The sequence below is a fragment of the Hyla sarda genome, chromosome 7 (genome assembly GCF_029499605.1).
Source record: "Hyla sarda isolate aHylSar1 chromosome 7, aHylSar1.hap1, whole genome shotgun sequence".
NCBI lineage: Eukaryota > Metazoa > Chordata > Amphibia > Anura > Hylidae > Hyla > Hyla sarda.
In genome coordinates this window covers 213,204,451-213,276,539 of record NC_079195.1, presented here as the reverse complement: position 1 = coordinate 213,276,539, position 72,089 = coordinate 213,204,451, and positions in this window count along the sequence as shown.

The following is a 72,089-nucleotide window of genomic DNA, read 5'->3' as shown; positions in this document are numbered from 1 at the left end:
GCGGCGGGCTCTGGTGAATACCAGTAGCCTCTTAGAACCGGTCCACTAGCACGGTCCACGCCAATCCCTCGCTGACACAGCGGATCCACAACCTGTAAGCCGAATCGTGACACTTGCATTGAGGGGGCATGGTGTGATGTGGCGAGGGGCGCTGCCGAAATGTCACAACCCCTGCCGCCAGCATATGTACGTCGGGTAGCAGGGAGAATGTGGGGGTCCCAACAGCAGGAACCTGGCGATCAGACATCTTAGCTCCTACAATCCCTGACAAACCCTATGGATATGTGTGGCATTGTTTTTTGAAGACAGTTGTTGTTTTTTTGTTGTTGTTCTTTTTTTTTTTTCTCTACCCAACCCTACAATTTAATGGAACAGAATTATCTCATGAAGACAACCCCTTTAGGACATACAGATGTCAAAGTGGGAAGTCTCATTAACCACATAAAAAAAATTGATGTGGAGAGGCACTCACCAAGACTCACAAAGGTGCAACCAGTCATTGTGTTATTCTGCAATTTAAATGAACAGTATATCATTCTTCCAGCCATGATTTTCCCTGGTGATGAACCAAGATCACTGAGGGTTTCTGAAGACAGATAAGAGGAATTTACTCAAGTAATTCCTCTTGAATTTTCCGTTCCAAATTAATGCATATCTCCTCTGCCCATTGACTTTAATGTTTTTTCCGCTGTCCTAATCAGACAGCGGAAATTCTGCTAGTGGAATTCCGGTGTTGAATTCCTTTCCGCTTGAAAAACATGTTCATTCTTCAAGCGTAATCTGCTGGAAGTCAATGGTAAAAAAAAATTCTGCCCAACATAATTTTCAAGCGGAATTTGAGCGGAATTCAAGCGGAATTAAAAAAAAGTAGAATTAAATAGCCTCCTCCTTCATTCCTCTTCATTTCAGCATGGAAATTCAGCTTGAATGGATAAAATGACAGAAGGCAACAATTTCCTGACCGAAATTATTCGTTGTGAATTCCTCTTGAATTCCTCAGTGTGAACCCACCCTAAAGCCTTGCTTGTCTTGACTCAGTTGCTGGTTCTGATTCTGTACTATGCTCCCTATTAGGTTTAGGCCCTCTGATATGTCCTTGTTTTACCCTTTTGTCTGCCAATGTTGTATATTTGTCCATGTGTTGCTGACCTGGCCTGTGTGACTTCCCTGATTTCCCATGTACTTAGCAAGTATAGGGATCACTGCCCCGTTGAGTCCCACCAATGAGGTCTGCACTGATCCCTAACCCTAGACTTGACAACAAACTTGTTCCAATCAGCTGATCATTGGGCCAGCTTCTGTAAAAGCAGGATATCTACATCAAGCGCCACTCCTGCACTACATGACGTACATTTACATCATGGGTTGTCTAGGGAAACATTGGCCTAGAGAAAAGTCCTTATCCACAGGATCATCAGGAATTATGCAGGAATTATGAATGGAATGACTTCTGGTAACATGATATTGAAAAATAGTTTAAAAAAAAGAATTAAACAAAGAATAACATTGATTTGCTGAAACCGTAAAAACACCTTTTTCTTTTTGCACTATTATACAGAATATTGTACTATTATCTATTGCACTTATGTTGCATTGTTATATTATAATTACACTTTCATGTTTTTCGCAAGGTGATTTTTGTTCATACTGCTCAATAAAGGGCAACAGAGAAAAATATATATCATTCAAATGACAGGTATCTCTTAGTCTAAAAAGTCAAAGAGATATATTATAGGTAAAACAATAGAGTGCACTGAGAGCAATACAAAATTAGACTATATTTAATAGAAATCATTTACAAATCTATTTAACTTTCTGGCACCAGTTGATTTAAAAAAAAAAAAAAAAAAAAAAAACATTTGTTTTCCACCTGATTATCCCCTTAAATCATACTTGTCCCATACCCCCAAATAAGAAAAGTTATGGTACCTAATCCTGATCGTGGATATATAATTGTTATGTGTTTAACATCTATATTTCTTTTACAGACACCTACTTTCTGTTGCTCACTTGCTCACAAGTAGACACCTACTTTCTGTTGTCATACTGTGCTCTGAAGGGGCACATCCTCACTCGCATTGACTCATCTTCCTCCATGAGAGTGGGGTCTCTTCATCCAATCACTGCAGGCTGTTCTGTAACCCTCTCCTCTCTTTTTTCATGCTGCAGTCTGATAAGACAGGAGTGAGCACAAAGGAGTGAAGTCCCACCCTCACTTACTAGACTTTCTCCTTGCCTGTGAACAAAGATGATGCTGCAAACAGACAGGATTGTGTTCTGGATACTATGGGGTGTTTATATTTATAAGCCATGATTTATATAAAAAGGAATTACAATTTTCTTATGAAGTATATTAGAAAGGTTAATGTTTTGCCAAGATGTACAACATATAAAACGTTTTTGTATCTGACACAGCCCATTTAAAAGCATGTTGGTGGGCCTTGAGGAATGGGTATGGACCACTGAAGTAGAGGATAACAATAGGGAATCACCTTGAAATTTGCTAAAAGTCTAAAAATAAAAATAGTTCTGCAGGGAAAATGGAAGAATGCTTCCAGACCTTAACCCCTTAACGACGCAGGACGTATATTTACGTCCTGCGCCGGCTCCCGCGATATGAATCCTTCATCATATCGCGTCGGTCCCGGCACTCATCAACGGCCGGGACCCACGGCTAATTCCACAGATCGCCGATCGCGGCGATGTGCGGTATTAACCCTTTAGAAGCGGCGGTCAAAGCTGACCGCCGCTTCTAAAGTGAAACTGAAAGTGACCCGGCTGCTCAGTCGGGCTGTTCGGGACCGCCGCGGTGAAATTGCGGCGTCCCGAACAGCTGATCAGACACCAGGATGGCCCTTACCTGCCTCCTCAGTGTCCGATCGACGAATGACTGCTCCGTGCCTGAGATCCAGGCAGGAGCAGTCAAGCACCGATAATGCTGATAACAGGCGTGTTAATACACGCCAGTGATCAGCATAGGAGATCAGTGTGTGCAGTGTTATAGGTCCCTATGGGACCTATAACACTGCAAAAAAAATGTAAAAAAAAAAGTGTTAATAAAGGTCATTGAACCCCTCCCCTAATAAAAGTTTGAATCAACCCCCTTTTCCCATAAAAAAAATAAAACAGTGTAAAAAAATAAAAAATAAACATATGTTGTATCGCCGCGTGCGTAAATGTCCGAACTATAAAAATATAACATTAATTAAACCGCACGGTCAATGGCGTGCGCGCAAAAAAAATCCAAAGTCCAAAAAAGCTTATTTTGGTCACTTTTTATACCATTAAAAAAATGAATAAAAAGTGATCAAAAAGTCCGATCAAAACAAAAATCATACCGATAAAAACTTCAGATCACGGCGCAAAAAAATGAGTCCTCATACCGCCCCGTACATTGAAAAATAAAAAAGTTATAGGGGTCAGAAGATTACATTTTTAAACGTATAAATTTTTCTGCATGTAGTTATGATTTTTTTCCAGAAGTGCGACAAAATCAAACCTATATAAGTAGGGTATCATTTTAACCGGAAGTGACCTACAGAATAATGATAAGGTGTAATTTTTACCGAAATATGCACTGCGTAGAAACGGAAGCCCCCAAAAGTTGCAAAATGTTATTTTTTTTCCGATTTTGTCGCACAATGATTTTTTTTTCCGTTTCGCCGTGCATTTTTTTGGTAAAATGACTAATGTCACTGCAAAGTAGAATTGGCGACGCAAAAAATAACCCATAATATGGAGTTTTAGGTGGAAAATTGAAAGGGTTATGATTTTTAAAAGGTAAGGAGGAAAAAACGAAAGTGCAAAAACGGAAAAACCCTGAGTCCTTAAGGGGTTAATAAGCTGTGGGTCTGGCCCCAGTCAGAGAGCTTTCAGCTGTATCTATGTAAATGATTGTAAAACTCTTTGAAGATTGCAATCCAACACAGAGTATAGCAGAAGATGTTGGTTGTTCCCAGTCATCCGTGTGTAAAATACTCAAATATAAAGAATATAAAAGGGAAACATACAGGTATACTATGAAAGACATCCAGATGTCAGGATAGAACATATGGCTGATTTATAGACAAAGAGCAGCACAAAAGTATAAAACAACAAATGAGAAACAAATGGGCGGAATTAAGAGCCAATGTTGGTAGCAGAAATCAGATGAATGAACTGAGATTTACTTGTGAAAAACAGCACTTCCACCTCAACTGATTTAGGTGGGTCTAAAAAGAAATGTTGGACACTTTTTTTTATATATATATATATAAGATCTGTCCTGTGAAGCTGATCTACAGCAAAAAAACATGAAACAGCAGGCTCCCATGCAGTCATAGAGGGTTTGCAGAGTTAACGCCCGTCTGTGGTCGTGTAGCTCTGTGTGTTCGCTCATATCGATGGACTTCTACAGAGAAAAATACGCCACTACAAGCAGACACACAGAGTTACCTGGCCACAGCCGGGAGCTCGCTCTGCAAACCCTCTATGACTGCCGTCAGTCCAATACACTGTGGACCATGTGACCCTACCCTAAAGCAGCATGATATAGAATACTCTTTATTAGTAGTAAAGTAATCATAGGAAAAGCAATACAGTACAAATGAGGATTTTTTTGGGTGATTCCATAATTTTTCCTCTACTTAATCTGGATAAAATATATTCATATAATTAAATAAGTATTTCAGAGATGACTCCATATCTTTTTTTATCCAATATCTTTTTATTGAAACATAGCATTTTGTTTTTGGATTTATACAATTGCACAACAACAGAAAAAACGAAACTAGTGCAATGCGAAGGTCAAAGTACAAAGCAGCATATGGAAGGAAGCAGTCAAACGAGGTGCTGTATGCTCTACCTGTAAGGCCTCTTTCACATTACCATTGAAACACGGTAGTGTGACGGCCGGCAGTGCTGGCTGGGAAAATAGCGAAAGAAAAAAATACAGCTTACATCGTTTTTTTCTCCCGCTACTCCCCTGAAAAACAGCGGCGCCCAACGGACCCCATTGACTATAATGTGGTCCATCAGGACCTGCTGTTGCCCATTGCGCCACGTCAAAATGTCGGCCGCCAAACTCGGAAAATAAAAAAAGAGAGTTTGATGGCTGTTCTTGACAGGGCACAACAACAGTGTGAAAGAAGCCTAAAGAAGCCTGGCATGCTCTGTCTGAGTGTTGCTTTGGAAGAGAGGCAGCTGAAAGAGAGTTGCAAAACAGGAGTTTGAAAGAAGGAGCATGAGATCGCTTTGAGTGTTACTTTCCTTACACTGTGGGAACTTGGGGACTTTAAAATCACAAAGTCTACTGAGAATTTAATTGTAATATTTACTGTCTGTTTTTGGCTGTAAATCTGTGAAATCCCCTTAACTAGATGGCCTCCATGTTAAGGCAGTCCGGTGTACATCTTGCGCGATGTATGCAATCATTGAAAAGCAGTTTGAGGGTGCATATTGTTGTGTGAGATGTGTACAAGTTATTCATTTGGAAGCCCAGATCCTGGATCTAGAGGAGCAACTGGCAACACTGAGATGCATTGACAACTCTGAGAGGAGTCTCCTGCTCACTGAACAAGTACTCTCTGGGGTAGAGATGGGATGGGGGAGGATAGTGGGACAGAGGTGCAGGATAGTCAGGCAGTTTGCTGGGTTACAGTTAGAAAACAGGGTAGAGGGAAAAGTGTCAGGGAGGCTAATCCTGATCTGGCACACCCCAACAAGTTTACCCGGTTGGCAGATTAGGGGGATGCCATTTCAGAGCTAGCAGTACTGCAGCAAGATACTGCCTCTTACCGCCAGGGGGGTGTCTGATCCAGTAAGGAGGGAGGGAGGAGTGCAGGGCAAGCCAGACAGGTTATGATAGTGGGGACTCTATTATTAGGGTGACAGACAGGGTGATCTGTCACAAAGACTTTGCTGTCGGATACCGTCTCTACTGTAGGAACGGGCTGCACCTCAATGGAGAGGGTGCAGCTGTGCTCGGGGAGAAGATGGCTAGAAGGGTGGAGGAGTGTTTAAACTAGGGACTGGGGGAAGGGAATAAAAGGGTCAGAAATAAAAGAAAACCAATATGGATGAATGAAAATGTTAAAGGGACAATAAATGACAAAAAGAAAGCATTTAAACTACTAAAACAGGACGACAGTGAAGAAGCATTAAAAAAAGCTATAGAGAAAAATGTAAAATATGTAAAAGAATAGATAAAAGCCACAAAAGTAGAGACAGAAAGATTCATTGCTAAAGAGAGTAACACTAACCCCAAAATGTTTTTTAACTATGTAAATAGCAAAAATTCAAAAAATGAAAGTGTAGGCCATTTGAAAAATGATGAGGAAGAAATTATAGATGGGGATCAGGTCTGTAGATTATAGACTGTATTCACTGAGGAAAATGAAATGCAGGGTGAAATACAGCGAGATAAGGTAAACGAGATCCTTCCTAAGCAGATCCTTCCTAAGCGCAGATCCTTCCTAAGCATGTCCATTACTGTCTGCCAGGTACGTACTAAAATCACCTTATGGTGGATAACCCCTTTAAGTAATGTAATAGACAGACCCCTGTTTTTAATATTCAGGGACTCTCTATTAACAGGGACTGTTCCACAGGACTGTTGCATAGCAAATGTGGTGCCAATATTTAAAAAGGGGTCAAAAGGTGACCCCGGGAATTATAGGCCTGTTAGTTTAACCTCCATTGTATGTACATTTTTTGAGGATTTTGTAAGAGATGCTGTTTTAGAATATCTTGATAAAAATAAATGTATCACTCCATATCAGCATGGATTTATGAGGGATCGGTCCTGTCAAACTAACCTGATTCACTTTTATGAGGAGGTGAGCTCCAGACTGGACTAGGGGGAATCACTGGATGTCGTATATCTGGATATTTCCAAAGCATTTGATACGGTGCCACACAAAAGGTTTGTGCATAAAATGAGAAGGATTGGGCAGGGGGAAAAGGTGCAAGTGGGTAAGTAACTGGCTCAATGATAGGAAACAGAGGGTGGTTATTAATGGTTCTTATTCTGATTGGGTGATTGTTACTAGTGGGGTACCACAGGGATCAGTCTTGAGTCCTATTCTATTTAATATATTAATTAATGACCTTGTAGAGGGGTTGAATAGTAAAGTAGCAATCTTTGCAAATGATACTAAACTCTGTAAAGCGGAAAACACTATAGAGGACAGTGCACTGTTAAAAATGGATCTGGATAGGTTGGAGGTTTGGGCTGAGAAGTGGCAGATGAGGTTCAACACTGATGAATGTAAGGTAATGCACATGGGGAGGAAAAATCCGGGCTGTGATTATGTATTAAATGGGAGAACACTTGGGACGACTGACATGGGAAGGGACTTAGGGGTCTTAGTTAATAGTAAATTTAGCTGTAGTGACCAGTGTCGGGCAGCTGCTGCCAAGGCTAATAAAATCATGGGGTGCATCAATAGGGGCATAGATGCCCTCGACTAGGAAATAATTCTACCGCTGTACAAATCACTAGTCAGACCACACATAGAATACTGTGTACAGTACTGGGCACCAGTGTACAAGAAAGATATAGTTGAGCTGGAGAGGGTTCAAAGACGGGCAACCAGGGTAATACGGAGAATGGGAGGACTACAGTACCCAGAAAGATTAGCAGAATTCGGGTTAGTTTAGAAAAAAGAAGGCTTAGGGGAGACCTAATAACTATGTATAAATATATCAGAGGACTGTACAGAGATCTCTCCCATGATCTATTTATACCCAGAACTGTGTATAATAAATGAAGAAAAGGACAACGTGAATGTTCACAATATATGATTGGTGCCGCTAAATTTGTCAGCACTATAGCTGCACTCTAAATCTTACTTATCATGTACTCCAAAGCGATCCATGAAGATGAATAAATAGGAATAAATAGACTTGACACGTTGGGTTATTGCACCACTGTATTTCATGATTCTTGTTCTAGTTGCGCCGAGCTGATACAGTTAACTGCCATGTATAAAAAGCATATCAGGTGCCTCCTATATATAAGGCCACAGGAGCCCTATAAAATAAACATTACTTGAGCAGTACCACAATTAATTAATCATTAACACAGCAGCTTGATATTGAACACTGTGTACACATAAAACAGCCCTTTAGGGATATACCTGATAAGCAGATCACACAGGCGCTGGGGCTCAGTTAAAGGAGCCACGCATCAATGGTAAGCTAGTATCAAAGTGAATGGGGAATATTCTAATTGTCCTTAAAGAGAGTTTTTTTGTAATTTTTTTTGGGAAAAAAACTGCCTGTTTTCAGTTATGATCTAATTAAAATTATTTGTGTGATATCGTGTGCGATGGCTTAAGTAATGACATTGGGATTTAGAGATACAAACAGATGTGCCATTTCGAGAAAAGAACAAAAAGACCCGAGACCTCATTAAACCATTAAACCTCTAAAATAGAATTTCGATGTACCTGCACGTCCAGCGATTGTAGACCGACATCAAAAGCGCTCCATGCTTTTATATTATTAAATCACATTGATCTGTCTCACTAACCTGTTATTAGCATTAAGCTGAGGACCTTAGAAGAATAATGGACTAAGGGAAGGTTCTGACTGGCGGTTGAGTTCCTACCGGAGACAGATCTCCTCAGAAGTACTAAGTTCCCCCTCTCAAATACAAATTCACATATTTCCCAACTAATTAGATTGGGATGAAATTCTCTTCTTCTTGATCTTTTATATTTTGGTGACTTTGAGACTCTACTCCGGCGCCTAGTCTTTTCAATGTTGACATCTGAAGATACAGCCCATTACCAGGGAAAATCTTTTATACATTTTTGCAATGCGCTGTCAGGATCAAGCGGTTTAAAGAGGTACTCCGCCCCTAGACATCTTATCCCTTATTGTTTAGAGCATCAGGTGCAGTGCTGGAGGCTCGCAATGTCACTGTCACGCCCCACTTGTGACGTCACAGCTGCTTCCCCTCAATGCAAGTCTATAGACTTGCATTGAGGGACATGGCTGTGATGTCACAAGCGGGGCGTGACAGTGACGTCACAAGCCTCCTTCCTGCATCACCAGTGTTCCGGCACGAATGTCTGGGGTGCCACACTCGAGTTTGATAGGGTCCCCTATTTTTATTCTTTTTTCTTTTTTTTTCTTCAGAAGGCCATATGCTCAGGACATTATATAGATGCTTTCCACCTTTTTAAATAAAAAGTGAAGGAAAAAAAATTGAGTCCGACTTTGAGTTCTGTAGTGAAACATAACTTATCCCCAATCTGAAGGATAGGGGATAAGTTATAGATCACGGGGGATTCGGCCACCGCCAACCCCAACCCCCCCCCCCCCCCCGCGCAATCTCCTGAAGGAGGCCCGAGGAGGAAAGGCGACCCCCGCACGGAGCGGTGGCTAATATGGAGGGGGGTTTGTTGGCTGCTGCTTCCTGCGGACGTCAGAACGGCAGCTTCCGGCAGACTGCAGGGGCCCCAGGAGTCAGACCCCCACAATCTATAACTTATCCACTATCCTTTGGATAGGGGATAAGTTAGGTTTCACTGCACTACTCCTTTAAGTAAAAACTTTTATAATCTCATATGAATGGAAGCGATAGAGCCAGAAAAGCGATAGCAGAAAGGAAGGCGGATGAGGCGCCACTGACTCCAACCTATGACTTATTTATCTGATAAAGAAATATTATTGATTATCTCCTAACACTTTCTTATTTTAAGCAATATGTGTTCCATATGCTTTCAGACGCCGAGTCTTCGCTCCGAGGATCAATAAGTGACAGAGTTGCATTTTCCCAGTGTATCAAAGCTTTTCTCTCCCTCTGACATAAAGAAGACTTTACACAAAAGAGACAAATCATAGATTGACAAAATCTAATTTATTGTTAGCACATAATGCACTGTGTTTTCAGGCCGGGACGCTTTGCAAATGTTCTAGTAAAGGGAATAAAAACGCAGGCAAATAGCTCGCAGCAATTATTTGGAACTTTATAAAATACCAGCAAGATGTGCACAAGCGCTTTCAAGTTTCATTAGCCGAAAAATGTGGTTTTATTGGAAAATATTATTTTCCTTTTTCCCAAAGTCCAAATGTTATTTTTACTGTCTTGTTAAAACCCGAGGAGTGTGAAGGTAGAAATTTTCCCTTTAATAACCAGCACTTATTTTTTACATTTGCATTGGGTTAAATACGTCTTGTGAAGGGATTTGTGTTCTTTCTTTCTTTTGTATAAAACTGGTTTGATCAACCTGGACCGCCTCTCGTAATAATTCAGTAACACAATGGCCTTCAGGGTGACTTCCTACTAGCAATTGCATTTCATAAAACCAGAAGCCAAATTTTACAAAAGTCCAGGTCTTGTTTGGACTAGAATTTCTTTTGTCTTTTTTTTTTTTGTTTTGTTTTGTTTTTTTAAACCATGTCCTACTAAAGGGGTAATGTTTCTCCTTGAGGAGAAACATTGAGTGAAACACTGACTTTAAAGGGATACTCCGCCCCTAGAAATCTTATCCAAAGGATAAGATATCTAATAATGTTTAGAAAGCTGGCTTCGGGCGGCCGTGGTCATGACATCAGACCACACCCCCTTCATTCATGTCTATGGGCTTTGGGTGGCCATAGTCATGACGTCACGCCAAACCCCTCCATTCATGTCTATGGGAAGGAGCATGACGGCCGTCACACCCCCTCCCATAGACATGAATGGAGGGGGCGTGGCCTGATGTCACGACCATAGCCACCCGAAGAACAATGTTCAGAATGCTGGGGTGCCGGCCCAGAGATCGTGCTGGGGGGGTTCCCAGCAGCTGGAATCCCCACCCCCCCCCAATCAGACATGTCTAGGGGCAGAGTACCTCTTTAAGGGAAAGCCAGTTGGAAAAAGTGTTGGAAGAGCTGCTTTGCATATCTTTTCTTTCCAGAATTACGAGAGGAGTGTAAATAGCCTATAAGTCTCCACACGTCTTCATCACACTTCTCCTTAAGGATAAACATTACCCCTTTTTGACCCATAATGATAGGACTCTCACTAACCAACCAGCACCCTGTTCTGTATTGTTGAGGGGCAAAACCCCAAAATAGCTGCCTACCAATGAGTATCCTTCTTGAGTGATCTCTGGCTTGGTATAGATTCCCAGCCAGATCCTAAGGCTCCTAGCTGTAGTAAAACATTGATCTTATGGGAAAGACCCTTGTAAAAAGTGCTGTAAAAAGTGCTGTGAGAGCGGCTTTTCCTTCAAAGTGAAGCCTAAATGGTCAATACGTCATCACATGTCTAGGACACTCTCTTTAAGGAGAAACATTATCCCTTTAGCCCCACAACAATATCCCTCTCATTAACCAACCAGCAGACTGCTCTGTACTTACAATGGTCAAAAACAGCTGTCTGTGGATGGGTATTCTTTCCTTCTGGAAGAGAGATATATTGCTTGGTATATATTCCCAGTCAGTTTCCAAGATGCTTAGTTGGAGTGAAACACTAACTTTAAGGGACAGCCGCTTGGAAAAAGTCAGAGCTACTTTGCATACTTTTTCTTTCCAAAATGTCCTACTGAATCTTGGGTTGACCTATATAGCTGTATAATATATACAGTAAAGAGAGTGATACTTACCATCCCGCTGCTGGTCCGGCCCTCTTCTTATATAAACCCGCCTCTAGCAATGACATCATGAGGGGTGAAGCTATTCAAGAAGAGGCCCAGACCAGAGATGAGATGGTGAGTATCATTCTCTTCACTGTATACATTAGACAGCCATATAGATGGCTGTATTATGTATATACCCCCTCCCTATGGAGTTACCTAATGCAGCTCAGCACCGCTAATTAACTCCTTCCTTGCTGGGCTGTACTCATGGCTGTCAGTTGCGAGCACAGCTCAGCCACGACACTGCTAGGTTTGCGCAAGCTGACCCTGGCAATGTTATAAAATTTATACATCTTGTGTTACACTGTCAGTTCTACAAAATTATTTTCACAATGACAAAAATGTATTAAAGGGGGGGGGGGGGGAGACATCACAAGGGGGCGTGACCAACCCCCTGAGCGTGCACACAGCGTTCGGAACTAAATGTTCCGAATTCTGGCCAGTGGAGTACCCCTTTAAAAAGAGTTATTTTTCCTGGACAAGTAGAAGATTTCATGCATAACCCCTTCCCGCAGAATGACTTATATAAACGTCAGGTTATGCAGGTAGTTCTGACGTTTATAAAAGTCATTCAGTCAACCCAGCGATGTACTGCATCGCACGGGTTAACAGGCAGAAGTCCCACTGTTATGGGGGGTGAACACTTCTGCTAGACCCCCCAGGATCATCTGTGAATGGTCCTGGTCAGCGATCACTGTGATTGGTCCCTGTGGTCCAATCAAAGTGTCTCAGCTGACTTGGGGGGGGGATGAAGGTTCAGATCCCCCGCTATGCCCACCCCTAGAAGTCAGGGAGAAGATGACCCCAAGAGCTGCGGGGACCAATGTGGTAGGGAGGACTGACGTCACTTTCCTGAGGACTGGCAGCAGGCAAGTGGAGGTGGCAGCGTCGGCGTCGGCATCAGAGGCAACAGTGAAGATCGCTGTAAAGTGATCTTCACTGCTGCTTCTAGGAGTTTCAAAACTACAACTCCAAGCATGTCCAGACAGCCTTTGGCTGTCCGGGCATGCTGGGAGTTGTTGTTTTGCAACATCTGGAGTGCCACAGTGCTCTTCCAGATGTTGCAAAACTACAACTCTCAGCATACCCAGACAGTTCAGGCATGCCCAGACAGTTTGTAATTCTGTAACATCTGGCTCCTCCAGCATGCCCTTTGGCTGTCTGGACATGCTGGGTGTTGTTGTTTTGCAACAACTAGAGGCACACTGGTTGGGAAGCATTGTCTTTTTCCTGACTCAGTGTTTCCCAACAACGTCCAGCCGTTAAAAAATATAACTCCCAGCATGCACTGACAGACCATGCATGCTGGGAGTTGTAGTTTTGCAATAGCTGGAGGCACAGGGGTTGGGAAACACTGAGTTAAGTAACAAACTCTCAGTGTTATGCAACCAGTGTGCCTCCAGCTGTTGCATAACTACAACCCCCAGCATGCACGGACAGCCAAAAGGCATGCTGGAAGTTGTAGTAGTATGCTACCAGCTGTTGCATAACTACAAGTCCCAGCATGCCCTTCTGCTGTCACTGCATGCTGGGAGTTGTAGTTTGCAACAGCTGGAGGTTTGCCCCCCCCCCCCCATGTGAATGTACAGGGTACATTCACACGGGCGGGGGTTTACAGACAGTTTATTTTTTTTATTTTTTTTAAATGAACAATTTTTATTATTTTCCAAGAAATATAAACAAGGAAATATACAGCCAAAGGTAAAATACAGAGTCGCACACTCCTTGTCCCGCCTTACAGTACATTAGGTCTATGACCCCTTTGAAACCAAAAAGTCGGGTAACGTCATCCATTTCGGGCAAATCTGTTAATATACTCGTGCGATCCATTCCTGTTTATATACAGACAGTTTCTCATTGCAAGTTTGAGATGCAGCAACTTTTCCGCTGCAGCTCAAACGTGCTTGAGGGGTGTAGTTTCCAAAATAGTATGCTGTGTTTTTTTTTTTTTTTTTTTTTTTTTGCTGTTATGGAATCACAGGTACTTCCTAAATGCGACATGACCCCCAAAAACCATTTCAGCAAAATTTACTCTCCAAAATCCCATTGTCGCTCCTTCGCTTCTGAGCCCTATAGTGCACCCACTGAACACTTTACGTTCACATATTAGGTATTTCCTTACTCGACAGAAACTGGGTTACACATTTTGGGGGGCATTTTCTCCTTTTACTCCATATAAAAATTTCAAAAACTGGGTCTACAAGAACATGTTAGTGTAAAAAATTGAGATTTTGAGTTTTCTCCTTCACTTTGCTGCTATTCCTCTGAAACACCTAAAGGGTTAACAATCATTCTGACAATCATTTTGTATACTTTGAAGGGTTTAGTATTTATAATGGGGTCATTTATGGAGTATTTCTAATATGAAGACCCCTCAAATTCACTTCAAAACTGAATTTTGTGAAAAATTTGAAAATTGCTGCAGAACTTTGAAGCCCTCTGATGTCTTCTAAAAGTAAAAACATGTCAACTTTATGATGGAAACATAAAGTAGACATATTGTATATGTGAATCAATACATAATTTATTTGGTATGTCTATTTTCCTCACAAGCAGAGAGCTTCAAAGTTAGAAATATGCTAAATTTTCAAAGTTTTCATGACATTTTTGAATTTTTCACCAAGAAATGATACAAGTATCGACAAAAATTTACCACTATGATAAAGTAGAATATGTCACGAAAAAACATTCTCGGTATCAAATTCATAAGTAAAAGCATCCCCGAGTTGTTAATGCTTAAAGTGACAGTGGTCAGATGATGTGCAAAAAATTCTCTGGTCCTTAAGGTCAAAATAGGCTTGGTCCTAAAGGGGTTAATAGGGTGTTAGTGGTTTTATTGAGGCATATTGTAACTCGTGGGTGTTCAGAGATAGAGACTAGTAACATTGATGTCATATGTACAAAATACAGATTGTTCAGGAGTCAAAGAGAACTAGACACAATATATCCACCTAACATAAAAGAATGTGTTATTCTGTGTTAAATTGTGTTGTGTCCTGCTTTATCCGTGCAACTTTTTGTCCAAGGTCTAGTGGCAGGCCATTGTACACGCCGGCACATAAGTGGCAAATATTAAATGGAATTTTCCAGTAGAATTAGATGACCTTATACAATAATAGGATGTTAATAGTTTTCTCACTGCAAGTAACACGTGGGCATTCAGAGAGAGCAGCTGCAAATTTTGATGATATATGAGAAGATTGTTCAGGGCTAAAGGGGCCATTGAATAATGCAGAACATAAGATGTATATAGTAATATGTGGGTTTTCAAAGGTAGCGGCCTCAAACATTGAGGTTATAAGTGCAGATTGTTCAGGGCTCGAAGGGGGCTAAACAATATCCTCTACCTTATACAAAGGAATGTGTTATACTGAATTAAATTAGATTGTGTCCTGCTTTATCTGTGCAACTTTTTGTCCAAGGTCTAGTGGCAGGCCATTGTAAACTGCGGCATATAACTGGCAAATACTAAATGGAATTTTCCAGTGGAATTGGAACACGATGTTAAAGGTGTTCTCCGGCGCTTACACATCTTTTCCCCTATCCAAAGGATAGGGGATAAGATGCCAGATCGCGGAAGTCCCGCCGCTGGGGACCCCCGGGATCATGCACGCGGCACCCCATTTGTAATCAGTCTCTGGAGCGTGTTTGCTCCGGGACTGATTACAGGCGACCACCGGGCCGGCGGCATGTGACGTCACGCCTCCGCCCCTCAATGCAAGCCTATGGGAGGGGGCCTGTGGCCTATGGTCGCCTGTAATCAGTCCCGGAGCAAACACGCTCTGGGGACTGAATACAAACGTGGTGCCGCATGCATGATTCCGGGGGTCCCCAGCGGCGGGACTTCTGTGATCAGGCATCTTATCCCCTATCCGTTGGATAGGGGAAAAGATGTGTAAGCATCGGAGAACCCCTTTAAAGGGTTACTCCGCTACTCAGCGTTTGGAACAAAATGTTCCGAACACTTAGAGCCCGTGCCAGGAGCTCGAGACGTCATAGCCCCGCCAACTCATGCCATCACACCCCCTCCCATAGACTTGCATTGAGGGGGTGACATCATGAGGTGGCGTGGCTATGACGTCACGAGCTCCCGGCGCCGGCTCAAAGCGTTCGGAATATTTTGTTCCAAACGTTGAGCAGCGGAGTACCCCTTTAATGGTTTTATTGATGCATATAGTAACTTGTGAGTATTCAGAGACAGCAGCTGCTTACTTTGTTGATATATGTACAGATTTCAGTTCAGGGCCAAAGAGGGCTTTTTCTTGATTTTGGGTATCAAATTTCGACCTGGAAGGGCTGCTGACCGAGTCTACATGCTAGGTCAGGTGTTTTGCCCTCAGCACAACATCATTTGGTAAGGGCATATATGCTATTCTCTGCTAGTTTACAGTGGGGATCAAAAGTTTGGGCACCCCAGGTAAAAATTTGTATTAATGTGCATAAAGAAGCCAAGGAAAGATGGAAAAATCTCCAAAAGGCATCAAATTACAGATTAGGCATTCTTATAATATGTCAACAAAAGTTAGATTTTATTTCCACCATTTACACTTTCAAAATAACAGAAAACAAAAAAAAAATGGCATCTGCAAAAGTTTGGGCACCCTGCAGAGTTAATATCTTGTACTGCCCCCTTTGGCAAGTATCACAGCTTGTAAACGCTTTTTGGAACCAGACAATTCTTTCAATTCTTGTTTGAGGTATCTTTGCCAATTCTTCCTTACAAAAGTCTTCCAGTTCTTTGAGATTTCTTGGCTGTCTGTCACGCACTGCTCTTTTAAGGTCTATCCATAGATTTTCAATTATGTTGAGGTCAGGAGATTGTGAAGGCCATGGCAAAGCCTTAGTTTGCACCTCTTGATGTAATCCCCTGTGGATTTTGAGGTGTGTTTAGGATCATTATCCATTTGTAGAAGCCATCCTCTCTTTAACTTCAGCTTTTTCACAGATGGCATCAAGTTGTCATCCAAAATTTGCTGAAATTTTATTGAATCAATTATTCCTTTTACTCGTGAGATGTTCCCTGTGCCACTGGCTGCAATACAACCCCAAAGCCTGTTTGATCCACCCCCATGATTAACAGTTGGACAGAGGTTCTTTTCATTAAATTCTGTTCCCCTTCTTCTCTAAACGTACCTTTGCTCATTCCGGCCAAAAAGTTAAATTTTAACCTCATCGCTCCACACAACTTGTTTCCAAAATGCATCAGGCTTGTCTACATGTTAATTTGCAAAGTTCAAACGCTGATTTTTGTGGTGAGAATGTAGAAGAGGTTTTCTTCTGATGACTCTTCCATGAAGACCATATTTGTAGAAGTATCTCTTTATAGTTGAATAGTGTACCACAACTCCAGTGTCTGCCAGATCTTTCTGGAGGGATTGTGCAGTCAAACGTGGGTTTTGAATTGTTTTTCTCACAATCCTGTGAGCTGTTCTGTCTGATATTTTTCTTGGTCTTCCAGATCTTGCTTTAACTTCCACTGCTCCTGATGACTGCCATTTCTTTATTACATTCCAAACAGAGGATATTGACATCTGAAAACATATTGCTATCTTCTTATAGCCTTCTCCAGCTTTGTGAGAATCAACTATTTTCAGTTGCAGATTTCTAGACAACTGCTTAGAAGAACCCATGGTGCTGATTGTTGGGTCAAGGTCAGATCAGTCTGGGCATTTAAAACCTTTGAGATTGACATCACCTGGTCTTCCCAGATGATGATTGAGAACAATCCATGACACTGGCAGGTCTCAGCTTTGCAAAGGGGACAGTGCATGCTATAAATTCTGCAGGGTGCCCAAACTTTTGTAGACACCTTTTTTTTGTTTTCTGTTATTTTAAAAGTGTAAATGATGGAAATAAAATCTAACTTTTGTTGACATATTATAAGAATGTCTAATCTGTAATTTGATGCCTTTTGGAGATTTTTCCATCTTTCCTTGGCTTATTTATGCACAGTAATACAAATTTTTACCTGGGGTGCCCAAACTTTTGATCCCTACTGTATACCTTAAGAACATATTACACTAGGAGCGCACCTTTTTTCTTTCTTTTCAAAAGGGGACTTTTTGTCCAAGGTCTACTGGCAAGCCATAGTACAGTGCAGCACATATTTGGCAAATACATAAAGGGGGATTACTTAAAGGGGTACTCCACTGGGCAGCATTCGGATGTTCTGAATGCTTTTTTCACGCTGCTGGGGTTGGCCACGCCCCTCGTGACATCATGACCACGCCCCTCAATGCAAGTCTATGGGAGGGGGCGTGACGGCCGTCACACCCCCTCCCATAGACTTGCATTGAGGGAGCATGACCGTGATGTTACGAGGGGTGTAGCTGACCCTTGCAGTGTGAAAACATCATTCGGAACATTTACTTCCGAACGCTGCCCAGTGGAGTACCCCTTTAAATAAGTTGTTAATGGTTTTACTGATATATATGATGGCCCCGACATATGATAAAATCGACATACGATGGCCTCTCAGAGGCCATCGCATGTCGATGTCAGCATCGACATACGATGCTTTTATATGTCGGGGCCATCGCATTAACTGCTATCCGACAGCGCAGAATGCTTAAGCTGCTGTCGGATAGCAGTTTAAGCATCCCTGGCAGGTTCGCTTACCTATTCCCGCTGCTCCGGGTCCACTTCGCGATCCTCCGGTGTCTTGCGCATCTTCTCCAGGGTCCGGGCCTCGCTTTCCGGCGTCGTTATTACGTCACTACGTCACCAGAAAGCAAGGCCCGGACCCTGCAGAAGATGCGGAAGAAGCCGGAGGATCGCGAAGAAGACACCGGAGCAGCGGGAGAGCATCGGGAGCGCCTGGGACAGCATCGGGAGCGGTGAGGACCTGGTCTGGAGCGACTGGGACAGGTGAGTACAGCTTCCTATACTTTACATTGCATGGATCCCTCAACATACGATGGATTCGACAAACGATGGGTCGTTTGGAACGAATTACCATCGTATGTTGAGGGACCACTGTATAGTGTCTACAAACATTGATGTTATGCATTGTGCATTGCGGTGCTACCAGATCTTGTCCGGACAGATGGGCAGCAGGGATGGGTATTTTCCTCGTGGTCAGGTAGTCAGTGGTAGTACTTAAAGTGTTATGTCATTCAGAAAGCTTTTTCATGAAGATATGTCAAATGTTTTGATCAATTGGGTTGTCTTAGATCCCTTAAACAATCATCAAATTGTACAGATAGTAATGACGCATTTCCGGGTTCATGTCCTCTTCATCAGATTGTGCAGATAGTAATCAATAACACGTTTCAGGGTTCAGGTCCACTTCATACGATTGTGCAGATAGTATCCAATAATATGTTTCAGGGTTCAGGTCCCCTTCATCAGATTATGCAGAAAGCATCCAAAAACACGTTTCAGGGTTCAAATCCCCTTCATCAGATTGTGCAGATAATATCCAATAACACCTTTCAGGGTTCAGTTTCCCTTTATCAGATTGTACAGATAGTATCCAATAACCCATTTCAGGGTTCAGGTCCACCTCATACGATTGTGCAAATAGTATCCAATAATTTGTTTCAGGGTTCAGGTCCCCTTCATCAGATCATGCAGAAAGCATCCAAAACACGTTTCAGGGTTCAAATCCTCTTCATCAGATTGTGCAGATAATATCCAATAACACCTTTCAGGGTTCAGTTTCCCTTTATCAGATTGTACAGATATTATACATTAACATTTTTTGGGGTTCATGTCCCCTTCATCAGATTGTACATACAGTATCCAATAATGTGTTTCAGAGTTCCAGTCTAATGAAAGGGACCTTAACCCCTATACGATTGTAAGATAGTATATGATAACAAGTTTCATCAGATAATATCCAAAAATGCCTTTCAGAGCTAGTCTGATGAAAGGGACCTGAACCCCAAAATGATTGAATAGATAGTATCCAATAACGCATTTCAGGATTCAGGTCTCCTTCATCAGATTAGGCAGATAGTATTTAATGACACATTTTGGGGTTCAGGTTCCCTTCATCAGATTGTGCAGCTAGCATCCAATAACATGTTTTGGGGGTCATGTCTCTTTCAAGTGTTACTGAATGCTATATAAAGATCTGTTTATTTATCTGATTATCCATTCGATTCTGCTACTCCTTGTAATGCATTAAAGGGGTACTCCACCCCTAAACATCTTATTCCCTGTCCAAAGGATAGAGAAGAAGATGTCTGATCACGGGGGTCCTCCAGCGCTCTGGCTCTGCACCTGATGCTCTAAATGAATGCCGGGTGCAGCAGGGAGATCACGGGGGTCCCCAGTGGCGGGACCCCTGTGATCAGACATCTTATTCCCTATCCTTTGGATAGGGGATAAGATGTCTAGGGGTGGAGTACCACATACAATCAATCATGATTGGACGGCAGGTGTAACTACTGGGTGGCTCCCTTGTATCCTAGCTAGAGGCCCCGTCTCTCCAGCTTCATAGACCAATTCACATTAAGAAAAGACACATCCTCAGGGATTGAGAAAGGGAGGCCACTCCTTAAACGTCCCCTACTTGCTCAACTTCCAGCGAGCGTTTTGGATCAGCCCACTTGAAAGCAACTTGTGACGGTCAGGGACATCTGCTATGCCCCGGATTGGGATGAATATGTTCTGAAGACACCGCGCTGAGTGTCGGACTCCAATCTTTTTCGCACCAGGTGATTAGTATGTTCTGTATCCTGTACATTGCACTTTCTATGTAAGTGAGCAAAAAGAATGTTTGGGGGGATAAAGTGAACATTCTACTGCAATCCCTGTGGATGTGTCTTTTCTTGATGTGAATAGGGGTGGAGTACCCCTTTAAAGGAGTTCTCCAGTGCTTAAACATCTTATCCCCTATCCAAAGGATAGGGGATAAGATGCCTGATCGCGGGAGTCCCGCCGCTGGGGACCCCCGGGATCATGCACGCGGCACCCCGTTTGTAATCAGTCCCCGGAGCATGTTCGCTCCAGGACTGATTACCAGCGACTACAGGGCAGGCAGCGTGTGACGTCATGCCTTCGCCAGCGTGTGACGTCACGCTCCGCCCCTCAATGCAAGCCTACGGGAGGGGGCGTGATAGCTCCCGTAGGCTTGTATTGCGGGGTGGAGCGTGATGTCACACACTGGCACAGGCATGACGTCACACGCCGCCCGCCCTGTAGTCACCCGTAATCAGTCCCGGAGCGAACATGCTCCGGGGACTGATTACAAATGGGGTGCCGTGTGCATGATCCCGGGGGTCCCCAGTGGCGGGACTCCCGCGATCAGGCATCTTATCCCCTATCATTTGGATAGGGGATAAGATGTTTAAGCACCGGAGAACCCCTTTAAAGCTAGGAAATGCAACAAACCTTACAATGTATTTGAAAATAGGTTTTCCAAGCCAGACAACCCCCTTTAAGTAACACATTTTAAGACTAATACTAAAGTATTAAAACTTTTGATTTTTTTTTTATATTTTCCACCCCTCAATAATTTAACAGGCGGCTCTGCTGTCATGTTATAGACACTTTGAATGCATATCAAATAACGTAAACACCGTTGACATTGAAAATGTCATTCTTCATAAAGGAACTCTTAAAATATTTTAACAAACTCGGCGGAGAAAAAAAAAACAGGAAAAAAATAAGAGCGAACCAAAGACAGATTATCATTATCAACGACTTCCGTGCCCTTCAGATTTCTTCTGAACAACTTTTTCGGCAGGAAATCTCTCAGACGCACGCCATTTTTCATGAAGTATTTTCTTCATCTCTTGGCAGATGGGCAGGAGAAATTGTTTGGTAAAAGAACTACAGAAGGATCGATAGATGTGCGATGACTTCAGGTTGACTATAGCGAGGGGGCTTCTGGGTGGGAGTCGGAGATGTAACCGTTTCAGGCAGGAAGTTGTGGTTAATTATAGAATATAAAGGGATCTGAGGTCAGGTGGAGCGTCGTGTCTTTCTTCATCATCTCCCTCAGTCTCTGCTGACTTCATTTTGCAAAAGCAGCTGCACCCTTATTATTCAAAAAGAAATGAATAAAAGAAAAAAAATTGATTAGATATCCATCCATTTTCCCCCAAGGGGATGCAGCAGCCAACTTAGATCAGTAATTTTGTTTTCAACACCGTGGTGATGACAGATGTTGGAGCATGCAATTTCGTAACCATATTCCCACTATTCAGGAACATCCCGGCTTCTTGGGTAATAAGAAATCTTCTTTATCTGATGTTTTACATGAGACTTTGAAAGGAGACAACTTTACCGTGATTACTAAAGTCTTTATAGGATTTTGTAGCGAAGTTTCCAGACGGCTCTGGCATTTTGAACAGTTTTGCAGAATGAAATACGGCGAGGTACAGTATTAAAATGCTATGAACCTGGAGAGATATTCTGTACAAGTCTATCTATGTATTATTTAATAATCTTACCATTGTCTATCAATGTATCTATTATTCCATTATCTATATGAAATACTGTATTTTCTGTGCGCTATCTATCTACAGTATATCTCTATCAATCTATTATCTATTTAATTATCTATCTATCTATCTCATATCTATCTCATATCTATCTATCTATCTATCTATCTATCTACATATCTATCTATCTATCTCATATCTATTTATCTATCTTTCTATCTATCTATCTATCTATATATCTATCTCAACTCTATCTATCTACATATCTATCTATCTCATATCTATCTATCTATCTATTTATCTCATATCTATCTATCTCATATCTACAGTGGGGATCAAAAGTTTGGGCACCCCAGGTAAAAATTTATATTAATGTGCATAAAGAAGCCAAGGAAAGATGGAAAAATCTCCAAAAAGGCATCAAATTACAGATTAGACATTCTTATAATATGTCAACAAAAGTTTGGACACCTGCAAAAGTTTGGACACCCTGCAGAATTTATAGCATGCACTGCCCCCTTTGCAAAGCTGAGACCTGCCAGTGACGGGACCCCCGCGATCAGACATCTTATCCCCTATCCTTTGGATAGGGAATAAGATGTCTAGGGTGGGAGTACCCCTTTAAGGATCCTACATTAGGTTTCTGCTTCCTGTAATTTCCACAATGATCAAGCTCTAAAAAATAAATAAATAAATAAATAAATAAGCACGCTAAGTGACGTACAGAAAAAAAATTGATTTTCTCCGACTATAATTAGACGTTATAAATAAGTAGGTTGATAGGCTTTTGTTTTGAGTCAGCCAGAAGGAAGAATGAAGGATCAGCCATGTCAGAAAGTTTGCTAAAGTGTTTATAATTGCGATCACATAAAACAGATCCAAAAAAGAAACCACAGGGGAATCCTTATGGTTTTTTTTATTAAAGGGGTACTCCAGTAGAAATCTATTTTTTATTTTTTTATTTTCAAATCAACTGGTGCCAGAAATTTCTACAGATTTGTAAATTACTTCTATTAAAAAATTGTAATACTTCCAGTACTTATCAGCTGCTGCATGCTCCACAGGAAATTGTGTACTTCTTTCCAGTCTGACCACAGTGCTCTCTGCTGACACCTTTGTCCATGTCAGGAACTTTCCGGTATAGGAGAGATTAGCTATGGGGATTCGCACCTACTCTGGACAGTTCCTGTCATGGACAGAGGTAGCAGCAGAGAGCACTGTGGTCAGACTGGAAAGAACTACACAACTTCCTCTGGAACAAACAGCAGCTGATAAGTACTGGAAGGATTAAACAATTTTAATTTAGAAGTCATTTACAAATCTGTTTAACTTTTTGGAAACCAGTTAATTTGAAAAAAGAAAAAAAAAATGGAGTACCCCGTTATTTGGTAAAGGGGTGGTAAAGGGGGGGGGGGATTGAAATGTCACAGGGGGGGGATCATGGAGAAATTAAATGGCACAGAGGGCAATGAAGGAGGGATAAAATGGCACAGTGGTGCAGCAGCCGCATTTCTAATTACTGATATCATGTTGTGCGATGTAGGACGTGCAACGTGATATGTGCAATTGGCAGTAAAGCGAGGAGTCTTTTACCAAATAATGCATGTCTAAAAAGGATGTCGCCAACAAAAAAAGATTTTAGAACTAGAGCCCAAGTATGACTGTAATCGCAACCCTTATTTTTAATCCACTGAATCTGTGTTTCCCAACCAAGGTGCCTCCAGCTGGTGTAAAACTACGACTTCCAGCATGAGCGACTTTGTTGCGACTTTTATTTTCCTTTAGAACAGTGTTTTCTAACCAATGTGTTACTAAATAAAAAAAAAATTAGAACAAAGTTGCTCATGCTGGGAGTGGTAGTTTTGCACCAGTTAGAGGCACACTGGTTGGAAAACACTGTTCTAAAGGAAAAGAAAAGTCGCAACAAAGTCGCTCAATCTGGAAGTTGCAGTTTTGCACCACCCGGAGGCACCCTGGTTGGTAAACACTGTCCTAAACTAAAATAAATCGGAACAAAGTCGCTCATGCTGGGATTTGTAGTTTAACTGGTGCAAAACTACAAATCCCGGCATGAGCGACTTTGTTACGATTTATTTTAGTTTAGGACAGTGCTTACCAACCAGGGTGCCTCCGGCTGGTGCAAAACTGCAACTTTCAGCATGAGCGACTTTGTTGCGACTTTTATTTTCCTTTAGAACAGTGTTTTCCAACCAGTGTGCCTCTAACTGGTGCTAAACTACCACTCCCAGCATGAGCGACTTTGTTCCGATTTTTTTTTAGTTTAGGACAGTGTTCCCCAACCAGGGTGCCTCCAGCTGGTGTAAAACTACAACTTTCAGCATGCCCGGTCTGCCTTTGGCTGTCCGGGCATGCTGGAAGTTGTAGTTTTGCAACACCTGGAGGCACCCTGGTTGAAGAACACTGTCCTAAAGGGAAAAAAATCAGAGCAAAGTTGCTCATGCTGGAAGTTGTAGTTTTGAAACAGCTGAAGGCACACTGGTTGAGAAACACTGCACTAGGGAGTAACAATACATACAATAGCTCAGCTGTTCATTTTAGAAGTCTCATGGAATGAATACCTGGATGCCCTGTGTACTTTCATTGGTTGCATTTCACGCTTTATCACTGGCTGTGTCCAGTGCACAATGACTATGGCCTGATTGACTGTGAACCCGCAGGTCATTGAGCTGTATGGGGAATGCATTTCAGGACATCAAAGCCCTATTGCATCTCTTAAGCAGTGTGTTCTATTTTTGATGCATACAGAGTATCTACTGAGGACACAATTACCTGCAAGATCAATAATCCCTGTGATAACAGGCAGTCAAGCTGTGTGTAAGCGGTGTTCTCCAAAACATGGATAAAAGCAACATGTAGCAGATGCAAGACCCCAGGAATGGATATAACGGGGTAGACTTTGTCGTAAAATGCACCATTTGACACACTTGACCTGTGCACCATATTTATTATTTGTTTTAGACAATTTTCAAGCCTCAGTTAACAAGGGCAGGGGTAGGGGTCCACCATCTGCATTGGAGCTCCGTTGCAGAATTTATTCAACTAGTCGGAGCTGAGTGGTCAAAAATGCTAAAATAAACCAATGGGGAAAGTGCTCTAAAACATAACTTTTAATCTAGATGGTTAAAATACACCAAAGTAGTGAACCCAGTAAAACCTAATTGACAATTGTATCTATCAAAAGGTAACCTGAGACAATTGAACCATACTATGCATCAATTCCCGACGCGTTTCTGCTGCATGTAGCAGCTTCCTCCAGAAGCTGCTACATGCAGCAGAAACACGTTGGGATTGATAAATAGTTATGGTAAAAGTTATGTTTTAGAGTACTTTCCCCATTGGTTTATTTTATTTTTTATCTCGCTGGGAAATAGACATAATATCTTAGACCCTAAGCTTTAATTTGGTCAAAAATGCTGTAACCCCACATTTTTTGTCCAGTCAGATGCTGCTAAATAAATAGACACCAGATGGACACAATTAAAGGCAATGGGATCTGATGGGATCCATTGGTGTCATTTTTAGGCCTCAGATGGAAAGAGTGGGGGGGGGGACGAGACGAGAAGGTGACAGGGTTTAAAATGCCAATAATGAGACCGCATCCAATATTTGGCATGTCACAGAGCCATACTCTTACCACAAAAAAAAAATGATATGCAAAATAATACTCCCATAAAGTGGCCATACAGCAGTAGATTCAAGCAGTGACTCACAGGTGACGTCTTCTTGGAGTCGTTCCAAACCGCCATGATGACACATCACAGACATGACTCTTTTCTCTTTTTTGGAGAATGTGGCAGAAAAACATTACAGGCGCCTTTCTTTCCCAACATGCACCCCACCTCTATACAATATCCCTATCTATAGTCCACTAATCTATGTCTCACACAGCAGTTAAGCAGTTCCCTCATTAGGTAGGTATGTCTCCTTTATTAGGCAAGTATGTCTTGTATGTCTTACCAGTATTCACAAAGTTCCCCTAGTAGGCAGGTACCCCCCCCCCCCCCCTTGAAAGATGGCAGGTAACCCTCTGTGTAGGCACTTTGCGTCCCTCTGTAGGTAGGTAGCCCCTCAGTATGCAAGTAATCCCCTCCCAGAATCCTATGAGGCTGATGCCAATTTCCCCATACCAGGGGGAAAAATTCCTTCCAGATATGGCATCAGAATACATCCCTGGATCAAGGTTCTTTCCCTATATAGCTAATATCTATAACCTGTAATGTAATTACTGTTCAGTTGGAAAGTAATCCCCCTTTGTATGCAGGTAGCCACCCATTAGGCAGGCAATACCCCCCCCCCCTTAGGCAAGCAATCCCCTCTTATTAGGCAGGCAATCCCTCCCAGTAGGAAACAAATCCCTCCCAGTAGGCCGGAAATCCTTCACAGTAGGAATGAAATCCCTCCCAGTAGGCAGCAAATCCCTCCCAGTAGGCAGGAAATCCTTCACAGAAGGCATTAAATCCCTCCCAGTAGGCAGCAAATCACTCCCAGTAGACAGGAAATCCCTCCCAGTAGACAGGAAATCCCTCCCAGTAGGCAGAAAACCCTCCCAGTAGACAGGCAATCCCTCCCAGTAGGCAGCAAAACCCTCCCAGTAGGCAGGACATCCTTCACAGTAGGAATGAAATCCCTCCCAGTAGGCAGCAAATCCCTCCCAGTAGGCAGGAAATCCCTCCCAGTAGGCAGGAAATCCCTCCCAGTAAACAAGAAATCCCTCCCAGTAGGAAGCGAATCAGTCCCAGTATAGGCAGGAAATCCCTCCCAGTAGGCAGAAAATCCCTCCCAGTAGGAAGCAAATCCCTCCCAGTAGGCAAGAAATCTCTCCCAGTAGGCAGGAAATCACTCCCAGTAGGCAGGCAGTCCCACCAATTGCCAGGTAGCCTCCCAAGTAGACAGGTAGTTCTCCAATTTTCCCATTTAAGCAAGCAGCCCCACATGCAAAAACAAACAAATCCTACAGGCCTCCGTGTAACGGGAATCACTATCCTGGTGAGTTGGAGTTATCCTATTACTTTCATCATCCCCCCCCCCCTCCCCCGCTCCTAACCAAGACCAGGATATTGTCTTTTTTTTTCATGTTACCGTCTGAGCGGCTCGAACCTGAGAACTTAGTATTCAGCGCTTAACGCCTAGCCGAGAGTGTACGAGGAGGACATGCGGCATAATTGAATTCCTTACACAGCAAAAGAACAACATGTTTAAATATCTGATACTCTTGCGGGTGACGAAAAAGGAATTAAACTGGTTTTGTCCTTGCAGTCGTTATTATTACTGTATTTATTTTTTTATTTTTTATTAAAAAAAATTCTGGATTGAAAACCTTTTAACATTTTGTATCTGTTTCATTATCTCCCAAAAGCAATGAAAAGTAATGGAATTTGCATAAAAGGCGTACTCCGTTGCTAAACATCTTATCTCCGTTCCCATGTCTGATCGCGGGGTCCTGCCTCTGGGTATACTACTACCTCTTGCATGGATTGTATTATCTATGATTGAGCACCTGCACTTTATATGGCTGTATACTTTATCCTCCTATACCGTATGCTATTTGAACTATTTACCTACTTTTTATAATTATTAGCCACCATTCTGCTTACACATAGCATTATACATCATGGTGTAAATATTTGTTTTATACATAATATATAGCATCTTTCCCGGGCTTATACAACCAAAGGATAAATTGGCCAGCACTATTGATCCAAACTATTGTAAAAACCTTTCCCGGGGTTGCCGCCCATTTTCTGATGTCCATTTCTTTCTCCTTTATGTATTTAAAAGGGGAACTACACTGCTCAGCGTTTGGAACAAACTGTTTTGAACGCTGGAGCCGGCACCGGGACCTCGTGATGTCATGGCCCCACCCCCTCATAACGTCACGCTCCGGCCCCTCAATGCAAGTCTATGGGAGGGGGCGTGACAGCTGTCATGCCCCCTTCCATAGACTTGCATTGAGGGGGCGGGGCTATGATGTCACAAGCTTTTCCAAACGCTGAGCAGTGGAGCACCCCTTTAAATGTATGTCTATTGTTTTTTGAAGAAAGGTAACATGATTTTTTCATAATTGTCTTGAGTAGCTCCATTTTTTGGGGTATTATTCAGTCATAGGAGTCTATATTTGGCAATACACTTTTTCCTTAGTGGGGGGTCCATTTCTACTTTATCCTCTATACAGGTAAACAATATATGCACAGTGCTGAATATATTATACTGTCGTCCCAAGCCCCCCCCCCCCACACACACACGCACACACACCTTAAAGGATATTTGTACACCTTAAAGGATATCAACTCAATTATTCGTCTAATGAGTTCACTTGGATGACCTCCAGCACTAGCAGCCTGATTTGATAAAACAGGTACAGTGATCAAACGCCACACCCCCAGCCAGAGGATTCATGGGAAAGGTAGGCTGCCTTACACAGTTCACGAAAAGATCTACATTCAATATAAAGCTTATGCCATGCATGCAACATCCGGAAAAATTGGTAAGCAGAAGGCATTCACAAGAAGGCATTCACAATAATAGCCTATGCTGCCCTATTTAATCCAAAAATAGAACCTGAAATGCTTCTTTAAGTAAGAATTACTATTCCTAAAACAGATCTGCTGTCGGAGATAAATTTGAACATTTCATAAAAGGGATATTTTGCTTATTTCTCATACTTGAACTTCTGAGTGTCGATGGAGTACAAACAGGATGGGATTTGCCCAACTTTTAAGTATGATTAATATCAATCATATTTTTTTTAGTTCTGGGCTCCTGCCGCTTTTTGCTCCTGAAGTCGTGTGATGTCAAGGCATCAAATAGACAAGTCACCTGCTGGGTGTTTGTGCTGGAGCCTTTTCTATTGATGGCGAGGAGTTGATTGAGCGTACGCCGTGTTGTAGAGGAATGTTTCCTAGGTGGAAAAAGATGCCTAGTGTTATGTATGAAAGGAAGCAAGGTGCAAGGTTTTAGGAATGGAGGTTCGGTCAATTGCACCCCCTGTATCCCTATGGGGGGGGGTGGATATATGATTTGGAATCTGTACAACATGACAAAGGCAAATAAGAGACTTTGTTCTGCCTCTTTTTTTCTTCAAGACAGTGTTTCCAGATCAGGGTGCCTCCAGCTGGTGCAAAACTACAACTCCCAGCATGAGCGACTTTGTTCCTACTTTTGTTTCTTTTAGGACAGCGTTTCAAAAACCCGGGTGCCTCCAGCTGATGTAAAACTACAACTCTCAGCATGAGTCACTTTGTTCCAACTTTTTTTCCCCTTTAGGACAGTGTTTCCCAACCACAGTGCCTCCAGCTGGTGTAAAACTACAACTCCCAGCATGAGCGACTTTGTTCAGACTTTTTTTCCCTTTAGGACTTTGTTTCCCAACCACAGTGCCACCAGCTGGTGTAAAACTACAACTCCCAGCATGAGCTACTTTGTTCTGACTTTTTTTCCTTTAGGACAGTCCTTCCCACCCCCGGTGCCTCCAGCTGGTGCAAAAGTACAACTCCCAGCATGAGTGACTTTGTTCCGACCTTTTTTTCCCTTTAGGACAGTGTTTCCCAACCAGGGTTCCTCCAGCTGGTGCAAAACTACAACTCCCAGCATGAGCGACTTTATTCCAACTTCTTTTCCTTTAGGACAGTGTTTCCCAACCAGGGTGCCTCCAGCTGGTGTAAAACTATGACTCCCAGGATGAGCGACTTTGTTTAGCCTTTTTATTCCTTTAGGACAGTGTTTCCCAACCACAGTGCCTCCAGCTGGTGCAAAACTGCAACTCCCAGAATGAGCAACTTTTTTCCCAACTTTTTTTCCCCTTAGGACAGTGTTTAGCAACCAGGATGCCTCCAGCTGGTGAAAAACTGCAACTCGCAGCATGCCCGGACAGCCTTGGGCTGTCCGGGAATACTGGAAGTTTCAGTTTTGCACCAGCTGGAGGCACCCTGGTTGGGAAACACTGCTTTAGGAAAACAATGAAGTTCTGAATAAAGTCACCAACATTGATGTTTCCATCTTTTTAATCTACTTAAATGTTTTATAATTCTGATTATCTTGTTAATAATTTTAGCTTCTATCAGTTTTAGGGTATATGTTGACACACTGCAGATCTGGTGCAGATTAGTTGCAGAAAACCTGCAGTGTTCCTGCACAAAAACAAATGACAGTATTTCAAATCAGTTGCAGATTCCCAGCATGTGAACAAAGCCTAATAGAGTATAATAAGATGCTCGCTCCCGCCGAGGCAGCACACTCCTCCCCTGCCGCTGGAATTGTTACATGGAGGCAATTTTCTACATCTGTATTTTGTTCCTGGTAACTTCCTAAGACAATTGCTGTCACTTATGTGATTCTTCTGCTATTGTTTGGAAGAAAGGAAGAAAGATAAAAAGATATTTGGAGAGAGCATAGATAATCCAATAAAAAGATACAGAATGATGTGAATAAATATATAGATATATATCAGATAGATATGAGATAGATAGATAAATAAATAGTTAGATAGATATTAAATATGAGATAGATAGATAGATAGATAGATAGATAGATAGATAGATATGAGGGATAGATAGATATATAGATAGATAGATAGATAGATAGATATGAGATAATAAATAAGAAAGAAAGATAATGGAAATAAAAAGATAAATAGATGATAGATATGAGATAGATAGATAGATAGATAGATAGATAGATAGATAAATGACAGATAGATAATCTATAGAAAAATAAAAAGATAATTTATATTAGATAGATAAATAAATGATAGAAAGATAGATTTGAGATAGATAGATAGATAGATAGGAGATAGATAGATAGATAGCTATGGGATAGATAGATAGATAGATAGATAGAGATGAGGTAGATAGATACAGTAGATATCTCCAAATGGCGGAGGACAGCACAACCACTAGAGATCTTGAGACAGTAATCCGGGTGCAATAGGCAAAAAAACGTGGTCCCAGTCGCAGACCACATCCATAGATACCAGCAATAAGTCCAGCAGCACTCACGGGATCAAGTAGAAACACAGCAGTGTTTATTAAACCATGTATAAATGCAACGTTTCAGTGATATCCACCACCTTTTTCAAGCATGGTATACAAATGTGCAAAACAGACCTTTATATGGTATCATATTAAGTTAATTACAAAACTCCAATCAATATAATCAAATAAAATTCACACAGTAAAAAAGACATAAACAATACAAAAGTCATAATGTAGAAAGTGCAAGTGATGACAGTGTGTTAAGAAACAACAATGGTCACCGTATATACAATGGATCATCGTTGTTATTAAAAATACAAAGTGTAGTTAATAAAGACGCAGCTGAAGCTACGTCTTCCAGTGATTAAAAACAACAGCATTGTCATGGGGACAGACCACTCACCTCCTGTATATGGATGCCGCCATTTCGGCGTCTCACATGTGGTCATATGGCTCCCGGTCATGTGACGATCCCAAGCTCCGCCCCGTCATCACGTGACCGGAGCGCACACTCGCGCATGCGCACCTGCCACTTTGATGCCGAAAAGGGCATCAAGAGACCTGGCGGAGACACGGGAGCGCCCCAAACACCGGGACCAGACTAAACTCACAAATCTCAATGCAAAAGGGTAAATGAAAATACAGGATCAAATCTAGAGAAATGTATGGGAGTATACAAAATAAATAAGTATAGGGGCAAAAATATTATAATGTTCAAAAATCAGGGCAACTCAAAAAAGGTCATCTGTAGATGACAGGAAGACCTATCAATCGTACAAAAAACGCATCAAAAACGCATTATGTGAATAGGGGAAAGAAAGCTATTTGAAAAAATGTGTCAATGAATAAGTCAATGGACACACATATGTACATAAATGCACAGAAGTGTATCCAGAAGCGTCATGCCAAAAGGCTATGGGAAAAAAAGGTGAGGAGTAGAATGTGGAATCAAAGTTCCACATTGTACCCAAAAAAAATTTTTTTTTTTTTACAGAAGATGTAGTGTGTGTGTATATATATACATACATCCAAGAACCAACGGATCAAGGTTGGAGTATAGAACTGAATGTAAATTATGTAGTGAATAGGGAAATAGTGTTAATAAACGTGATATTAATGATACATACATGTACTAAAAGTGAATATTACGTATACGTGTATGTTTGAAATCCACACAAGCACAACGTCCATTCGTGTACACGTCTGGATACCAAACCTATCTAAAAAAAGTAAAGTGTTCTTGAAGGAATATCTGGTTAAATATATTACATTGCCCCAATTTTTGTACATTACACATAACTAGAATGTAATCACAGGGAAATCCTTTATTCCACGCATGTGAGGAAAACATAAAAAATTATAATAGTATATTCCATGTCGGTATCTTTGGTCTGTCCCCCGACAAATGAAAATTTCAACATCTAGAATAGAATAGAATAGAGAAAAGGTATCAATAATATGTATTATATATTACATTGTATACCATTTAGATACATTCTCAACAGTCGACATGGCCTACGCATTATATATAGCCGATGTAACAGTAAAATCTACATTTAGGCCACGCGGACGTAACGTGTCCAACTCGTGAATCCAATACAATTCACGTTTCTTTAGCCGATTGATTCTGTCTCCTCCCTTCTTGTTTTCTGGTATATGATCTATTAGTGTAAATCGTAACTCGCTTTCCGTATGGCCCGCCTCAACAAAATGTTTGGATACCGGCAGATCCAGTCTAGCCTTCCTGATCGAATACCGGTGTTGGTTGAGGCGGGTCCGGAAGTCGAGTGTGGTTTCACCAATATAAAGAAGTCTACAGGGGCATGAAAGTGCATAGATGACAAAATGCGACGTACAAGTTAAAAAGAACTTCAATTTATATTCCCTTAGTGTTAGAGGGTGTACAAATGAGGTACCCTTATTCATCCTGGGGCAGTTGATACACATGCCACAAGGAAATGAACCCTTACGATTAACTGTCAAGTATTTCTGTCGGTCCATCGGGCTTGTGGATACGTCGGTTTTTACCAGACGATCCTTCAAGCTCGGGGACTTCCGATAAGACATCAGTGGGGGTATACAGAACTCTGGAATTTCGGGATGACATTTACTCAAGATACCCCAATGTTTCCGTACCACACCGGCGATCCTATCCGATCTACTATTAAATGTAGACACAAATGCGATCCTCGGTGGTTTAGGAACTTTTTCAGTCTGATGGATTAGTGATTTACGGTCCAATTCTAAGGTCTTGTTTTTGCTTGCCAAAAGTAAATTACGTGGATACCCTCTGCGTGCAAAGTTATCCACCATTTTATCTAAGGCCGGTAGGACTCTGTTCTCCACTCCCACCACCCGGCGGGCCCTCATCATCTGGCTTGATGGGAGGGACCGTACCATGGGGCGGGGGTGGTGACTGTCATACCTTAAAACAGAATTGCTGTCCGTTGGTTTCGTATATAGATCGGTGGTCAGCCGTCCACCGTCTATACTTACCAACGTGTCTAGAAATTGTACTGAAACCGTAGAAGAAGTCAAAGTAAATTTAATATTGGTGTGAATCTGGTTCAAAAACTCAAAAAAATCCAAAAGTTGTTCGTGTGTACCTGTCCAGATTAAAAAGACATCGTCTATGTAATGCCACCACCCCAGCACATGGCTGAAGTGGTGGCTCACATAGACGAATGTCTCTTCTAGGGCCGCCATGAACACGTTCGCGTACGTGGGCGCCACGTTCGTGCCCATGGCGGTCCCAGACAGCTGCAAATAAAAAGAGTCGTAAAACATAAAATAATTATGTTTCAGTACAATTTCCAGTAGTGTCAAAATCAATTTACTCTCTTCCTGTGTGTGATCCAATGAGATAGCCAGCTGGACTGCCTCCAGTCCTGCCTCGTGGGGTATAGATGTGTACAAAGAAGAGACGTCCAAAGACGCCAAAATAGTATTTTCAGGAATATTGATTAATTCTATTTTTCTAAGAAAATCCGCTGTGTCTCCAATAAAGGACTTAGAGTTAGAGTTAGGATCTCCCTGTGATTACATTCTAGTTATGTGTAATGTACAAAAATTGGGGCAATGTAATATATTTAACCAGATATTCCTTCAAGAACACTTTACTTTTTTTTAGATAGGTTTGGTATCCAGACGTGTACACGAATGGACGTTGTGCTTGTGTGGATTTCAAACATACACGTATACGTAATATTCACTTTTAGTACATGTATGTATCATTAATATCACGTTTATTAACACTATTTCCCTATTCACTACATAATTTACATTCAGTTCTATACTCCAACCTTGATCCGTTGGTTCTTGGATGTATGTATATATATACACACACACTACATCTTCTGTAAAAAAATTTTTTTTGGGTACAATGTGGAACTTTGATTCCACATTCTACTCCTCACCTTTTTTTCCCATAGCCTTTTGGCATGACGCTTCTGGATACACTTCTGTGCATTTATGTACATATGTGTGTCCATTGACTTATTCATTGACACATTTTTTCAAATAGCTTTCTTTCCCCTATTCACATAATGCGTTTTTGATGCGTTTTTTGTACGATTGATAGGTCTTCCTGTCATCTACAGATGACCTTTTTTGAGCTGCCCTGATTTTTGAACATTATAATATTTTTGCCCCTATACTTATTTATTTTGTATACTCCCATACATTTCTCTAGATTTGATCCTGTATTTTCATTTACCCTTTTGCATTGAGATTTGTGAGTTTAGTCTGGTCCCGGTGTTTGGGGCGCTCCCGTGTCTCCGCCAGGTCTCTTGATGCCCTTTTCGGCATCAAAGTGGCAGGTGCGCATGCGCGAGTGTGCGCTCCGGTCACGTGATGACGGGGCGGAGCTTGGGATCGTCACATGACCGGGAGCCATATGACCACATGTGAGACGCCGTAATGGCGGCATCCATATACAGGAGGTGAGTGGTCTGTCCCCATGACAATGCTGTTGTTTTTAATCACTGGAAGACGTAGCTTCAGCTGCGTCTTTATTAACTACACTTTGTATTTTTAATAACAACGATGATCCATTGTATATACGGTGACCATTGTTGTTTCTTAACACACTGTCATCACTTGCACTTTCTACATTATGACTTTTGTATTGTTTATGTCTTTTTTACTGTGTGAATTTTATTTGATTATATTGATTGGAGTTTTGTAATTAACTTAATATGATACCATATAAAGGTCTGTTTTGCACATTTGTATACCATGCTTGAAAAAGGTGGTGGATATCACTGAAACGTTGCATTTATACATGGTTTAATAAACACTGCTGTGTTTCTACTTGATCCCGTGAGTGCTGCTGGACTTATTGCTGGTAGATACAGTAGATAGATAGATAGATAGATGATAATAGATCGATAGATAGATATGAGATAATAGATAGATATGAGATAGATAGATAGATAGATATGAGATAGATAGATAAATAATAGATAGATAGATATGAGATAGATATATACATAATAGATAGATTAATAGATAGATAGATAGATAGATAGATAGATAGATAGATAGATATGGGATAGATAGAAAGATAGATATGATTTAATAGACAGATAGATATGAGATAGATAGATAGATAGATAGATAGATAGATAGATAGATAGATAGATAGATAGATAGATAGATAGAAATGAGATAATAGATAGATAGATAGATAGGAGATAGAAAGATAGATATGAGATAATAGATAGATAGATAGATAGATAGATAGATAGATACATAGATAGATAGATATGAGATAGATAGATAGATAGATAGATAGATATGAGATAGATAGATAGATAGATAGATATGAGATAGCTATGAGATAGATAGATAGATAGATAGATAGATAGATAGATAGATAGATAGATAGGAGATAGATAGATAGATAGATATGAGATAGATAGATAGATAGATGGATATGAGATAGATAGATATGAGGTAGATAGATAGATAGATATGAGATAGATAGATAGATAAATATGAGATAGATAGATAGATATATAGATAGATAGATAGATAGATAGATAGATAGATATGAGATAGATGGATATGAGATAGATAGATATGAGGTAGATAGATATGAGATATAGATAGATAGATAGATAGATAGATAGATAGATACATACATACAGTAGATAGATAGATAGATAGATAGATATGAGATAGATATGAGATAGATAGATAGATAGATAGATAGATATGAGATAGATAGATAGATAGATAGATAGATAGATAGATGGATATGAGATAGATAGATGTGAGGTAGATAGATAGATATGAGAGATAGATAGATAGATACAGTAGATAGATATGAGATAGATAGATAGATAGATAGCGAGATAGATAGATAGATAGATAGGTATATAGATAGACTGGGATGGGAATGGTGGAAGCAGTGAATAGACTTTTTCCAACTTCCGTGTAGAGCAGTCTTGGTCTCAGTAAGAGATATAGATACAGTGGATACATTACTGGGAAATACATTTGTTCATTGTTTCTATTTCATGTTAATATTCCTTCTACACTAATAACTACAGAACATTTAGATTTTTCTCAGTAAAGTTCTTTTCCATTTGGTTGTGTTGATGTTTACAGTGAATCCTCGATGGCGGCTGAAGGATTAAAGCCCCAGCGTCCCCATAAGCCCCAGATATCGCTGTCTGCAGGTCATTGCTTGTGCAGATTATCTCACCGGTGCAGAAGCCTCGTTATCCATCTCATGGTCATCTCCTCATTTTATTCTCAGCCATTGGTGACTTAGTGGCTACAGATCAAATATGCAAATGACACATTAAACACGCGGCTCCCGACAGATAAGACATTTTGTTTGTATTTGTTGCGCCCGGCGCCATCCGTACACCTCACGTATCGGGCAGATAATCCATTTGTTATTAAGCATAGTCACCTGGAATCTTAACATTTACAAAAGAGTCGCCTCAAATTCCACATATAAATTCTAATCGAAATGTAGAGCGGATTTTTATTTTTAATTTATTTGCTTAAAAGTTTATTCCATCATCACTGAAATATAAATGGCGCACTTTCCATCAGCCTTGACCGGCGCATTGTACGATAGTGCCCTGGGGACAGTCTATAGACACTGTACGGCACTATTTATAGGGCAATCTCATAGATATAGAGCAGGAATTCACTGTATATAATGGACAGTGTTTATTATGTTACAATATATTTTGCTATACTATCCATGTACTAGGACAGTCAGGTCATAGGTCATCTACCAATAAGGTAATAATGCTTTCCTAAGATGTCGGTACAGTGGTCCCTCAACATACAATGGTAATCCGTTCCCAATGAACCATCGTTTGTTGAAACCATCGTATGTTGAGGGATCCGTGCAATGTAAAGTATAGGACAGTGGTCTACAACCTGCGGACCTCCAGATGTTGCAAAACTACAACAACCCAGCATGCCCGGACAGCCAACGGCTGTCCGGGCATGCTGGGAGTTGTAGTTTTGCAACATCTGGAGGTCCGCAGGTTGAAGACCACTGGTATTGGAGGTTATAATCACGTGTCCCCGCCACTCCGAACCGTCACCGCTCGTCACCGCTGCCCTGGATGTCGCTGTCCATCGCTGTCGCCGCGTCCCCGGGGTGTCCCCGACGCTCCGGCAAGGCCTCTGCTTCCCCGGCATCCTCGCTCTCCGTCGCCGCCATCACGTTGCTACTCACGCCGCTCCTATTGGATGACGGGACGGCGTGCGCAGCAACGTGATGACGATGATGGAGAGCGCCGACGATGCAGGGGATCCCGAAGAGGACGCGCCGGAGCCCCGAGGACAGGTAAGTGATCGTCAGCGGACCACACGGGGCACCGTAAACGGCTATCCGGTGGCAGCTGAAGCAGTCTGCGCTGCCGGATAGCTGTTTATGCGATGGCCCCGACATACAAAAGCATCGTATGTTGATGCTGCCTTCAGAGGCCATCGTATGTGGAAATGATCGTATGTCGGGGCCATCGTAGGTCGGGGGGGGGGTCACTGTAATGTTGTGTTAATCAGCAGTAGTCATATTTCAGAACTGCTCATTGTCCGTATTCTTTAATAGCCTTTAATGCAACATAAATAAATAAATAAATAAATAGATAGAATACAAAGTCTTCAGACCGGTAACTTTGCACAATTTGTTATGTTGTGTCCTTGTGTTTCAATTGAAAAAAAATAAAAAAAATAAAAAAAAACAATTCTCCGATCATTTAGCGATCAATATGAAAATGTAAAAAAAAATTGAATTTTGAAAGTTTTTGCATATTTATTAAAAGTGAAAAACTAAAAGTTCACACGGACATGAGTATTCAGACCATTTGTTATGACTTGGGAAATTTTGCTCCCGTTTCTCTTGATCCTATCTGAGATGTTTCTCCACCTTGGTTGGAGTCACCTGGGGTAAATTCAGCTGATCGCACAGGATTTGGAAAGATACGGCCCTGTGTATATAAGGTCTCACAGCTGACAATGTGTATCAGAGCAAAAACCAAGCTATGAGGGGGAGATGACTGCCTGTAGAGCTCAGAGACAGGATTGTGTGAAGGCACAGATCTAGAGAAGAGATCAAAAACATTTCTGCTGCACTGAAAGTTCCCAAGAGCACAGTGGTCTCTATTATTCTAATTGAAGACATTGTAACTACTAGTACTGGTATACTACTACCAACCCATCTACTATATTGATACTTACCCATTCATCCGGTCTACTAATACTTACCTATCTACCATCATAATACTTACCTATCGACTATTCCACTATACTATTACTTACCTATCGACTATACCATTCTGATACTTAAGTCTACCATACCAGTACTTACCTTCCTATGCACCATAGTAATACTTAAATCCATACTAATACTTACCTATCTACCAAGATAAATCTTTCCTATCTACCATAGTAATACTTAGAACCATACCAATACTTACCTATTTATCATAATAACACCTACATGTATTTTTACCATAGTAATACTTACAACCATACTAATACTTACCTATTTACCATTATAACACTCACCTTCTTATCTATCATTGTAAAAAATACAATCATAAAAATATCAACCTATTGACCATGATAACACTTACTTTCCTATATACCATATTAATACTTGCAACCGTATTAATATTAACCTAACTACCATGATAACACTTACCTTCATGTGGTGTCCCAGCACAAAAGGCTGTCCTGTCAGTTAAAGATTGCCTCGGGCATTCCTGCTGTTTATATGTTGGCCCCCTGCTCCATTGTCTGACCTCTTACAATGTGATGTATTATGTTATGTTATGTATTAATTTATGCACTGTACCTTTAAGGGATTGTGGCAGAGTGACCAGATGACCCTGGCACCCAGAGACCCCAAACCCAGCCCTTATGTAATGTAGGGGGGGGGGGGGGGGCTGCTCAGTCTGGTGAGACTGTAGAAGAGTGTGTTCCAGCTTGTAAGTGGAGGTACCATGAGGAGAAGCCTAGGGAGAAGAAAACTACAAAATTCCACAGCCTTGCCAAACTCAAGAAAAACTGTTTCGCATAGGTGTATTCCAAAGCCTAGCAGTAAGCAAAGCTCTGGGGGAAATCTCTTCTTCAGTCAGTCAAATTCAGTCTTTGAAGTCAATGTGTGCTGCTAATAATCTTAAAGCTGCATTAAACAGCAACTACAACTCCCAGCAAGGTGACAGGCTCCCTGGGTTCCACTCTGCCATCCCTCTGCACAAAAGACTATATTGTATGAGATCTGCTACCTCCAGCAAAGTAAAGATAGTTATCCATAATCTTGCATCGGTGTATTCATTACCCCGCACCTGGCCCAGGACTATCTCAACCTTGGACTGTGTAGGTTATCGGTGCTCTGGTATCACAAACCAATCTATTCACCCTGCACCCACAGCCATCATTTATGCTAGCAAGCGTAAACTGTGTTAAATTCTGCAAATGGGGGCAGTCATGGGAGTGGCCCTGTGTGTGAAGCCACGCCCCTTCAACCACTGGCTCTGCCCACTTAGCAAGCGCTGCAAAAGCCATTATAAAGTTACATCCTTTTTGTGCAAGGGCCTTCCTTGTGCAAAAAGTAAGCAACTTTTTAAATTATTTTTTACCACAATTGTATTGATAAATGTCCCCCTTACTTTCCAATCTATCATATCAATACTTCATTCAATTTACCTTAGTAATACTTACAACTTACACCCAGCTAAATAAATATAAAAAGTTAATAAAACCCAACCTATAAATGTGTGAAGTCTTTGATAACATTTTATCATTAAATATTCATTAACAATGATGTTAGGGGCGATGCCTGTACAAAAACGTCTATTGAGAATTTCAGCGGCATTGGTACAATGTAAAGTCGTTCCTTTATTTTTAGATAATAAAGAATAGACTTTCATTGTGTTATAAGATATAACAGCAAATATTAAAACCTGTCATAAAATCTCCCATATTGTCGATAGTTTCCCTTTAGTGATTACCGTATTATAGGCTGTAACAGTGCGGAGGGATAGTGGAGCACAACATGAAATGAGCCCTATACAAAGGATAATGCATGGAGTCACACTAATGTCCCTGTCACTTAATCGAAATGACAGCATTCATCTTGTATTCCCAAGTCAATGGGGATTTACTGCTGACTGTCTCATTTTCCAGAGGGCAATTGATATCATTACTGTCAGGAACTCTTAGGGTCCTACGGACGGAGGTGTTTGCAGACCTTAACCAGTTACATTGACATCATCATGGTGTAGAAATATCTATATAATCATATCTTGATGCTGAGGTCGGGGAGGAAGGGGGAGAAATTGTAGATTCAATTTGATGCTGTGGTCGAAAATGTCTTCTACATTTAACTTCAATGAAGCCGTCTTGGAGATTGTGGTAGCTAAGATACCAATACCTTACAATCCTCTTCACGTTTGCACCTTTGCTCTATAATGTAAAGGGGCACTTACTTTATTCCTTTAGACTTTGTAGGTCTTTCTTCTTCCACTGATAGGATAGGCCATACATATTTCATTGGTGGCGGTCCAATTCCCCCTACCCTCATAGACTGAAGGCTGCCACATATAAGGGTGAGAAAGATGATTTGCCCCTTGCGTCCCATATACTGCTTCTGTATATCTGTCTTGTTGCTACTTTCTCCAAATGGACATATATGGAGTGAAACTTATTGGTAATGACTAAGAAAGAGCAAACCACCCCAAATGTGAAACAGCCCTCAATATGATTCCGATTTGACATCTGATTCAGATTCAGCTGTACACTTGGTGATACGATTATGTACAATAAATGTACTAAGGAATGTAAGAGGCAGCGCATAGTGTATTGCCCTTCTGGGCCAGTGTACAGGAACAGGGACTAATGGCTTTGATTGGAGTCCCCGGCTCCAGTATGTACTTTCTATGATAACCTATGCTATCAGCATAGGGTGCCATGGAAAGACAGGAGTCCCTTCTCCTGCACCTATTGAGTAGCTAGGCTTACACTGTTTGCCTTGTCACTCAGCCTCTGTAAGTGTACACACCAGAATAAGTATGCACCCAATTACACTTATAAGGGGTGAGAGGCAAGGCAAACAGTGATTGTCTTGCCACTCAGTAAGTACAAGAGTAGGGATTCCTGTCTTTGACAGGAGTACCTGCTCCTGTATGATTCACCTGAAGAAAATTCCACAAATAATCAGATTCAGAATAAACGTGAACATTTTTAATTGAATTAATTCTAAATCAATTTTCTTGTCTCTAGTAATGACATCTGCATATGTAATCTTTCTTTGCTCTCTTGTAGGTTGGCTAATGGCGGCCATGGTGCCCTGGAGATAAGTTGAAATAGCTAGACAAAGAAATGAAACTCCAATGGTAGATAGCTACTATATATTGTGTGTATGTGATGATGCGGAGGCCTCTGCAGTTCTGAGGAGCAGGTCATATGAAGTGGGTAAACAGATCTTTGGGACTAGAATGCAGTATGGTTACACGTCCATGCCGAAGCATTATTGGGCATATTGCAGGTGAACACTGGGTAACTAACAATCAGTATTAATCTGGATCATTAAGATTTAGTCATGGTTAGGGATCCACTTACACAGTACAGCTGAACTGTTCCATCAGCTTTATTAGTTCCACAAAGTTTACTGAGTATAATAATAGTTGGGCGTGCCAAGTAGGTAGGTGGTGTGCTACATACCAGGATCATCCGACAAGATCGGAAGTACTGGAGACACCCTCTAAAACCCTTGTGTTGACATCACAATTTTCTCTTTTTCAAAGTTTCTCAGATTATTATATATTTTTTTTTTTATATAGCACCCTTGGTTCCAGCGCGGTGTACATTGGATAAGGGTTAAAATACATGACACAAACGCAGGTTCAGTGAATGTAATACCAAGTAAATGTACAGAGTAAATTACAGAATTATATGGAAAGTGGGCCCTGGCCCTGAGGGTTAGAAATATACAAGGGGAAAAGAAATTAATAGGTGAAGGGGACAGCTGGTCAACAATGAGAAAGTAGGGAAGTACCCCATCCCAGAGCTTTGGCAGCAGGGTTACTGTAAGTCACAAGCTTTCTTGTAAAGATGGGTATTAAGGTTGCTCTTGAAGGTTTTGATGGTGGGTGAGAGTCGGACTTATCGGGGCAGGGAGTTCCAGTGTATGGGGAAGCACAGGAGAAGTCTTGGAGAATGTTGTGTGAGGTGGGGACAAGGGGAGAGCACAGGCAGAGGTCTTGAGAGCATTGGAGAATATGTGAGGGGTGGAATGGGGAGATCATATCAGAGATGTTTGGAGGAGAGAGTTTGTGGATGGCCTCATAGATCATGGGGAAAAGGTAAAACGGAATATGCTGGGTAATGGGTAGCCAGTGAAGGGATTGACACAGGGGAGAGGCAGAGGAGAAGTGAGAGGAGAGATGGATAAGTCCATCTTTAAAGGGGTATTCTGCCCCTAGACATCTTATCCCCATCCAAAGGATAAGGGATGAGATGTCTGATTGTGGAAGTCCTGGAAACCCAGCGTTTCCAAAACTAGAACAGAACCCGCCACAGAATGCTGGGTGCTGCATGGAGATCCCAGCTGCGGGCCCCCCGCGATCAGATAAGATGTCTAGGCATGGAGTACCCCTTTAAACCTTCCAACACATTAACTTTCAGAGCTGGCCATTTACCTACTACATAATATATCCCACCCCATGACAGGGGCCATTCAATATTACTGACTTCACCTGGTTGAAATGTTATGGCTGATTGTATACTGTCTACTCTTGTGTCTGCTTTTTAGAGTGTGAAATGCAATTTTTATTTTCAAAAAATTAGAAACTTCAGTTCAAGGAGCAAAGATGCCCATTTTATTGGATACTTCACTGTACATGAGACCTTGATTTTAAAAGCTCATAAGAAATGGTATTTTCATCTAATTTCTGCCTTCTACTTAAAAGTACTGCACTTCTGTGTTATCAGTAGTATATAGACAAGATGTACCTGGCCAGCAGCAAAACACTAACTAACGAAATATAGCCAATATTTCAGGATGCACTTGAGATTAGCCAAAAAAAGTGAAGGACTCAAAGCTTTTCTACTGCAGGGAGTTAAGGAAAGGCTCAAGGTTTAACCCTGTATTCACATGCTATTGATTGATTTCAATAAAACTGTAATTTGTATGCATAGTACAGTCATATTGATCTCCTCTGATGTGGTCTCCAAGATATGGGAAAGTCAAAGTGGATCAAGTGATAAATTAAGTGATAGAACCTAATAGGTTATTTATGAATTATCATGATCCAAATGGGTTGTCTACTGTAGGACCTTTGGAGTCCTTTACAATTGTCAGAGTCTAAGCCCATTAGGAGATTCTTAGGTGGGCAAATTTGACTATTACCATAGCTTAAAATTCCACTCAACCCAGTGTTCTGAATAGAGAGAAAAGTGTTAAGCCGCCTCCAGACTCTTATGGCAGCTGCTTATCTCTCTGAAAACAAAAGGATTAGGCAATTTACATCCAACGTCAATGATCCAACATGCATGGAGACCCCCCATACAAGTTAGAGTTGGTCAGTGTGGACAATATTTTTTTAATGCATACTCCCTACTACTGCACCACTTCTTGAAGATTATTATGATTCTTAATCTTATTAACCATTCTCAGGCAATCACCTCCATCTTCATTGACATTGATGTGCCCCAAGTTTAACTAAATTTGTTGAGATGGGAACACCGCTTTAATGACTTTAAGGGCCTATTTTTTTTTATTGAGTGGTCCACCTTTTCTCCTCAAAAAGGTTGTCAAACCATTACCCCATCTGGGCTAGTTAATATACACTTGTGTGTTTGGTTCGGATTCACGCTAAGCCAAGTCAATGTCAATGGGTTCTTGTGGGAAAACTAAAGATCTCTATTCTGGGGTGAAAAATGAAAAACACAAAAACAAACTGACAAAGAACAGAAAGTCAATAACCATTTATAGCACTCATAGATATTGGCACTTACCTTCAGGAGTCAAGTCCAGGGGAAAATGTGTGGAAACTACCCCAAGATTTCAATTTAAAGGGGAACTCCGCCCCTAGACATCTTATCCCCTATCCAAAGGATAGGGGATAAGATGTCTGATTACGTGGGTCCTGCCGCTGGGAACCCATGCGATCTCCCTGCTACACCCGGCATTCGTTTAGACCGTTGAGTGCAGCCCTGGAGGCTTGTGACGTCACGACCATGCCCCCTCAATGCAAGTCTATGGGATGGGTCATGCCCCCTCCCATAGACTTGCATTGTGGGGGCATGGCTATGATGTCACGAGCAAGGTGGGACCATGATGTCACGAGCCTCCGCCCCACATCGCCAATCATCCGGCTCGAAGTGAAGTTTTCTCCATGCACCAGATGTCTGGGGTGCTGCAGCCAAGATCGCGGAGGTCCCCAGCAGCGGGATCCCCCGATCAGACATCTTATCCCCTATCATTTGAATAGGGGATAAGATGTCTAGAGGCAGAGTAACCTATTAAGGTCTGGTTCTGCAGGATTCCTGCTAATGGGAACAGTGTTCCTGGTGTGGAAAAAGTGCAGGAACTTCATTCACATGCGTTCCTGCAGAATTTGAACCCTTCTTACCTTCCCCTTACAGGCATGAAGGAGAAGGAGCCTAATCCATCCAGTCTAATTGATGGTGGATTTTGGTGTTTAACCCAACAACACTATGGTCCTGAACTACATACTTGTATAATTCTTCAGCAATATCTGACCATTTTTCATATTTACAAGAAGAAAAAAAAGACACTAATTAAATTCGGCAACGTTCTATTTTTAACCTGGGACTGTCAAGAACGATTTGACAATCTGGTCACTTGTACTTCAGTGGAAGGTAGTTTGTAGTCAGGATGTATTTTGATGCTTTGGAAACATACAGTAGGTCACAGAGATTATGTGTAGCCTGAGGACAAGGGAGAGGTTAGAGTATGCTGGAAGCTACTTGTATGATCTCTCCCAGGTAATTCTCTTCCTTATCTTTAGGGGTCATCTAAAAGTGAGATTCTCATCTTAAAGCCCTCCCGACATATTGCTCTAATTATCTGAAACCTGTCTGACACACGAAATGCATCACATAGGCCCTTCAAAGAGAGACGCTAAGAGGTGACTTCGGCTGTCAGTGGCCCTGTAGCCCCGTGGAACCTGGACATCCGTTGTTATTTAGAAGAAAAGTGTTCTCGAGAAGGAACTGAAGTTGTGCCTAGACTATTAATGGGACTTAAAAGTGGAGATCTAAGTCATTGGAGCCTTTTTATGTAATTGAGATTCATGTTTTATCTTTATTCAATGAATCCTGTGAAATCGGCAGCTATATTAAGTCTCCCAGTTCTTATCTGATTGAATAGTGCTAGTTTGACATCAACACGCACATAAAAGCAAGCATATGGTTTCTAACATTAAATGATCCAATTATAGCAGTGACAAACATGGGAGAACTTATTAGAACTTTGAATTAGTTAAATGAATGTAGATTACAGGCTATGGTGGGGTTAAAATTTATGGAGAATCATTAAAAGTGTCAACTACTCAAAAAGAGTCGATGCATTGTTTGGTGGCTAGGTTTTTCTTCACCTGGGGGAAAACATTAAAGGGATATACTCACGGCCGTGTCCCCTCAATGTAAGTCTATGGGAGGGGGTGTGACGGACATCACGCCCCCTCCCATAGACTTGAATTGAGGAGGCATGGCCATGACATCACGACTAGAGATGAGCAAAATTTCATTTGGCTGATTCACTGAATCTTCCCCCCAAAATTTGGCAGATAAGGAGACCATATAGTGGCTGAATGGCAAAGCCTGCAGATTACAGCAGATGAGGAGACCATATAGTGGCTTAATGGCACAGCCTGGAGCTGTCGGCGGCATGAGTTGAACATATAGTGTCTGAATTGCACAACCTGGAGTTGGCGGCAGCATGAGTAGAGCATATAGAGGCTGAATGGTACAGCCTGACGTTGGCGGCAGATGAGGAGACCATATAGTGGCTGTATGGCACAGCCTGAAGTTGGCGGCAGCATGAGTAGAACATATAGTGGCTTAATGGCATAGCCTGGAGTTGGCAGCAGATAAAGAGACCATATGGTGACTGAATGGCAAAGCCTGCAGTTTACAGCAGATGAGGAGACCAAATAGTGGCTGAATGGCACAGCCTGGAGTTGGTGGCAGCATGAGTAGAGCATATAGTGGCTGAATGTCACAGCCTGGAGTTGGCGGCAGCATGAGTAGAACATATAGTGGCTAAATGGCACAGCCTGGAGTTGGCAGCAGATGAGGAGACCATATAGTGGCTGAATGGCATAGCCTGGAGTTGGCGGCAGCATGAGTAGAACATATAGTGGCTGAATTGCACAGCTTGGAGTTGGCGGCAGCATAAGTAGAACATATAGTGGCTGAATGGCACAGCCTGAAGTTGGCGGAAGATGAGGAGATCATATAGTGGCTGAATGGCACAGCCTGGAGTTGGCGGCAGCATGAGTAGAACATATAGTGGCTGAATGGCACAGCCTGGAGTTGGCGGAAGCATGAGTAGAACATATAGTGGCTGAATTGCACAGTTTGGAGATGGCGGCAGCATGAGTAGAACATATAGTGGCTGAATGGCACAGCCTGAAGTTGCTGGAAGATGAGGAGATCATATAGTGGCTGAATGGCACAGCCTGGAGTTGGCGGCAGCATGAGTAGAACATATAGTGGCTGAATGGCACAGCCTGGAGTTGACAGCAGATGAGGAGACCATATAGTAGCTGAAAGGCACAGCTTGGAGTTGGCGGCAGCATGAGTAGAACATATAGCGGCTGAATGGCACAGCCTGGAGTATGCGGAAGCATGAAGAGACCACATGGTGGCAGAATTAGACAGCCTTGAGGTGGCAGCAGCATCCGGAGTCATGAAAGTGACCCGGTGAAAGAGTGGTGCGGTGGGTGGCAATACCAGTACCTGGTGATGAAGGTTGGTGAACAAAGGTCTGATGTGGAGGAGTGTTTTTAACTGGGGAGCAGCACCTTAAATCTGTTTGGCACTATACATATTTGTGAAGTGTTGGTGTGGCACCATGGTCAATCTACTCTGATGCATCAGGCATTGGTGGGTGGAAATCCTGGCTGATCCATGCCTGATTCATCTTCACAAAGGTCAGTCCCTCCACATTTTTCATGAACAGACGAGTTTTCCTTGGGGTGACTATGGCCCCCGCTGCACTAAACACCCGCTCTGATGGCACACTACTGCCGGGCAGGGCGGCATTTCCATGGCAAACTCTGCTAGTTGCGGCCACAAATCAAGTTTGGCTGCCCAGAAGTCCAGCAGATCGTCAAGGTGTGTTGGCATGGGCATATAAAGGCTCAGGTCCTGCTCCAGGTCTACCTGCTCCAGGTCTACCTGCTGATGATGAGTTGCTTCACTATGCGGGTGAAGAAAGGTACTCATCAGCGACTGTAGACTCAGGCTGCTGCTGATGGAGCTGGTGCTGCTCCTGCCACACCACCCCTCCCCAGCAGCCATGGCAGTTGAAGGTGAGAGCAGAGTGATCCCTGAGTCAGACCTGCGAGAGGATGTACCATGGCGCTGATAGGCTTCGGCCAACTGACTACGTAGGATGTCTCTGAAGTAGGTCAGTTTGTCCACTCTTTCAGTGGTTGTAAAAAAGGCCCCATTTTGTGCCAGTAGCAAGGGTCCAATAAGGTGGAGAGCTAGAAGTCATCCCTCATCCGAATAGTGACAATTCGGCAGTCACTACGCAAGCAAGTGAGCATGCATCGTGCCATTTGTGCAAGTGATTCGTAAGGACTCCCTGCCTCCATCTCCACTGCATACTGCCACGGTGCGTCTGGGTCCTCTGTCTTGCCTTCCTCAAAACCCTCTAGCTCATCTGGCTGCTCCTGCTCCTCCTCTCCTGTCAGATGACTAGAAAAACTGCCCATTTCGCGAAACCTAAACTTTGCTCCACTGTGCCCCTCCTCCAGTTCAGCCCCCACAGGGGCCGTGAGATGTGGGCGCCACATCTCCATTGCCCTGAACAGCCATCATTTGTTAAACATGTTGTAGGAAATAAAACAGTGGAATGGCGTAGTTCATCCCGTAATCCTGGCGACTGACTAATAATGTGGCTCCCTCAAAGGGCCTGAGCAAACGGCAGGTGTCACATATGAGCTGCCACTGGTTGACATTGAAGTTACACAGGGGAGTCCCCTTATCCGCTTGGATCATCAAGAAATCGGTGACGGCTTTTCTCTGTTCGTATCGGTCCAACATATGGAGGGGGGAGTTCCAACGTGTGGCAACATCGCAAATCAGACTATGTGGGGGGATACCGTTCTGACGTTGCAGCTCAAGGAGGGTGTGCTTTGCGGTGTAGGAGTGGCTGAAGTGCATGCAAATTTCCTTCCCATCGTTAGGATGTCTTGCAAATAGGGGAACACTTCAGGAAACACTTCACAACCAGATTGTACACGTGTGCCATGCAGGACACACGGCTCAGTCTTCCTTGTCGCAGCGCAGACAAGATGTTCTTCCCGTTGTCAGTCACCATGGTTTCCAGTTTTCGTGTAGTAAGCCATGCTCCTATCTCTTTACGAATGACTTTTAGCAGTTCCTCCCCTGTGTGACTCTGTTCGCCAAGGCAAACCATGTGAAGAACAGCGTGACACCGCCGTGCCCTGCACACATGGTATGCTGGATGGGCACTGAGACTTGTCCGTGCAGTGGAGGCTGAGGACACGGTGGAGGATGAGGAGGTGGAGTCGCATACTGTCACAGGACCAATGGCCCGAGAGCGTGGAGGAGGAAGCGGCGTGACCTTTCCAAGTTGATGTTGTGGCTGTGCAGGAACCAAATTCATCCAGTGGGCCGTAAAGCACATGTATTTTTCCTGACCATAGTTACACCTCCAGACATCGGCGCTGCCGTGCACTTTGGTATACACCGACAGGCTCAAAGACTGGCCCAGCTTCTCTACCACAAAATTGTGCAGGGCTCGTACTGCCTTATTTGCAAAGAAATGACAGCTTGGGACTCTCCAACTCAGCTCGGCACAAGCCATCAGTTCTATGAAAGGTCCACCACTTGAAAAGGGAGGGACTGCAGCACCAGCAACTTGGACAGGAGCACATTCAGCTTCTGCGCTGTTGGATGAGTGGGCACATACTCTTGGATATGGACTGACTAAAAGTAGGAGGAGCAGGAGCTTCTGGAGTGAAAGAAGGAGGGTATGAAACACAGATCCCTTTCGCTTAGGTGGTGGAAAGAGGGAGCTGAATGCCACTGGATGATGCAGCAGGTTAGACCACTACATCGGAGCCATGGTTCTCCCAGGCCGCTTTATGGTGGTAAAGCATATGTTGACGCAGGGCCGTGGTGCCAACATTGGGACCCTGGCCACATTTTACCTTCTGCCGACACATCTTGCATGTGGCTATGTTAACCTCTTCAGGATGCTTGATGAAAAACTGCCACACCACTGAGTAGCTGATTTTCCCACCAACAGTTGTCACTAATTGACTGCTACTGCCGCCGTCTCAAGAAACCCCTTTTCCACTAACTCCCGGGAAGGCTGCCGCGAAGCAGATAGTCTCCCCCGGGCACGTTTGGCTCCAGAATTTCCACTTCTGCCACCATGCCGACTGCCAACCATGCTACCACCTAGCTGGCTCAGCTGCTGCCTCACGGGTAACGTGCAACCCTCTTCTCCTAATGATGATGAAGCCCCTTCATCACCTGGCTCTCAATTGCGATCGGCTTTATCATCAACAAGTGTCTGCACGTCATTGATGTTCTCCTCAGGTTCTGCTGCAGGACCCTGAACGCTGACAACACCGCCTCCCACGTCACTCTCCTTATCAGTACATGCCCGCCTAGCGGAGGAAGTGGCAGATATCTCCTCCACTTCTTGGCTGGGCAGAATAATGGAGCTGAACCCACAGCATAAGAAATTTCTTTAGGGGAGGGAACAGCATAGGACAGACGCAATGGGAGGACAGGGACTGCTCCCAGGCCATGCCAACTGAGGGTTCTGTCTGAGGTACTCACCGACTGTTGACTGGGGGGTATCAGATGTCACTTGTGATGAAGTGGATGACCGTGTTAACCAGTCAATTATGGCAGATGGGTTGCTGGTCAAAACATGACCGCTAGCTGATACTGCGACTCCTGCTGCCACTTGCCCCTAGTCTGCTGCGACCTCTGCCACTCCTCTGTGCACATCCTCGCACTTCTCTGCCTAACATACATAGTGCATATTTGAGGGGAGTACAATACGCTTCACTACGCTTGAAACAGTATTTGTCTAGAACAGCAGCAGTTGTGTACTTTTGGCTGTCATTTCACAGTATCTAGGCCCTTGACAGATTAACAGTAGTGTTGAGCGGCATAGGCCATATTCGAATTTGCGATATTTCGTGAATATATGGACGAATATTCGTCATATATTTGCTAAATTCGCATATTCGTAATATTTGCGTTTTATTTTCGCATATGCGAAGATTTGCATAAACCATAATTAGCATAAGCAGAAATTCGCACACACGAAAATTAGCACATACGAAAATTAACATAAACAAATATTCGTATATGCGTAAATTAATGTACCCCTAAATTCGCATATGCGAAAATAAAAAGCCATTAGCTAAAGCAAAAATTCGTAAATACCAAAATTCGCATATGCGAATATTACCATAACATAAAATACGCATATGCGAAAATTTGCATAGGTCAAAATTAGTAGAACCCAAAAAAGCCCTTATACGAAAATTATTACATGCGAGAATTTAAAAAAAAGAATTATACAAAAAATTTGTATATGCGAAAAATAGTATATGTGCAATTTTGTATAAACCAAAATTCTTATACACGAAAATTATCACATGCGCAAATTTATAAACCCCAAAATTCGCATATGCGAAACAAATCGTGCATGCGAAAATTTATAAGGCAAAATTCGTATATGCGAAAATTAGCACATGCGCAGATTTACAACAAACCCAAAATTCGCACACCATTCTCACACAGTAGTATTAGAACCTTCTTTACACCACACAAGCCAGAAGCAGAGAGGGATGATCACTGTGATGTTTACTGTGAAAAAAAAAAATTTAATAAAAAAAAAAAAAATTAAATAAAGAATATTAGTAATTACGGATAAATTGTGCTATATTCGAGAATATTCGCGAATTCGTGAATATGCGATATAAAATTTGCATTGCGAATATTCGCGACCAACACTAACAGGTACAAAACAGTACACTACTTAGATGTAGGTATGTGGTATGCACTTATGAGGGCAGAAAAATGCGCTACAGTACGCTTAAAGAAGAAGCGGCGTAAAACCCTAAATGGTGATTACTTTTGCCTGGACTTTCACAGTATCTAGGCCCTTGACAGATTAATAGGTACAAAATAGTACACTACTTAGATGTAGGTATGTGGTATGCATTTATGAGGGCAGAAAAATGTGCTGCAGTATGCTAAAAAAAAAAGTATTTAAGTACAACACCAGCCGGTGAGTACTTTTGCCTGGCCTTTGACAGTATCTAGGCCCTTGACAGATTAAAGGTACAAAATAGTACACTACTTAGATGTAGGTATGTGGTATGCACTTATGAGGGCAGAAAAATGTGCTACAGTACGCTTAAAGAAGAAGTGGAGTAAAACCCTAGCCGGTGATAACTTTTGCCTGGATTTTCATAGTATCTAGGCCCTTGACAGATTAATAGGTACAACATAGTACACTACTTAGATGTAGGTATGTAGTATGCACTTATGAGGGCAGAAAAATGTGCTGCAGTACGCTTTAAAAAGTATGTAAGTACAACACCAGCCAGTGAGTACTTTTGCCGGGCCTTTCACAGTATCTAGGCCCTTGACAGATTAACTGGTACAAAATAGTACACTACTTAGATAGAGGTATATGGTATGCACTTATGAGGGCTGAAAAATGTGCTACAGTATGCTTAAAAAACATATTTTTGCACAAGACCAGCAGTACACAACAGTGCTGCAGCACACAGTCGCTGTGTACTAAACCCAAATTTGCACTCTCTCAAAGACTATTAGGAATGGACTGCTGGGTGTGTATTATACCATCTACAGACTGGTATAACCAGCAGATGATTTGTTGTGGAACAAAGAGGACAAAAAATTGTGCTACAGTATGCTTAAAAAAAGTATTGGAGTAAAACACCAGCCGGTGATTACTGTTGTCTGGACTTTCACAGTATCTAGGTCCTTGACAAATTAACAGGTGAAAAATAGTACACTACTTAGATGCACGTATGGGGTATGCACTTATGAGGGCAGAAAAATGTGCTACAGTACACTTAAAAAACATATTTTTGCACAACACCAGCAGTAGACAACAGTGCTGCAACACACAGTCGCTGTGTACTAAACCCAAATTTGCACTCTCTTAAAGACTATTAGGAATGGACTGCTGGGTGTTATACTGTCTACAGACTAGTATAACCAGCAGACCATTTGTTGTGGAACAAAGACACAGAGTTGCGCTGAAAAATTATTCCCCCATCCTCTGCTAAGGTTTCTCAAGCTGAGCCAGCTTGTTCAAATGTATGCGACAACACACAGCATACATATATGTATATATTTCAGAAGTTGTCCAAACCTGCCACCTTTAATGGTATTGGACAACTATTTGATTTGTATCAGGACCTCCCTACTCTCATCCACCAGAAGTTGCCAAGGGGAGAGAATTATTGATCATGTTAGCATCCGATCCTTTTATTCACTTAAGAAATAAGATGCCATTAGAGGTGTTTGGCTGCAGCTATTTTTACTTCTCCCTGAAATTACATGCATATGGTGCAACTGGAAGGAATAACTGGCAGGATAATGACTGTTCATCTGGCAGCTATTGAATGTGCATGGCGATCTTAACTTGAACACCCAATGATAAATCTCCCCCAAGTACCATTTGCTATTTAGGGTACATTCCCATTCCCGTCATGCTTCAGTACATGGAGCTCAGGCGGCAAGTCCCTCGGAATAACACGAGTTTGGAGGATAAAAAAATATACTACTACACTATTTTGTTCTCTGCTAAAGTCCAGTAAACTACCAGATCCCCGATGGACCCCTTTCAAGTCAGTGGGATTCATATGGACCTGGTGGTGTCAGTTGTGCTTTGACCCATTTTGGGGCCCTTTGGAGGCCTGTGATGCTATGGCAGCACCCCGCTCGTGACATCATGGCCACGCCCCCTTAATGCAATTCTATGGGAGGGGGTGTGATGGTCGTCACGAGCGGGGCATGACCGTGACGTCACGAGCTTCCACCCTGCATCGCCAGTCATCTGGCATGGAGCGAAGTTTGCTCCGTGCATCGGATGTCAGGGGTGCCGCAGCCGAGATTGCGGGGGTTGCCAGCAGCAGGACTCCCGCGATCAGACATCTTATCCCCTATCCTTTGGATAGGGGATAAGATGACTATGGGCGGAGTACCCCTTTAAGCATCTCAGAACCAGGGCTAGCGTGCAAGTGGTTGACTATGCTCCTGTGTGGTACATTCAGTTCTGTCCCTCTATCTTCTGTTGGCAAAGGGAAAGCCCAAACACTTTGCTTGTAATTTGTTTTCCCCCAACATATTATCCAGCAGAAATCTGCATTATGCTTCCTCAATACTCCGACCTTCAACTATGACTTTAGAAGGTTCTGCCTCTTTAAAAATAAATAAATGCCAGGAGCAAAAAATGTATTTTTTTAAATATATTTACATTTTTGCAGCATTTTCTGTTTTTGTTCTGTGTGTTTACGTCTCTCTCTTACGCTGTGACAGTGTTTGAGCCATTAAAGTGATTTCTGTTCTCTCTGAACATGATGTGAGCAATGTTCTTGTCTCGGTGTGGGGTCGGCACAAGTGGTGTGTGTATTTTCCTTGGACTTTTAGAAGCTGTGTTGAATACACTGTTAGGTGTGCCTGAGTGTTTCATGATCACTGGCTGCCTCAACGTTCCACTTTGGCAGCTTAGCAACTTGCTAAGGGAAAAAATCCAAAAAAATTTTTTTTTTTTTTTGAGACTTTGAAAGTTTGCGATACTAAACAAGGAAGCTTTATTCAGATTTACAATTGAAACAATAACAGAGCTGTCGCCTTGTGATATCTGTTAAAGCTTTTCACTGGAATCCTATAAATAAGATAAATTCACTTTTCCTCTAACAAGTTTCTTTTATAGAGGGAAAAGTCCAGAGGAGATAATTTGTGTCAGATCGGTGAAGAAGAGTCCGTAAAAACGGATAATAAATGGTGTTTGTGTATCCTATTACGGCTAATATATCCATGAGAACAAAACCGCGTCGATGATCTAGCACTACCTGCGGTGTCTGCTGTTTATAGAATAGTAAATACCTCTGACAAATTGTTTAACTTGTCCTAATACACTTCTATGTGTGAGAGACTGGGAATCGGTGACCTAACGGCGTGAAAAATGATGTCTAGTGAATCTGTCAAGGAAGAAAGAGTTGAGGAATTGGAACAATGTTGTGTATTTTGTTTCTGTGGGATTCTTGTACAGCTATATTACCCCGACTCACGCCTTATTCTATCTACATTATTCATTATTTATATTAAAAATAGGGCTGTGTCAGGCCAGATGGTACATCACATTAATCTGTAATGCTAACAACAGTTCACGCAGCAGAGGGTGCCACCACAAGTGGTAAATCTAAATAATAAGTTAAAAATCATAGAGTTTGCAGTTTTTCGATTTTATGTTTTTGTATTTTTTTTTCTTCAGCATTGCCTTTTTATTCCTCCATTAGGACAAAGCTAAGATCACTAACTTCATCATAGATGTTCTGTTTAATGGAGACCAAGGTAGTCTGAAAAACACCACTTACTGTATGAGCTAAAGAAGTGGTGCTGAGTCAAAGCAAGCATGCCTCCTCCCTCCCCCACCCCTCCCTACACTGCATGATTAATGTTCTGGGTTTGGCTTCCAGCACTGAGCTTTGTACCTAAATCATTGTGGGAAGGGAAGGGTGTGGAAGGAGTTAAAATAAGTATAGAAAGTAACTTGAAATTATATTTTAATTTTAGTGCTTTTTAGTAGTAGTAGTAATAATAATAATAATATTGTTGTTATTATTATTAATAATAATAACTATAATAAACATTTCATTTGCAGTTAAAACAAAATGGATTTAAAATATATAATGGACAATAATAGTGATAACATTTACACTATTATTATTATTATTATTATTAATAATAATAAGAATAACAGTAATAAAAAATGAAAAGAAGAATAATTATTAATGATAAATAATATAATACACATGATAAACGTACTACAAATAATAGTTACATAAACATAATCATAAATAATATAAAACCATAATAATGATAATAATAATACTTCTAATATTAATGACAATAATAATAATAATAATAATAATAAGTGGCATTTTATTATTTATGGTTATATTTGTATAATTATTATTTGTAGTACACTTATATGTATTATATTATTTAACATGAATAGTTATTATTTATTATTATATAATAGTTATTATTTTAATTAATTATTATTATTGTTATGATTATTATTATTTATGGTTATATTTGTAACCATTTTAATCATTACAATGAAATGTTATAACAAAAACGTATTGTTATAGTGAAGTATATAGTTAGTAGTAAAATGTAACGAAAAAATCCTGTCAAAATAAGTCAACTTTTTGGTTATCTACGTTGACCCCCTAGACCACACCTCAAATATTAATGGTGACAACTGGTTGGATCCTGCACCGTTCCGTATTTTCCTTAATAAAATATAATACATCCTTGGACAAACATTTCCCTGTTTACACTTATAAATTTAAGCAAAATTCCTCTTTGAAGTGAGGATTTGGTTTACTAATGGCCATTGACAGCTTGTTTGAAGAGCCAGGGCAGGTCGCGTCTTTCTATATTTTGCCTGCAGTGCAGAGTTAGTTCAGGTGCCCTCACTTGCTTATGGGGTCATCTATGCTAAAACTACCAAGCAAGACTGGGAACTGAAATGTATACAGCCTGAATATTTCAAGAGGAATTTGACCAGAGATGTTATCACGACAAGATCAGCTGTCTATCTATGACATCCTTCTTCTTGGCTTACAAGCCATTCTTTAGCTGGAAATAATTGAACATGATGGGTTCACCTCATGTTAGAGAAATGATCATAATAAATGCATGATGAACAGCATGTTCCTCTAATAACATCCATCCTACGCCTCTACCTGCCCCTCAGCCATCTCGCTGGGACTCATACGTGGTCATGACAGGGTCATCCTCCTAATCCTCGCCTCTTTCAATCTTTCACCACACATCCACTCACGCAGGTCACCTGTGTTTGGACTAATTTGCCTCTTCCACTTTTTATTACACACTAAATTTTGTCATCCAGGATATAATTGCATGGCCGGGATGACTTCTCGCATTAAACTCAACATTCCAAACCTGAGGTGTCTAGTCGAGAGTCAGGCCTGTCCTACAGACGTTTATATGGCCCGCCATTACAAAGCCAACTGGGAAAGTGATGGCCAAGAGAAGACGTTTTAACTGGTGACCTCTAGTCCCCACATAAAAGAAACTCGGAGCTTACAACACATATAACAATCATAATTTATGGTGTCTACGAGAAGTGGAAGGAATGTTTCCTAATGACATATTTATTCCCTATTACAATGGGAAACTGTAGATCATATTTATGTAACGTGTAACTTATGAAAACCACGACCACCAGCAATGCTTGATAGCCTACAAAGGTCACATCTGGGAACCAATTTTATACGTGCCCTGAGTGTCCGCAACGTATTGGAGGTAGAGTTGCCACCTTTCTTGCAAAAAAAATATAGGCCCATGCAAATTTGCATAATTAATTATTTATGCGTAACATCGCAGGATACACATATGTGGGGGGGGGGGAGTGTGGGGAATTTTGTCCTATTCTGACCCCTATAACTTTTTTATTTCTCCTTATATGGGCCTGTATGAGGGATACATTTTTGGGTCCCGATCTGTTGTTTTTAACGGTATAATTTTTTTTCGGATGTGACTTTTTGATGTTTTTTTTATTTTATTTTTTACAAATTAGGGAGTTGCAGTTAATTACTAACTACAACTCCCAGCATGCTCTGATACAGCCTGTGCCTCAGCAGCTGCCCCAAATGAAAACTACAACACCCAGCATGTTGGACTATATAGTAGTATATTGTACAGGGCAGTGTTTCCCAACCAGGGGTGCGTCTTGCTGTTGCAAAACTGCAACTCCCAGCATGCCCGGACAGCCAACGGCTGTCCGGGCATGCTGAGAGTTGTAGTTTTGCAACAGCTGGAAGCTCTGTGATTGGGAATCACTGGTATAATATATGGTGCAACATTCCGGGAGTTGGAGGATTGGTTGGATAAATACCGGCCACTGTATTGCCGGGATACCGGGTGTGACGGTAAAATACCGGCTAGGTGGCAACCCTAGTCGGAGGCTACAGAGCCTATCATTCATTGCCAGCCCATGGCCACTTCTGTTGAGCCACCATTTGCCAAAAATTGATGACATAGCAATGTAGAAACTGATGGATTTCTTTCTTCCCGAAAAGAAGTTAGGACAAAGTAGTTGTACAAGTAAAGCCGGCCTGACGCGTGCATACAGAACCCATATAATTCGTATGGATGCCTCTCGACTCTCCCTATTGGATTTCAACTGCCCAAACCTCTTGTTCTCAGTAGAGACAAGCCACCACTAGAGGAGTCTGGCAGCGGCATAGTCATCCTCTCTCCATGTAGGACACATGGAAGTTTGGCCAAAGGTGCATGAATGTGTAAGCAGGAAACGGCGGCCCAGCACTAGGACCATAGAATCGTTGTGGTGAACTAGTGTAGTGGTTTGGTGGATACAGGCGCCCTATACACATTAGAAGGAAGGCCGCCAAATCAACAAATTTAGGTGGCATAAAAAAAAAAAAACATTCAGTGCCAATGTGAATAACGAATACAGTGCCCAAATGCAACACAATGTCCACTCCACACTACATAAATAGATAGTCCCATACAGGTGTCCATATGAAGGTTTTTATACAATGACATATGAATAAAGTCATACAATGTCCCTATGCATAATTAAATATCCATATGAACAAGTTATATACTAAAGAGCCCTTGTTGATAGATCCATACAACTGCCCTATTACTGCCCTATTAATGCCATACAGTGTCCTATTAATGCCATACAGTGTCCTATTAGTGCTATACAGTGCCCTATTAGTGCCATACAGTACCTTATTAGTGCCAGACAGTGCCCTTTAGGTGCCGTACAGAACCCTATTAGTGGTATACAGTGCCCAATTGGTGCCATATGGTGCCCTATTAGTTCTATACAATGCCCTATAAGTGCAGTACAGTGTTCTATTAGTGCCATGCAGTGCCTTATTTGTGCCACACTGCGTCCTATTAGTGCCATACAGTGCCTTATTAGTACCATACAATGCCTCATTAGCACCATACAATGCCTTATTAGTACCATACAGTACCCTATTAATGCAATACAATGCCTCATTAATACAATACAATGCCTTATTAGTGCCATACAGTGCCCTATTTGGTTAGTGTGATGCAGTGCCCTATTAGTGCCATAAAGTGCCCCATTTGTGCAATACAGTGCCCTATTAGGACCATAAAGTCACCTATAGTACCATACAGCACCTTATTAGTGCCATACAGTGCCCTATAGTACCATACAGTCCCCTATTAGCACCATACAGTGCCCTATAGTACCATACAGCACCTTATTAGTGCCATACAGTGCCTTATTTGGTTAGTGCCATACAGTGCCCTATTAGTGCCATAAAGTGCCCTATTTGTGCCATACAGTGCCCTATAGTACCAAACAGCACCTTATTAGTACCTTACAGTGCCCTATAGTACCATACAGCAGCACCTTATTAGTGCCATACAGTGACCTATAGTACCATACAGCACCTTATTAGTACCATACAGTGCCTTATTTGGTTAGTGCCATACAGTGCCCTATTAGTGCCATAAAGTGCCCTATTTGTGCCATACAGTGCCCTATAGTACCAAACAGCACCTTATTAGTACCTTACAGTGCCCTATAGTACCATACAGCAGCACCTTATTAGTGCCAAACAGTGACCTATAGTACCATACAGCACCTTATTAGAGCCATACAGTGCCCTACAGTACCATACAGTCAACTATTAGTACCATACAGTGCCCTATAGTACCATACATCACCTTATTAGTGCCATACAGTGCCCTATTTGGTTATTGCCATAAAGTGCCCTATTAGTGCCATACAGTGCCCTATTAGTGCCATAAAGTGCCTTATTAGTACCTCACAGTGCCCTATTAGTGCTAAACAGTGCCCGGGTAGAACATTTATTTTGTGTTTTCTGCTGATCAATCTAAACAAAATTTATTTATTTCCATTATGCTCAATGGGTTTTTGACTAACGCAGAACATATCAATTCCACCGGATACATATTAGGGCATTTAGAATAGAAAACTACTTATACTACTTACGAATATAATAATGCAGTTATATTCTATAATACATGCACTTATATGTTCTTACCATACAATAGCAAACAAAAGACGACACAGGCATGACACATACCCGACGGCGACAGACATTTGGTAACCATTGAAATACAAAAAAAAATGATCACTACTATTATTTTTCAGAAATGGTAAACAGCTCAATCTCCAGCGTCACATAAAAAGTTACTGTTCTCTGGGCTTTCAGGCTGAGATATCTTTATATAAGCACAAAACACATTGACTCGTGTAAACACCCAGACTTCTGTTCTTTATTTGAAGGTGAAAAAAAACAAAGTCATCATAAAGATAAATGACGAGAAGATATGGCATATGGTGCGGTGTGTGTGGCCTTACTTAGCGCCATGTCCGTCAAGTAAATCAGGACTTTTATTTAGGACTAAAAAAAGAAGTGCTCAATTACAGGTGTGCCCAAGTCTTATTACTCCTCAAGGTGGGAATTCATATATGAAAGGACAATATTTCAAAAATTATCATACCCTATGTCAGAGTTTCCCAACTAGGGTGCCTCCAGCTGTTGCAAAACTACAACTCCCAGCATGCCCGGACAGCCGTCGGCTGTCCGGGCATGCTGGGGGTTGAGGTTTTGCAACAGCTGGAGGCACTTTTGTTGAAAAAAACTGACATAGAGATAGATAGATATTAGATCGATAGATAGATATGAGATAGATATGAGATAGATAGATAGGATATAGATAGATATGTAGATAGATATGAGATAGATAGATAGATAGATAGGATATAGATAGATAGATATGAGATAGATAGATATATAGATAGGATATAGATAGATATGTAGATAGATAGATATGAGATAGATAGATAGCTATGATATATATAGAAAGATATGAGAGAGAAATAGATAGACAGATAGGATATAGATATGAGATAGATAGATAGATGATAGATAGATAGATATGATATTGATAGATATGAGATAGCTAGATAATAGATAGATAGATGAAAGATAGATAGAAATGAGATAGATATGAGATAGATAGATAGATAGATGTGAGATAGATACGTAGATGAGATAGATAGATAGATAGATAGATAGATAGGAAATAGATAGATAGATAGGTAGATATATACATAGATAGACAGACAGATAGATAGATAGATAGATAGATAGATAGATAGAGGATAGATAGATAGATAGATTGATAGATAGATAGGATATAGATAGATAGATAGATAGATAGATAGGATATAGATAGATACATAGATAAATAGATAGATAGATAGATATGAGATAGATAAATATGAGATAGATAGATACGTAGATGAGATAGATAGATAGATAGATAGGATATAGATAGATACATAGATAGATAGATACGTAGATGAGATAGATAGAGGATAGATAAGTACATAGATAAATAGATAGATAGATATGAGATAGATAAATATGAGATAGATAGACACCCTGATTTTTTTATGACTTAAAAAGAAAAGGAAGTCATGGCGTGACTAGTACTCCTCTGTGCTCACTCCTGTCCTATCCTATCAGACTGCAGTATCAAAACAGAGAGGAGGGGGTTAGAGAGCAGTCTGCAATGATTGGATGAAGAGACCCAGCACAGCACAGCAAACTCAGGGAGGACATGAATGCATGGTAAGTGCATCAGACACACCCCTTCCCGAGCAGTGGATGTCAGAATGAGAGAGCAGCAGAACAGAGGGATTTGTGAGCCAAATACAGAAGCCAGATACATAAAAAGACATGTAAAGAATATGCATGACCTAGTGAGTAACATATAGAAGCATTCATTATTTTTCTGTGATATGACAGGTACGCTTGCTATTCTTTCTAGAAATTCCTGTATTTTCCATTCCTCAGACATAAAATTAGCAATAAAGGTGAATATTAACCAAAGGCAGCCTTCCCCGACAGAAATCATTCCATTTAGAAACTATACATTTTCACTTTTCAATGCAACTTAAACTCCTGGGGATCTTCCCCAACAAAACGAATCAGTCTTGTTTTCCCTGGCACGTTTTTCGGAAAGCCAGGCCAAAGCCTACAGTATTATTAGCTGGAAGGAGCAGCCTGGGAAATAAGGAGCAGATACCAAAAGCCCAGGTTTAATTAATAGAATCTACTGTAAGTGACTGCTGAAATAGTTTTACAATTCACGTTTCGCAACTTCAATTTAAGAGCTGCGGCGGTGGAACGGTTTGACGGTGATATGTGGTCTTATTCCCGAGATTAAATATATGATGTTGGTCTAGAAGATGTCTGCGGGGCCTTTCATTTCTAATACAGAGACTTGCCCCCTCTTTCCGGGCAGGAACACGATCCGCAGTGAGAAAGTTGCCAAGTTGGTTCCTCCGGCGTGGTGGAGCGGAGATCCCAGTCCTCCAGTATGCTGGCGTTATACGTTTTCCATACGTCTCGCATTAGTCACTGTGGTTGTCCAAATAAACATGTTGTCCAAACAGGTTGTGATGGATCCATTATTCTGGAGTATTTCACAGAGTTGATTCTTTTCACAGAAGTCGGAATATTTAATATGTGACTGAAGGAACATGATCTCAACAATAGTTCATAATTAAAGGGGATGTGTATGTCCTGCCGGGGGAACAGTAGATCTAAGTCCCCTTGTTTGTAAAGCCAGGCAGGATGTCATTGGTTGGAATTCCCTTTTATATCAATGTAGAACTCTGCCAAGTGTCTTCCTACATTTCAGCTCCCAAAGACTTGAGTGAAGAATATGTATGTGTACCCCCAACTCTCTCTAACTCCTTCTCCTATATCAGTGGTTTCCAAGCTGTGGCCCTCTAGATGCTGGAGACCACAGATTGGAGACCAATGTCCTATATCCTGTGCTGTAGTCAAACCATCAATACTTTTAGTTTTTTCCAACCATATCTTATACTTAACATTGCTCGCTGGCCAAGGTGTGTGAGGGTACTAGAGTTAACTCCAGATATACCTGACTACACCATATGGTATAGGTTTTATCTATCATCTCATAACTATCTATCTATCTCCTATCTATCTATCTATCTATCTCATATCATATCTATCTATCTATCTCTCATATCTATCTATCTATTTTCTATCTATCTATCATGTATCTATCTATTTCCTATCTATCTATCTATCATTTATCTATATATCTATCTATTTATCTATTTAACGCCAATCTATCTATCTATCTCATATCTATCTCATATCTATCTATCTTATATCTATCTATCTATATATCTATCTCATATCTATCTATCTATCTATCTATCTATCTATTTATAAACAGGAGAATACAGCAGCACAGTGCTAGCACAAAGATGCAGATAAAACATGAAATGCTATATTGCTACAATGCAAAAAAAATGCAAAAATGGCCGCCAAATGCAATTTGGCGCCAAATCGTGAGCTGAGTACCTCATTTTTGCATTTTTTGCATTGTAGCAATATAGCATTTCATGTTTTATCTGTATCTTTGTGCTAGCAGTGTGCTGCTGCATTCTCCTGTTTATGTATATTCAGCCTAGCAGCCTGCACCTGTCCATGCAGTAGTTTCGGTATCAGTATGTGCTGGCCAACTTATCCTTGTTTTTTTATGTATCTATATATCTATCTATCATTTATCTATATATCTATCTCATATTTATCTATCTATCTCCAATCTATCTATGTATCTATCTATATATATATATATATATATATATATATATATATATATATATATATTTATTATTTATCTTTATATCTATCTCATATTTATCTATCTATTTCCAATCTATCTATTTATCTATCTATCTATCTATCTCATATCTATCTATTTATCTATCTATCTCCTATCTATCTATTTATTTATCTATCTATCTGTCTCTATCTGTCTATCTATTTATCCATCTATCCTCTTTCTCATATAAATGTAATAAATATTAATAGTTTATTGTACATAATGTTTCTTGTTCCATTATTTTACTCTTATTTTTAAATATATTTTATATTTCTATTTTATATCTCATTTCCTCTTCCCTTTTATTCCCCTTTTTTTTTCTTCTTCTCTTAGGACATTTTTGAATGGTTCAGGCAGATGGATGGGAAATTCTCCCATTGCCGATTTATTAGCGCGCTGTAAAATATGCACGGACACATTTCATTGTGTAGGGAAGGAGCCCCGGTCATACATTCCATGGATGCATAATCTCACATTCTGGTTAATCGACCACATAGGTCAGACAGGGAACAGGAATCACATTTTCAGTAGGCCGGTTGTCTATTTGCATTTGAGACATTAGGTCTATCACGATCAACCTGAGGGCATTGATCCGGGAGACAATGAGAAACCAGACCGAATTCTCCGAAATGGCTGAAGCAAATAAACAGTATTGGGCAAAATACCCCTGGAAATGCCGCCTGGTTGCTGTGAGAGAGGCTTCGCCGTTCCACCTTTCTGCACTCTAATTGCTGCGCTCTCTTACTCAGCTGAGCCAAACCAGTAGAACAGGATACGGAGCAGACAGGGCCCTCAAGTGTCTTCCCATTAGTCTGCTCATTCCCAGACCAGGTCCATTATAGGTGTATTCTGTGCAGGCAAATATTTCCACTTGTAAGTATAGGATCCCGACAATGAAGTGTCTGGCCAACAGCGGTGATTACACAAGATTAAGGTGGACATTAGCAAATGGAGACAGAGGGTGTAGAGTAAACGCTGCCTTGTTTTCTTACTACACTTAACACAGGTCCTGCCAATAAGTCTCGTGAGTTGGGTTGGGTTCCATTATGAGGCCTTGTAAAATAGGAGTGGTAGGGAGAAGAATGATCAATACAATGTAGCAGTGTTAATGGACTGTGACACCTCAAATACAGAGTCCTTTGTGGAGAAGAACAACTGGGGAAAAAGTTTTAGGAACATTAAATGGGTACTCTGCCCCTAGACATCTTATCCCCTATCCAAAGGAAAGGGGATGAGATGTCAGATTGCCGGGGTCCTGCTGCTGGGGACCCCCTGGATCTACCATGCAGCACCCACCTGTAGCGGCTTCCGGAACCGCTGGAGGTCCTCAGGCTGAGTCCATCTCGACCACGGGTACGGAAGATCGTGATGTCATGACTCTGCCCCCTTGTGACATCACATCCTGCCCCTCAATGCAAGTCTATGGGAGGGGGCGTGACAGCTGTCACGCCCCCTCCCATAGACTTGCATTGAGGGGCGGGGTGTGACATCACACGGGGGCGGAGTTGTGACGTCACGATCTTCTGTACCCGTGGTCGAGATGGACTCAGCCTGAGGAAGCCGCTACAGGTGGGTGGGTGGGTGCTGCATGGTAGATCGAGGAGGTCCCCAGCAGCAGGACCCGGCAATCTGACATCTTATCCCCTTATAGTGTTGCTCGCGAATATTCAAAATTCTAATTTTAATCGCGAATATCGCATATTTGCGAATATAGCACTATATATTCGAAATTACGAATATCCGCTTTTTTTTTTCACAGTACACATCACAGTGATCACCCCTCTCTGCTTCCAGCTTGTGTGGTCTAAAGAAGGCTCTAATACTACTGTGTGAGACCTCCGGGCGAATATTCGCATATGTGAATATTCGCAAATATTGATCCCTCTCTTCTGCTGCTTCTATCAAGTTACACTGGTATACTTGCTATAAAGTTAATAAATTTGCATATGCGAAAAAAACACAAACATTACGAATATGCGAATTTAGCGAATATATGACGAATATTCGCCCATATATTTGCGAAATATTGCAAATTCGAATATGGCCTATGCCGCTCAATAGAGATGAGCAAACTTACAGTAAATTCGATTCGTCACGAACGTCTCGGCTCAGCAGTTGATGACTTATCCTGCATAAATTAGTTCAGCTTTCAGGGGCTCCCGTGGGCTGGAAAAGGTGGATACAGTCCTAGGAAAGAGTCTTCTAGGACTGTATCCACCTTTTCCAGCCCACGGGAGCCCCTGAAAGCTGAACTAATTTATGCAGGATAAGTCATCAACTGCCGAGCCGAGAAGTTTGTGACGAATCGAATTTACTGCAAGTTCGCTCATCTCTACCGCTCAACACTAATCCCCTATCCTTTGGATAGGGGATAAGATGTCTAGGGGCGGAGTACCCCTTTAATGGATCTTTCCACATGACTTGCAATTCGAAAAAAAAAATAGTAACATATACCTAACATTTATTATCAAAAGTGTTTATAAGAAATATTTACTCCCCCCAGCTTTTCCAAATCATACCTTTGCATGTAGATCATCAGAGCTGTAGTTGCTATTGGGCACATGTAGGCCTGTGCCTAAGGAGGCAGTATTGAGGGGGGCAGCATTATGGTGAGAAATAAAGAAAAGAAATAAAATACTTTGCATGTAGTTTCTGAAGCTATTGGCATGCTGGAAGTTGTACTTTTGCAACAGCTGGATGCACACTAGTTGGGGAACACTGCCTTATTCCTATATTTAGTTGTTGGTTTGTTTGTCATTGATTGCATGATTTCTTTTTGATTTTTCTCTCCCGGTGTAGTGCAAATTTCCCATGATGCTTCTGGCTTTGCATAGGCAGAGTTCAGTCTAAGTTAAGAAAGTGTTAAATCAGGAACTTAGTTACCTCTGTCCCCCAACTTACACTATAGCCTCTTCATGTGTTCCTATGTGATGCAGCTTCAGTCAGTTCTTAGTAGCAGGAGACAGGGGAGATCAGTGTGAAGCTGCATCTTATAGAACAGTGGTCTTCAACCTGCGGACCTCCAGATGTTGCAAAACTACAACTCCCAGCATGCCCGGACAGCCATCGGCTGTCCGGGCATGCTGGGAGTTGTAGTTTTGAAACATCTGGAGGTCCGCAGGTTGAAGACCACTGTTATAGAAGGTTGCAGAGACAGGCAATGTGAGTCAGGGGAGTTATATAATTCTGCAGCTAGTCGTGATACAGACTTGTCTACTAAAATGCATTGTCTACTAAAACGCATGACACTAAGAGTTGAGGCCAAAAAGTTCAATCTTGGTTTCATCAGATCAGAGAATCCTATTTCTCACAGTCTGAGAGTTATTTAGGTGCTCCAGGCGACTATCGTGTGTCTTTTACTGAGGAGAGTTTTCTTTCTAGCCAATTTGTCAGAAAGCACAGATTGGTGGAGGCTATAGCGATGATGCAATTTTTCTGGGATGGGGGGAGGAAAAGGTTGCTCCAAGCTTCTTTCATTTGACTTTAGTCATGCTGGAAGTGGAAGTTTTGCAACATCTGGAGGGCCACAGTCAGGGCCGATTCTGCCTATAGGCAAAATAGGCAGTCGCCTAGAGCGCTCTCTTGATGGGGGCGCCGCTCTGCCTGCTGCAAGAAAGTTATTAGCCAGCTTCCGAAGCACCCGTCCAGTCAGCACCACTGTGTCACCCCAGTAGTAAGGAGATTACATGAGGAGGAGGTTTGTTACAGTGTGTCACCCCAGTAGTAAGGAGATTACATGAGGAGGAGGTTTGTTACAGTGTGTCACCCCAGTAGTAAGGAGATTACATGAGGAGGAGGTTTGTTACAGTGTGTCACCCCAGTAGTAAGGAGATTACATGAGGAGGGGGTTTGTTACAGTGTGTCACCCCAGTAGTAAGGTGATTACATGATGAGGAGGTTTGTTACAGTGTGTCACCCCAGTAGTTAGGAGATTACATGAGGAGGTTTGTTACAGTGTGTCACCCCAGTAGTAAGGAGATTACATGAGAAGGGGGTTTGCTACAGTGTGTCACCCCAGTAGTAAGTAGATTACATGAGGAGGTTTGTTACAGTGTGTCACCCCAGTAGTAAGGAGATTACATGAGGAGGAGGTTTGTTACAGTGTGTCACCCCAGTAGTAAGTAGATTACATGAGGAGGTTTGTTACAGTGTGTCACCCCAGTAGTAAGGAGATTACATGAGGAGGAGGTTTGTTACAGTGTGTCACCCCAGTAGTAAGGAGATTACATGAGGAGGTTTGTTACAGTGTGTCACCCCAGTAGTAAGGAGATTACATGAGGAGGTTTGTCATAGTGTCACCCCAGTAGTAAGATGGAGCGTGTGAAAGGGCAGAGCCAATAGGCAGGGTCAAGGGGCGGCAAAATTAGATCTAGCCCTGGCTACAATTTGAGACCACTGGTCTAAAGACTTTCGAGAGCATTGTTTTTATTTTTTTTATTTTTTCGAGAGCATTGTATAGCTAGCCAGACTTGGCATTTTTTATATTCACCGCTAACCCATGTGTATGGTCAGGGCTTGTGCAAGGATTTTTACCACCCTAGGCGAAAGCTAATTTTGCCGTCCCTTGGCTCTGCCCTGGGGTGACACACTGTAGCAAATCTACTTCTCATGAGGTGGATGTATGGAGGCGCATGCAGTGTCAGGACCTGCCTGTCTGGCCCGGAGGTGGCACTGTGCTTCTCCAGCAGGTTGAAGAATGCAGATTATTATGTTACCAGGAAGAGGGTACTGGGGGGGGGGGGGGCGTGGGTGCTGGCTGGGCAGGTGCTTCGGATGAGCGGTGGGTGCTTCGGATGCTGGCTACTAACTTTCTTGCAGCGGGTGCCCCCATTAAGAGGGCGCTCTAGGCGGCTGCCTATTTTGCCTACAGGCAGAACCGGCCCTGTGTATGCTTAGAAACCTAGCTAAGCGCCCGGGTAGGACACAAGCCATTGACTTCCAGGAGACGTCATTAGATACTTCATGATTATCTGGAACTTGCGACTTCTCTGTGTTGGATTCTAGATAACAGAAAAGAAGAGAACGTCTGATTAAAGTTTGCATTTCTGCTGAGGCAATTGAATGTTGCTATAGAGATTGAGATGAAATGAGCAAGTAGTGATGTAATTACATCTAACCCTTTTAGCAGTTTTGACAGTGAGTGCAGTGACAATGGAGAAGTTATCTGAGCTATTAAAGAAAAAAAAAACCTCGCCAGAACTTGCAGCAAATTTACTTGTACTTCGGCTTATTTTTTTAATACATTGCTTGAGGTTTTGCAAATCGAATGTTCCTGGAATAATCGCACGCGCTCAGGTGACCTTTCGTGGTTGTTGCCTAAATTGTAATAGGAAAAAAAACAGAAAAAGGAACGTAACATTTTTGCAAAATAGCTGTACCGCTCTCAGCAACACAATTTATCTTGATCAATCATGGCTTACAATTCAATTACAGGCGCCACTTGACAGCCTCTCCATAAGTTGTTGATTAAAAATATTAGATTTTTTTTTTGTTTTGTTTTTTTGAGTATGGATAAAAGTATGTTAACTGCAGCTCATAAGTTTACATACACTGGAGCATACCTCTCACTGTGGACCTGCCTGACCAATAATCCCCCCACACCATGGTAAATTTCAGATAGACAATTGATTTGCCCCGTCAACCCCTTCCCACCAATCCAAATTATATCCCCTCCACAAGGGTGCAGTTCTTAATACTGGCCCATCTTACTATGCACAGTGTCGGGGTCGGTTGTCTTCCATGACTCCCTTCCTTGCTCTATCAATCAGCCATTTCAGTCTATAGTAGACCTCCATTTGTTAGGGCCCATTCAAGAATAATTCCGGATACATTCCGTGTGCAGTGGGTGCCACCAAAATCAATCGGTGCTAGGACCGCATGGACATATGCTGTCCCCATTGACGGCAATGCATTCCCAAGTGGAGAGAAGACATGATGTCGCACTCACCCGGTTTCATGCCAAAAAAAGTTTTATTTATTGCGTGGTTACATCAGGAACAGGGGTTCGGGTCGGGGAGAAAGAAGCAGGAGCTTAGCTGAGCTCGTGGAATGACGGTCCCGTTTTGCGGGTTCTCCGCTTGGTCACACCCACAGATGATGCTGCATGGTCTCAGTTAAATAACCTACTGCTGTGATCTAAGATCAGCTGACGTGCTGTTGCCGGGCAACCTGACGCGATAGTAAGACAGCTGGAAACCACTACCCTCCAGCGCTGCCAAAGGCAGTTACAAAAGTCTTCCAGCTGTTCCTGGTGGATACATCCATCTGCAATAAGCGTAAGAGAGGGGGAGAACCACAGACAGTGGTTCTGTGATTGGATAAGGGGAATAAAAGAGGAGGGGGAGTACAAGAGAGACAGGGAGAAAGGGAGGAGAAGGAAGGAGTACTGGGCAGAATGGTGAAAGATTGTAGATGTAGTTATTGTAGATGGATGTATCCAGCGGGAAGACTTTTGTAACTGCCCTCGGCAGCGCTGGAGAGTAGTGGTGTCCAGTCACCTGACTATCGCATCAGGTTACCTGGCAACAGCACGTCAGCTGTAGTGTTGAGCGGCATAGGCCATATTCGAACTCGCGAATATTCGCGAATATATGGACGAATATTCGTCATATATCCGCTAATATTCGCATATTCGTAATATTCCCATTTTATTTTCGCATATGCGAATATTCACGTATGTGAAGATTCACGTATGCGAAAATTAACATATGCGCAAATCAGCATAAGTAAAAATTAGCATATTCGCACACCAGTCTCACACAGTAGTATATTAGAGCCTTTTTTACACCACACAAGCTGGAAACAGAGAGGGATGATCACTGTGATGTGTAGTGTGAAAAAAAAAAAAAAAAAAACGAATATTCGTAATTACGAATATATAGTGCTATATTCGCGAATATTCACGAATTCGCGAATATGCGATATTCGCGAATAAAATTTGCATTGCGAATATTCGCGAGCAACACTAGTCAGCTGATCTTAGATGACGGCAGTAGGTTATTTAACTGAGACCGTGCAGCATCATCTGTGGGTGTGACCATGCGCAGATCCCGCGAAACTGGACCGTCATTCCAGGAGCTCAGCTAAGCTCCTGCTTCTTTCTCCCCGACCCGAACCCCTGTTCCTGATGTAACCACGCAATAAAGAAAACTTTCTTTGACATGAAACCGGGTGAGTGCAACATCATTTCTTCTCTCCATATTGTTGTACATTTGTTTCCATGTAAGCGCACCCTGACATTACCGCATCACCCATCCATCGTCCACTCCGGCCTTTAAGGACTATACACCACACTATAAGTGCCGGCACTCTATCTCCTGCTACAGCATTTCCAAGTGGATTACTAGGAATGAATGAATATGCTCATTCTTTTGAAGTCCAGAATTTGAACAATTCTCTAGGGTGCATGGTGCAGCATAATGCCATTGAAAATTATGGGAAAATGACTGATTGAAATTCCGCTTGAGATTTTTATAATGTGAATATGCTCTTAAAGGGGTACTCCACTGCCCCTCCCATAGACTTACATTAAGGGAGTGTGGCGTGACATCACATGGGGGTTCGTGGTCGTGACATCACAACCCCCGCAGCCTGCACCCTGCGTTCAGAACTAAATGTTTTGCATTATGTGGCAGTGGAGTACCCAGATTCACATATATTCAGCAATCAGGTATTGCTGGCCTCTGGTGTGGTTGAGCCGCGTCAAGAAATGTGGCATGAAGGATTGATCAGACTGGTGCAATCACACCGGAGGTCAACTATGTCAGATTGTCCATAAGTCCAGCACTGTGCCTTTTTTCAATCCATGCCAGTGATTCCCAACCTTTTTCGATTGGGAATATCTATTGGCTATGTAGAGTACAGGGCTGTTTTATGCAGGGACTCGCAGATGAATCTTCTCTAATTGAAGTAGTTTGCTTTCCATTTTCTTTTCCATCTGGCCTGGGCCATCGTGACAATTTCTTCCAGCCACAACTCTGCAAAACCTGCAACACAAATATATTAGGCTCTGCACTTTTCCAGGATCCTTCTCCCCTCAAATGCCTCCAACTTCCTCCACATACAATGCCTCCATCCCCCCTACACACACATACAACACCTCCAGCCTCCCCAAAATGGCTCTAGCCTCAACTACACACAACACCTCCAACCTCCCTCAAAGTCCTCCAATCTCTCCCACACACACAATGCCTCCAGCCTCCCAAGAATGCCTCCAGCCTCTCCCGAATGCCATCAGTCTCTCCCACACAAAAAGTGATGCTGATGCTTCCCTCCAGGTGGTAAAATTAACATTTTTATGGGGCCACGCCACT